The sequence below is a fragment of the Lathyrus oleraceus genome, chromosome 4 (genome assembly GCF_024323335.1).
Source record: "Lathyrus oleraceus cultivar Zhongwan6 chromosome 4, CAAS_Psat_ZW6_1.0, whole genome shotgun sequence".
Lineage (NCBI taxonomy): Eukaryota > Viridiplantae > Streptophyta > Magnoliopsida > Fabales > Fabaceae > Lathyrus > Lathyrus oleraceus.
The window spans coordinates 281594800-281666888 of NC_066582.1; the positions used below are offsets into that span (position 1 = coordinate 281594800).

Sequence of the window (72089 nt, forward strand, 5' to 3'; positions counted from 1 at the left end):
GCAGCAACAGGTGACACCTGCCTTAGGGAAGAGAAGTTGGAGGCACCTAAACCCCAGAAGTTGACTCTTCCAAATCAAATGAACTGGCATCAATCGATGGTCGTGAGAGTCAGGCTCTTTCGATACAAACAAATGCATGTTGGGATACTCTATTATGCCTTAATCGTTATTGGTTGTCAGCCATGTTACCTATAATTAAACCATATAAACCAAACAAAGCAAAAAAAATAAACCTAGAAGAGAGACATTCAAAAACAAATAAAATAATGTAGGCAACCATAATATGGAAGTGTACGTCCGTAAATTCTAAAAAAAATATGGAAATGTAATTGTGTAGTTTCTTGCAACTCAGACAACACAATAATGGCAGAAACGTAGGGAAACGAAAATGGGACAAAACACAGTGCTTAGTAAACTACCTAACAATGAGTGTAACTACCTATGTAGAAATGTTTCTTACACAGCCTAACGTTTCTATTTCTTAATGCGTGTAGAGAAAATAAAAAATAAAGAACTTGGATTTAAAAACTTACCAAATGTGTAGTTGAAGTTGAATCACTTGGATTGGATGGATGTTGAGAACCATAGGGATTGAATGGGGTATAAAAACAACTTGTATTGAATGGGCTATAAAATACACTTGAATAGAGAAGCTTAAGAAGTGTTTGAGAGTAATTTTGCTGGAAATGAGAAAAGGGGAAGGTCTAACGCGTATTTGACTAAAATCCCATCCGAAGGTTTATTTCTGTAAGTTGTTACGGAGATGCATTTTTGTGCTAGTTTTGGGAAAATGAGGATGTGCCTCACTTACGAAGGGATGTGGTATGGAATGAGGTGCGTTGAGAAATGTATTTCCGAATTTTATGGGCATTTTTGGTTTTTCACAAGGGTGCGTGAGCACCACTAAGGGTGGAAAAAGCAATGTCCAAAATTAGAGTCTGTTAATTATCCAGGAACCCATTAAAATCCCAAAGTTTAATTAGGCTAGCAGGTTCGAGTTGCGGGCAACCCATTTATTTTATTTTCACAAAATATCTATTACACTCTACTCCAAATGAAGTCAATGAGCAGAGCATACAATGGTTGTTCCCATTTCAAGTGATAATATTGTTGGAAGAATATTATTATTAGATAAGGAAGAAGATAATTATCAATGTATGCACTCTCATTCACATTCTCTCCTCATCAAATAATGTTGTTATTCTTAACTAACAAAGGAAACGAGAACCATAAACAACCATGTCTGAAGGAGAAGAGCGATCCAAAACGCAGCGAAATTTAAAAATTTCTCCTTTAGTGATCCTTACGAATGGGCATGATCAGTGATAGAATTGTTACCTCTTGTGGCGATTGAAACCTTTGATGCAGATCTACGGAGCGATCACGAACGTTGAACGGTGACAACGCGTCTGCTCAATCCACACGAACGGATTCCTTCAATCTCAATGCTAGCTGCTACAAATGAAGGCTTTGAGTGAGTGAGTGAGAGAGAGAGCGAGAGAGAGAGAGAGAGAGAGAGAGAGAGAGAGAGAGAGAGAGAGAGAGAGAGAGAAATGAAATTGCAACTGCACAAATGCTTCTGCACAAGGATTCTATTTATAGAACCACTTGTGTGGGCTGCAAGCTAAAAAGCCCATTTAATTGTATGTGGCCCATATCTTATAATATGCCAAAATCACTTAAGCGCGTGGTACCTTACCATATTTCATATTCTACTTAAGTACACCGTACCTTACGATGTTCTACAATTCACTTAAGTACACAGTACCTTACGGTGTTCCTTAGTCACTCTATCTCTCATCAATCCGTCCTTTTGTGTGTGACCCTGTAGGTTTTCGCGGCATTGACAATTATATTAAATCACGTATTTAACATAATAAATAGTAAGCGGTATCTAGCAACACATCACTGCTACCCAAGACACGAAAATGTCATGTGATCTGACAAATCCTTTTGTGATAATACTTATGTGTATAGTTACCCTTTTGCCCTTATGTCTATATTGAACACAAGGCATAGACTGTGTCATCCTTGTCCAGTTCAATATTAGGCCCATAGACATTTATCATGTTACACAGGATGGGCAAATTCCATATAGGTCACTCATGTCCCTCAGCATGCTTCGTGGAGTACCCATCAACTGTCTTTATGGTCATCCAGTTACGGACAATGTTTGATCAACAATAAGGCACTCGACTCTAAATCTAGGGTCCATAGTGGTTTCAGGTCGAAGGGTGGTATACACCATTATCACCATGAGAATAACTAATGACACTTTGCATAACATTTTATATAGTATTCTCATAGCGGGTCAATCCAGTATAAATATTACTCTTAATATTCATACTTATGTTTAAGACTTGATAACTCCTTATCCATGATCCATGAGATGTGATCATCAGTATATATACATAATAGTCTTAATGCTTTAATGTTATCCCACTTCACAATAAAGCTCGACTACAGATACTTTAAGAATAATGTCCATATGTTTAATGTGATCTCATGATTAAGTCACACTTGATACATTAAACGGACTAGCTATTCTAGGGACTTTATTAAACAAACATAATAAAGAAAAAGCCTTTTATTATTAATAAATAATTCGATACAAGTACCAAAAGTATTGGTCTCTAGGGCTTATACCAACAATGTCATCATGTGCAAGTGGGTCCCTTCAAAACTATTATGGCCCTTACACGTGTCGTGCATGTAAAGTCAATGGTGTCTCAGTTGCAAATTCTTCATTAAGAAAGATAAAAGGTTAGGAGAGAAACAAGTATGGAGGTGTGAGGCATATAGCATGGATAAAATAGGTTTCTGAAATATGAGATCCAAAAAGGGCCATGTTAGACGGTGTGGCTAGTGATCGAGAGGGGGGGGGGGGGTGAATAGATCACCTCTTTGAAATTTAACGGATTTGAAATTTTATCAGAGTTTTCAAAGTTGGCGGAAAAATCAGTCCCGAATCGACTTCCGTCTATTCTGAACCGCTACTAGAAAGCCGGACACACAAGTTTAATTGCTGGATTTTAATGAGAATGACCGAAACAATTCACACCAGAATTTTAACTAATTGAATGCACTTATCATTAAAGTCTATTTCCAATGAATAAAATCTAGCTAATCGTTTTGTCAAACAGTTGGTGTGTATGTGATTGATGATAAACAGCAATGGAGTTTGATTAAAAGTTTTCTTGCCACTGCTGTCTTGCAACAGGAACAATCACCACACACTAACTGAAATTACGAAAACAGTTTTAAAACGTAAAGAGGAGTAAGGTGAGAAAACGATACGCAGAGATTTGGTAAGGAAGTTCCCCACGTCGTCCTCGCGTGTGGGTACGTCTCCCTCTCAATTTCAAATGAAATTGAGAACTTTGATTATCAACTTTTGCCGAATCCGTTGATACAAGGTTATGATACAAAGACATAATTCTAAACTCTAAGAACTTCTTCTTGTATGAACCTTCACTTGATCTGAGCACGATCAAGATTTTCCTGCACGAAATTGCAAACAATTCACCGGTTCCACGACCTGCTTGCGAAATCCTCCGATCTCCAAACGCAACGCTGATGCTGAATATGTTCTGCAAACGTGACTCCCAAACCCTCAAGAACACTCCAGTTCTTGAAGGACAAACCAGTAGGTTTTTCCTAGAAACCCCCTTCAATCTTCAACTCAGCTAGATCCTCGATCGTTCCACTGCAAACCACAGCTAGATCCTTGATCGTACCACTGAACGTTATCTCGATGCTTCTTTAATCCAAAGAACAAGAATGGTTATGTGTAAATGTTCTTGAAGAAAAGTGATTGAGAAGATGAAGAAGATGAAGTCTCTTTCAGGTTTCTAATTGCTCTCAAACAATTGCTCCAACACTGCTTTTGATCTTGTGTTCAATTGTTTTCCCTCAATGAATTCGTTGTCTACACTGCTTTCATAACCTGTCTTATATATGCTGCAAAAACAGTTGCTGTTATAACACAAAACAGCTTTATGTATTGATACATAAGAGTGTGCATCGATGCATACTGTAGGATATGTGAATTTTTGGTGAAATTGATTATTCATGTATCGATGCAAAAGTCGTGTGTATCGATGCATGTGCTTATTACACTAGTATGTATCGATGCCTGATGCGTATGTGTTGATACACAGGCTGTTTCAATTTGTCATGTATCGATGCAGGGATCGTGTGGATCGATGCATAGAGTCTTTTGCCTTTCATGTATTGATGCATGACTCGTATGCATCGATGCATACTGAACAAAAAATGTTTTGTGATTTATCACATGCTGTGTGTATCGATGCAGAGGTTTATGTATTGATGCATACTGACACCAAATGCATTTTAATTGTTATTTTGAGGGAAGTATCAATGTAGGTCTATATGTACAGTTATGCAACAATAGAGTGGGATGAAAAATATAATAAAACACACATGTATCATGTAATGCAATGCACAACCAACATTTGGATGATGATCACACAATTTGCTATCATTAAAAATTAATTCAAGGTAAAGAATTCTCTCACAAACTCCCCCTTTTTGATGATGGCAAATTCTTGTGATACTCCCCCTGAGTTTGTGCATATCTGCATTTTCTCCCCCTTTGTCAACATCAAAAAGAGGAAGAAACAGATTTATCAAGGCAGCATAGTGTAGCAAGACATGGCAAAAAATGGATAACAGGCTATCAATCACAAAGAATGAAGCGTCAAAGTAAAGAATCATTCACAAAGAATGAAGAATAAGGGCAATAACAATAGAGATAAACAGAATTAGAAAAGCATTTTAAAGATACGAACGAGTTTAAGAGTTACATAAGCTAAACCATATATTGTGCAACAAAATAAAACTTGAGCAATATGAAATGAAATGCAGTGAGATGAAAAGATGGTTGGTTAATTTGGATTGTTGCCACCACAGGACTCCTCATCATGTCTGTCAGGATCTCTGTAGCTTGGCGGAGGCGGAGGAGGAGGCATTGTGTCTGGATTTTGGCCCATGAAGGAGTATTGCCTAAATCGGTTCTGAACTTCAATGCTTCTAAAGCTGTCCATAATACCAGGATTTTCACGGCAGTCATCCATAAAGCCGGACATTTCATTGTAGAAAACCTGATGCCATTTAACCAAGTCTTGGTGCCAAGCGTGTTGATTCTGATACATCCGTGTATGCTCATCATGCCAGTCCCGATGCTCGTTGTGCCATTCAGATTGTTGAACATGCCAGTACCGTGCTTCTTCATGGCGTTCTTTGTTGACAATTTCCATCTGTTGAAGCATATGAGTGATGTCCGCATTTGGTGTTGAGGCTGAAGTACCACCGGAGAACGGAGGGGCTGTAGGTTCAGGTACATAGTTGGTAGGAGACCACCTTCGTGGCACCCAATCACCCCAACCAGTATTGGCCTCAGCTTGTGGTGCATCTGTTTCAGCCGCATCCTGCATTTCTTCATCAGGCTGATCTTCAGCAACATGGATGCGTTCCGAGGGCACGTCAAAGTTGTAAATTCTGGTTTTGGATTTTCTTTCGAAGAAGTAGAAGCATTTGCGGTCCTTGTCCCACCGATATCCCATATGCGATAGAGTGGCAGAGTCAAACTCTTGGGCAACAGATGGAGATAGGAGAGGAACAATAGGTATTGCAACTTTCCAAAACTTAAGAATTTTCATTATTTGAGAGGCATAACCTAGAGCCACATTCTTGGAGCTGTCTCGCACAAAAAATAGACGTTTTACAAAGTAGTTCGCCCAATTTAGGAGAACCTTATTTTGCAGAATGTAGAGAAGATGTATGCTAGGCCTATCCAACCGAGAGTGTCCGCTGTTTGTTGGACGCAGAATATGTGTGATAATCCAGTGAAGAATACGCGGAGTTTGCTTGATCATACCTGACGTGACGTGTTCATCCTCACTCAACGGTCTATCAATCTTTAGGATAGAAGTTGTAAAGTCCTTCATGTCAAATTCAGGATCAAAATGCAGGTCATGCCAGCACTTGAAAACCATCGACGGAGGCGGCATTTGAAATACCGTTTCCCAATCAGAGGCTTCAAAGGTATATGTTCTGACTCCGATAGAACACCGGAACATATAGCCTCTACCAGTTTGTAACCCAGCATAAAAGATCCGAATGAAATCCTCATGATAATCATCCTTTGTGGACAGAAACGACCCAAGTCTTTGTGCTTGTAAGAGTTCAACCACTTCATTTAGGTGTAGGTGAATAGCATCTGTTTTATCAAAGACGTGAGGTTTCATGACTAACCTTGTCTTGAAGGACTCTTCAAATTCAGCAGCAACATCAGGATGAAGTAGCTCTAAGGCATTTGAAGGAACTTCTGGTGGTTGCTGAGATGTACCGGTTGTTTCCTTTCCCTTTCCTTTTCCTTTGGCTCTGGCTGGAATAGTGCGTGGAGGCATGGTGATGTGGGATTTAGGGTTTTAGAGAGAGAGTGAAGATGAGGAGGATTAGGGTTAGCCACTGGTTTTGGGGTTTTTGAGGGCAGATGATATGAAGTCTTGAGATAGGAAGTGATATGATTGGCTGATGTGTCGATGCATGAGAGAGAAAGAAATGCATTTAATTCAGATAGCATCAGTATGTATCGATGCAGGAGGTCATGCGTCGATGTCAAATATTCACAATGGGCATGTGTATCGATACATGCGATGGATCATCGATGCATCCTGAAGCAGTTTTTAAAAAATTGAATTTCAGAATGTATGGATCGATGCTTGCTTCGTTTGTGTCGATGCATACTGATGCTGAACTGGCTTTTAGTGAATTTTAATGCAGTATGAATATGCATTATGCACTATGTCATGATGATTATGCTCAAGAGAGATTCAGAAGTCAGATTGTTAATGTGCACACAATATAGACAAGGAATATATGCAATCAAATTTTATGTCAATTAGAGTGAGAACATTTGTTTTAACATACACAATCACTTAGCAATAAGGAAATTGTAGAAAGGATTGATATTACCTCTGTTGGAGAACTCTTGTGATGGATAATTGACATCTAAAACAGCTCTTATCAACCATAGTGAGGCATAATATAATTAAGAGGTAACATGCTTATGACATCAATTGAGAAAGATCTAAGATTCCCAATTCGCGACGAATGTTGAAGAAAGGTTCCGTTGCCAACGGTTTAGTGAAAATATCAGCAAGCTGATTTTTGGAATCAACGTGCTCAAAGACAACGTCTTCTTTTTCAACATGATCACGAAGGAAATGATGTCTAATCTCTATGTGTTTAGTGCGTGAGTGTAAAACAGAGTTTTTAGTAAGGTTTATGGCACTAGTGTTGTCACATTTGATAGGAATACGTTTTAGTTGAATGTTGAAGTCTTGTAGTTGCTGCTTCAGCCATAAAATCTGAGCGCAACAACTACCGGCTGCAACGTATTCTGCCTTTGCAGTTGACAAGGCCACGGAAACTTGCTTTTTGCTATGCCAACTGACCAAGGAATTTGAAAACAGGTGACATGTACCACTTGTGCTTTTCCTATCTGATTTGCAGCCAGCAAAATCAGAATCGGAGTACCCTACTAAGCTACAATCACTTCCTTTGGAATACCAAAGCCCATATTTAGGTGTTCCGTGAAGATATCTAAATATGCGCTTCACCGCTTTTAGGTGCGATTCCTTAGGATTTGATTGATAGCGTGCACACATACAAACACTAAACATGATGTCAGGTCTAGAAGCAGAAAGATACAAGAGAGATCCAATCATACCTCTGAACCTTTTGACATCTACACACTTACCGTGCTCATCCTTATCTAGATTTCCGTTGGTAGGCATTGGGGTGTCAATCGATTTTGAGTCATTCATTCCAAAGCGCTTGAGTAGTTCTCTGCAGTATTTTGTTTGACATACTGCTGTACCCTCATCAAGTTGCTTTATTTGCAGTCCTAGGAAGTAGTTCAGCTCCCCCATTAGACTCATCTCAAATTCACCCTGCATAACCTTAGAAAATTCTTCGACCAAGTGTATGTTAGTTGAACCAAATATGATATCGTCGACATAAACTTGAACTAAAAGAATGTGCTTCCCTTTGTGTTTAATAAAGAGAGTATTGTCCACTTTACCTCTAGAATATCCATGATCAATTAGGAATTTGCTAAGTCTTTCATACCAAACCCGAGGGGCTTGTTTAAGACCGTACAAAGCTCGTTTTAATTTGTAAACATGATCTGGATTTTCAGCATTTTCAAAACCGGGAGGTTGTGAAACATATACTTCTTCATTTATGACACCATTAAGAAAGGCACTCTTTACGTCCATTTGGTAAAGCTTAAAGTCCTTAGAGCACGCATAGGCAAGCAAAAGACGTATAGCTTCAAGGCGAGCAACTGAAGCATAAGTTTCCTCATAGTCTATGCCCTCCTCTTGGTTATACCCTTGTGCTACTAAACGTGCCTTGTTCCTAGTAATCACTCCGTTTTCATCAAGCTTGTTCCTAAAAACCCACTTAGTGCCTATGATATGATGATCTCGCGGACGAGGGACAAGTTCCCAAACGTCATTTCTTTTAAATTGATTAAGCTCTTCTTGCATGGCCATTAGCCAAAATTCATCAATCAAGGCCTCTTTGGCATTCTTAGGTTCTACTTGTGAAACAAACGCGAAGTGAGAACAAAAATTACTTATCTTAGAACGAGTCATTACTCCCTTTGAAATGTCTCCCAAGATGTTGTCAATGGGATGGTCTTTTGAGGATCTCCAGGCTGTTGGAAGATCATTCACTTCAGCTGTCTTTTCTTCCTTAATTTCTTCATGACTAGTATCTTCCTCCTTCTCATGGGCAGCTGTTTTGGACTGATCAGTTTCCTCAACAACTTCCTTGAGTATGTCTTCTGTAGATACACCTGCGTCATCAAAAGAAATACCTTTTCCGACAATTTTCGGATAAGACTCATCAAAAGAAACATGAACAGATTCTTCAACAGTAAGTAAACGCTTATTATACACTCTATATGCTTTACTTGACAGTGAGTAACCAAGAAAGATACCTTCATCCGCTTTTGCATCAAACTTCCCAATGTTTTCCTTACCGTTATTCAAAACAAAACATTTACAACCGAATACGTGAAGATGTGACAAGTTTGGTTTTCTTCCTTTCAAAAGTTCATAAGGAGTTTTATTTAAGATAGGGTGAATTAAGATTCTGTTTAAAACATAACAGGCTGTGCTAACAGCATCAGCCCAAAAGTATTTTGGCAATCCGCCCTCATTAAGCATTGTTCTTGCCAACTCCTCTAAAACACGATTTTTACGCTCCACAACGCCATTTTGTTGTGGAGTGCGAGGGGCTGAAAAGTTATGCTCAATACCATACTTGTCACAAAACTTCTCAAAGTGATAATTTTGAAACTCACCACCATGATCGCTACGAATTATAACTATTTTGGAATTCATTTTGTTTTGGGACAGATTTGCAAAATTTTTAAAAGCAGAAAATGTTTCATCTTTGCTATGAAGGAATATAGTCCAAGTGAATCTAGAGTAGTCATCAACTATTACAAAGCCATAGTAATTTCCACCTAGGCTCTTTGTCCTAGAAGGTCCAAAGAGGTCCATATGGAGAAGCTCAAGGGGTCGTGAAGTTGAAATTACATTTTTAGATTTAAAAGACACCCTTGTTTGCTTTCCCATTTGGCACGCGTCGCATAGGTGGTCTTTTGAAAATTTTATTTTTGGTAGACCGACTACTAGATCCTTAGATACAACCTTATTTAGCAAATCGAAGTTAACATGCGCTAAACGTCTATGCCAAAGCCAAGAATCATCATTCAAGGTGACTAGACATTTAGTATTTGTTAAAGGTACATCAAACAAGTCAAGCATATAGACATTGTTTACTCTTACACCCTTAAACACAATGTTTTGTTCAACATGTTCAATTATGCAGCAAGTTTTCGTAAACGACACTTTATAGCCCATGTCGCATAGTTGACTTATGCTTAACAAATTGTGTTTAAGTCCCTCAACTAAATGGACATTTGAAATAGTAGTGGTGGAGGGATTACCTACACTACCTTTGCCGAGTATAGCTCCTTTGTTGTTGTCTCCATAAGTGACATATCCCTTCTTCTTTGCCTTGAAGTCTATAAAGAGCGATATGTCACCGGTCATGTGCCTCGAGCAACCGCTGTCAAGAAACCACCTTCTATCTGCGGAGGCAAGGCACTCATCCTTTTTGTCATTGTTTTTCTTCTTGTGGTAGGGCAGATTTTTTGTGTGAGCCATAAGGCACAGATTTGCAACTTCATCACCATCACTTGAGCTTTGTGTGCTTGATGAATCACTATCACTTTCCCATGCAATATACGCTCTTCTTTGTTTGCTGTACCCTTTTGGCGAATCTTTTCTTTGGTCCTTATACTTCATAGGGCAGTCCGTTTTATAGTGTCCAGATTTACCACAATTAAAACATGATCCTCTTCCTCTACTCTTCTTGTTCTCTTCTTGTTTTGAATTTATAGATTGTCTTCGAAATTTCATGAGATTTTTGTCGGAATGCTTGACTCCATTCTTTCGAATGAATCTATTATATCTCCTTACAAACAGTCCCATTTCCTCATCATCCGAGTCTTTGTCACTACTTGAATCATTGTCGCTTTGCTCCTTTCGTGAGGACTTAGAGCTAGAGGCCACAAGAGCTATTGGCTTCTTCTCTCCCTCTTTGTCTCTTTTCTTCTCCTTTTCCTTCTTACTTTTGTTCTCATATTTTTCAAGACTTTCCAATGCTTGCTGATGTTCTTCCAGCTTTCCAAACAAGGTTGTAATCGTAAGTCTTGTTAGATCGTTGGCTTCCTTGATTGCTGTTACTTTAGGTTGCCACTCCCTGCTAAGACACCTGAGAATTTTATTAGTAGCAATTTCATTGGAAATAGGTTTTCCAAGAGCATTCAATCGGTTAGTTAGATGAGTGAATCTCTTTTGCATGTCGGAGATGGATTCTCCTTGTTTCATGCGAAAGAGCTCAAACTCTTGATTGAGTGTGTTAATGCGGGACTGTTTTACTTCAGTAGTACCCTCATGGGCAACTTCTAAAGCGTCCCACATTTCTTTAGCTGTCGTGCAATGGGATACTCGATAATACTCATCAACACCAAGTGCTGAAATTAACATGTTTCGAGCTCTCCAATCACACGACCACTTTTTCTCATCTTTCTCATTCCAATCATCTTCTGGTTTAGGTACTATGGCGCCAGCTGCATTAGTCATAGTAATTTGAAACGGACCGTTTTCAATGGCAGCCCATACTAACCTATCCACAGAATTTATATGAACTCGCATGCAGTCTTTCCAATAGCCATAATTTTCACCGTTGAAAATAGGCGCTCTATTATACGCCCCCTTTGGTTCAGAATCCATACTGTTACAGGCAGCCACAGAGCACCAGCGAACCGGCGCTCTGATACCACTTGTTAGACGGTGTGGCTAGTGATCGAGAGGGGGGGTGAATAGATCACCTCTTTGAAATTTAACGGATTTGAAATTTTATCAGAGTTTTCAAAGTTGGCGGAAAAATCAGTCCCGAATCGACTTCCGTCTATTCTGAACCGCTACTAGAAAGCCGGACACACAAGTTTAATTGCTGGATTTTAATGAGAATGACCGAAACAATTCACACCAGAATTTTAACTAATTGAATGCACTTATCATTAAAGTCTATTTCCAATGAATAAAATCTAGCTAACCGTTTTGTCAAACAGTTGGTGTGTATGTGATTGATGATAAACAGCAATGGAGTTTGATTAAAAGTTTTCTTGCCACTGCTGTCTTGCAACAGGAACAATCACCACACACTAACTGAAATTACGAAAACAGTTTTAAAACGTAAAGAGGAGTAAGGTGAGAAAACGATACGCAGAGATTTGGTAAGGAAGTTCCCCACGTCGTCCTCGCGTGTGGGTACGTCTCCCTCTCAATTTCAAATGAAATTGAGAACTTTGATTATCAATTTTTGCCGAATCCGTTGATACAAGGTTATGATACAAAGACAGAATTCTAAACTCTAAGAACTTCTTCTTGTATGAACCTTCACTTGATCTGAGCACGATCAAGATTTTCCTGCACGAAATTGCAAACAATTCACCGGTTCCACGACGTGCTTGCGAAATCCTCTGATCTCCAAACGCAACGCTGCGGCTGAATATGTTATGCAAACGTGACTCCCAAACCCTCAAGAACACTCAAGTTCTTGAAGGACAAACCAGTAGGTTTTTCCTAGAAACCCCCTTCAATCTTCAACTCAGCTAGATCCTCGATCGTTCCACTGCAAACCACAGCTAGATCCTTGATCGTACCACTGAACGTTATCTCGATGCTTCTTTAATCCAAAGAACAAGAATGGTTATGTGTAAATGTTCTTGAAGAAAAGTGATTGAGAAGATGAAGAAGATGAAGTCTCTTTCAGGTTTCTAAACAATTGCTCCAACACTGCTTTTGATCTTGTGTTCAATTGTTTTCCCTCAATGAATTCGTTGTCTACACTGCTTTCATAACCTGTCTTATATATGCTGCAAAAACAGTTGCTGTTATAACACAAAACAGCTTTATGTATTGATACATAAGAGTGTGCATCGATGCATACTGTAGGATATGTGAATTTTTGGTGAAATTGATTATTCATGTATCGATGCAAAAGTCGTGTGTATCGATGCATGTGCTTATTACACTAGTATGTATCGATGCCTGACGCGTATGTGTTGATACACAGGCTGTTTCAATTTGTCATGTATCGATGCAGGGATCGTGTGGATCGATGCATAGAGTCTTTTGCCTTTCATGTATTGATGCATGACTCGTATGCATCGATGCATACTGAACAAAAAATGTTTTGTGATTTATCACATGCTGTGTGTATCGATGCAGAGGTTTATGTATTGATGCATACTGACACCAAATGCATTTTAATTGTTATTTTGAGGGAAGTATCAATGTAGGTCTATATGTACAGTTATGCAACAATAGAGTGGGATGAAAAATATAATAAAACACACATGTATCATGTAATGCAATGCACAACCAACATTTGGATGATGATCACACAATTTGCTATCATTAAAAATTAATTCAAGGTAAAGAATTCTCTCACAGGCCATTCATGTTTGGCTTGGTACTTTTCTTACGACAGAAAATGCTGCAATAACTTATAATTAAGTTGTTTTTATTGATAAAAATAGTAAAGTGTGATGGTACAAGACAAAATAATCAAGTTCTATAGTGTACCATTACTACGTGCATGATAGATAATCAGTCTTGAAATATACTCTTTGATGGTACAAAGATCAGACGAATATAGTATAAATAACACTCATATTATCTTGTATAAAGACTAGTCATAATAATTTCTGAAATGGGGAGAAATTCAAATAATTTCCCCAAGTAATTCTCTTTCTGCAAATATAATGAAACTCAAATAATTCTTCAAAGGATCCAAAAATTACTTCATAATTTCTCAAACAGAGATAAATTCAAATAACTCTCTAAAGAGAATTCAAGAAAATACTCGGAAAATTCAACAAGTAGAAAAAAAAGGGGAGAAGTTTACGCTTCGACCATTCGAAGATGCAAAATAAAGAGAGCGGGGAAGTAAAAACTCAAAAGAAATTTTTGGTGTGTTTTGGAATGAAACATGTTTCTTTCTCATATAATTAAGTAAGATAGTCAAGGTATCTAATCTAAGCAATATGGGACTAAATAATTTTTTCAATTAACATATAAACACACTTATTTTTCTCACAATGCGGGACTTAAAGAATTATTTGAAATTCATCTCCATTTTGGAATATTAACATGTTCTAACAATCTTCGAATTTAAAAAAGGTGTTTCAAAAGTAACGTTATACATTTATAAGATTATGTATAAATAGAGGTGTCTACGACTTGAACCTTTGTGTAGCAAGTATAACTTTTATTCAACAAGAGTGAAAAAATTGTCTTAAACTCTATCTCAGACATCAAACCCGCACACAACCTTTTCTTAAGGTTTATTCTAATAAGCCTGTACTTTAATGGCATTGCACGTCTATCCTAGTTTAGTGAAGGCTATAGGAATTTCATCTCAAATTTCATAGGAATTAGCCTAAGTTCCACAATCACGCAGATGAGTCTATCAAGAGTAATCTTGTAGCTAGATACTCCCTCATACATAGTATAGATCTTATTAATATTTTCTATTATAACATCCACGTATCGCTTCAGGATTCATGCTTCACTTTATTTATACTAGCGTGATCATCTCATATTAATTATAACTTTTTATTATCCATTGAACCTAATTCTTAGGATCTTCATTATTTTAGGTTGGGTTACCATCATGAGCAACTCACTTATATCTAGGAATTAGTCTCATATTCTTAGATGTGTTATGGACTTTCTCTCTAGCTAATCATTTTGTCAAAAAGATCTACTAAATTTGTATCAGTACATACATGATCCACTCTTACTACTCCTTTAGAGATACATTCTCTAACAGCGTTGTGCTTTCTTCTTATTTAAGTTCGCTTACCATTATAATAATGGTCCTCAATTTTTGCAATAATCACGGTATTATTGTAGTGGATCAACACAGCTGACATAGGTTTTTTCCACAAAGGGATATCATCTAGCAAGCATCTTAACCAACTTGTTTCTTCACTAGCAGTTGCTAATGTTATCATTTTAAACTCCTCCATGGAATAATCCAAGACAATTTGTTTTTGATGTTTCACAGTTCTTGAAAATTGTCGCTGAAGAAATTACTGGGTCGAGTCGCAGGCTAGGTCGCTCTCATTAAGACATTTAGCAGCATTGCACAAAATTTTGCAAAGCTGGAAAATAATCACGACACCTACATGATAAAACAATAGAGTTCTATATTGTACGATTACTACTTGCACGGTAGATAATTGGTCTAGAAATACACCTCGTGATGGTACAAAGACCAGTAGAATATGATATAAATATCAGTCACAGTATTTGGTAAAGACTATTTGTAATAATTTCTCAAACAATGAGAAATTCAAATAATTCTCCAAAGAGAATTTGATAATGGTCGTTTGACTACTCAAAACAATTTCTCAAACAAAGGGAATTTCAAATAATTGTTTAAAGAGAATAAAAAACAAATACTTGATAATTTCTCAAACAATGAGAAATTCAAATAATTCTCTAAAGATAATTCAAGAAAATACTTGGAAAATTCAACAAGTTGAAAGAAATGGGGAGAAGTTAACGCTTCGAAAAATTCAAAAAATGCAAAGTAATGAGAGTGAGAAAGGAAAAACTCAAAATAATTTTTTGGTGTGTTTTGGAGTAAAATGTGTTTTTCTTATATAATGAACTAAGTTAGTCAATATATCTAATCTAAGCAATGTGGGACTAAGGATTTATTTCAATTAATGCATAAACACACTTATTTTCCCAACAATGTGGGACTTAAAGATTTTTTTCAAATTCATCTCCATATTAGAATATTGACATGTTCCAACAATCCCCCAATTAAATTAAAAAAAGTGTTTCTGAAGTAACATTATACATTTCTAAGATTGTGCATAAATAGAGGTGTCTACGACTTGAATATTTTTGTAGCAAATAGGATTTTGATTCAACAAGAGTGACACAATTGTCTTTAACTCTATCACAGACATCAAACTCACACACAACCTTTTCTTAAGGTTTATACTAATAAACATGTGCTTCAATGACCCTTCATGTCTATCCCAGTTTAGTGAAGGCTCTAGGAATTCTGCCTCAAAATTTCATGGGAACCGGCCTAAGTTCCACAATTAGACAGGTGAGTCTATCAAGAAGACTCATGCGACTAGGTACTCCCTCATAAAGAGTATAGATCTCATTAATATTTTCTATCATCCCATCCTCGTATCGCTTTAAGATTCATGTTTCTCTTACTTATACTATCATGATCATCTCATATTACTCACAACTTGCTATTACCTATTAAACCCATATCTTGGTATCTCTAGCCAGTATATTAGGTCGGGTTACTATCATGAGAAACTCACTTATCTATAGGCATTAGTCTTATCTTCTAGGATGTATTATGTATTTTATCTCTAGCTAATCCTTTCATGAAAAGATCTATTAAGTTTTCATCAATGTGTACATAATCCACTTTTACACTTCTTTAGAGATACAATCTCTAACAATGTTATGCTTTCTCCTTACTTGACATCTCTTACCATTATACTAACGGTTCTCAATTTCTGCAATAGCCTGGTAATATCATTGCGGATTAACACAGTTGGCATAGGTTTTTCACATAAATGGATCTTAGCTAGCAAGCATCTTAACCAACTTGCTTCTTCACTAGAAGTCGCTAATGCTATCATTCCAGACTTCATAGTAGATTGAGCCAAGATAGTATGTTTCTTTGATTTCCAAGATACGAATCCTCCAACTATACTGAGTATATAGCCTCTAGTTGTTTTGGAATCATTTGATAAGGTATTCCAATTTGTATCCCTGTATCCTTCAAGTACAACAAGAAATCTATGATAATGTAAATTGACACTCATAGTCCTCTTAAGGTATTGCATGACTCTCACTATGGCTTTCCAATACTCATTACTCATACTACTTATAAACTTGCACAACAATCCTACGACATATGCAATTCCGAGTCTAGTACAATCAGTGGTATACCTATGAATCCTAATGGTGCTCTCATACCTAATTTTTCAAACACTACGAATGATGTTCTTAAATAGTCTGCAAATAGGTTTACAATAAAATTAGTTATCTCTTTTAATATCTTTTCCACATAGTGAGACTAATCCAAATAAATTCCTTGTTTAGATCCAGTGATTTTGATACCAAGAATCATATTGGCTTCTCTAAGGTCTTTCATATCAAATTTGTTACACAACAATGATTTCACATCATTAACGACATGAAGGTTTGATCTAAATATGAGTAAGTCGTCTACATAGAGACAATGATAGTGCAAATTCCATTTTCAGATTTGTAATAAATATATTTGTCACTTTCATTCACTTTGTACCCATTCCATATCACTAAGTTATCAAAATTTTCATACCATTGCTTTCGAGCTTGTTTTAGAAAATGCAAAGACTTATCTAACTTACAAATCTTGTTTTCTTGTTCATGAATCACAAACCCTTCTGGTTGGTCCATATAGATTTCTTCTTCTAATTCACCATTTAGAAAATTTGTTTTAACATTTATTTGGTCTACTATTAAGTTCTAAACAGAAACAATTAAAAACAGTATCCTAATGAATATAATTCTAATGACTAGAGAATAAGTATCCAAGAAATCTATATTTTCTATATTGCCTAAAACCTTTGGCTACAAGGAGAGCCTTGTACTTATCAATTGTTCAATCAGGTTTTAGTTTTTTTTTATTTTTAAGAACCCATTTATAATCAATTGGCTTGCAACTAGGAGGCAAGCCTACTAAGTGGCAAGTCCGGTTAGATTCTAGAAAAGCTATCTCATTATTAATAACTTCTTACCACAAATATGCATTCAGAGATAACAAGGCTTTTTGAAAATTTGTTGGATCTTCATCTACTATATAGGCCCCATATTTGGGCTTATAGTATTTAGCAACTCTAACTTTTTTACTTTGTCAAACTTTTGTTTCTACTTCATCAAAGTTTTGTTTCTACTTTGTTGTTGATTTAGATGCTTCTTATCACAAGAATATGATTTAATTTAGTGCCGTCACTATTTCTTGATTTTAATAGAAATTTGTCTTCATAGAATTTAATATCATTTAATTCTCTTATCACTTTATCATTTAGGCCATAAAACTCATATGTCTTATTGTGTGTTCTGCATACCGAATAAATACACATTCAATAGGCTTTACTACGAGTTTAACTCACTTCAGATCCAGAATCCTGAGATAAGCTTAACAATCCCAAGTTCTAAAGTAAGATAAGTTTGGTTGTCTTTTCGTCAATATCTCGTAATAAGAAATCTTATTTTTAGACTTGGGAACTTTATTCAGGACATAGCAAACAATAAATAAAATGCCATCCATAAATGAGATGCAACACCATAATTTAACATGATAGGAATGAACATATCTTTAAGAGTTCTATTCTTTCTTTTTGGTTTACGATTCATTTCAGGAGAATATGGTCCAGTCATTTCATGCACAATTCTATGTTGTTTATAAAATTCATTAAATAAACTGGATTATGTCATACCTCAATTTTGCCCGGACTTTTTTTTACAATAATATGGGTTTTAATCACATTTTATTTTGAATAAATATGATAACTTAGTTGGTGGTGTGTGAATAGCATGCATGAGGTCCATGATTTGAATCCTAGCAAGGGCTGGTTTTTGTTTTTTAGACTTTTGTTCGTTTTTCCATTATCCTTTTTTATTTCTATTTTTTCTTTTTTTTCATTATTTTTTTCTCATTATTATTATGGTATTATCATTTTTCATTTTTTGTAATATTCTATAAGTTTTATTATTATTAGAAAAAACCAAAGTTTGTATTATTATTATTATTATTATTATTATTATTATTATTATTATTATTATTATTACTATTTAACCTTTATTTTTTTTTGTACATGATGTAATATTTATAATAATAAAGATTTTTTTTTAAATATGCATATTTTATTTTCAAGACAACATCTGACCAGAAAGATATAATTGAAAATTGTGTTAAATGTCATTCATGTGGCTTTATTTTATTTTTTTGAGTTGATCCAAAGGCGTTATAAAAGACACATTTCTTTTCACACAGAAGGGGGGAACACCATAAAATTTCCATTCACACACTGAGTGAATAATCCATACCCATAACATAATACTTATCTTATCTCATACATCAAGTTACATTACCCACACTATATAGGGGTGGACAAGAGAACCTAAACCCACAAGAAACCGTTAAAACCGAATCAAATATTATGTAAGCATGCGGTCCGGATCAGGTCATCGGGTGATGGGTAAGTATTTTTCGGTTACCTATGACTCCATTCAGTCGAAATCGGATCTCTGAATTGACTCCACAGAAAACCGAAACCGACCGGTTTTCATTCCTATAGTTAGAGATGTGACAGGTACAGTTTCATTTATTTGCTAATTTGCTAATTTGACAGGTACAGTTTCATTTTGCTAATTTGCATAGGATTCATACGCACAACCATCTACTTTTTCGTGAGATTCATACGCACAAACAGCAACGTTACTCCGCTAGGGTTCATCATTCTCTCAGGTAATCGGTTGATTCTAGGGTTCATCCTTTCAATTTCCAGTTCGTGGTTTCATCGTTTAAGAACTAACTCTTTCTACCTTCCAATTTTTCGGTTGATGCTAGTTCGTGGTTTCATCATTTAACGAAGAACCGTCGTCGTCCATTATTCAACCACAAATCACCACCGAGCTTGTTAGATCAAGGAGTTGGATGAGTCCTGCCGCCAATGGAGCGCGGCAAAAGTAGCTTGCAAGGAGTTGGAGTTCCTAGCTTGCAAGGAGTTGGAGTTCCTAGCGGAGTTGTAGATCAAGGAGTGAGTCAAGGTAATGCCATGACCTGTCATTTTTATACTGAGTGTTTGTTTAATAAGTGATACATGTTATGCTGTCATTTTTAAATGTATGAATTATAGGAGCAGCTGCTGGTACTGCACTCCCTCCACTTCGAAAAAGGAAACTTAATGCTAGTGGTAGTAGAAAAACTTCTACGGTTTGGGAAGAGTTTAACATTTTACCGGATGAGCCTGAACCTATAGCCGCGTGTAAACACTGTCATAAAAGGTACCGATGTGACCCTAAAACACATGGTACTTCTAACATGCTAGCTCACTCGAAAGTGTGTTACAAAAACCCTGCCCTTTTGTTGAAAGACCCCAATCAGACAAACCTTGTAAGCGGCGAGGGTGGGTTTTTAGTTCCAACTAGTCAAAGGTTTAATGTTGCAGCCTGTAGGAAGGCCATTAATACCTTTGTTATCCTTGATGAACATTCCTTTAGAGTGGTTGAGGGTGTTGGTTTTAAGCAAATGTGTAAACAATTGCAACCCCAAATGGCTATCCCTACTAGGAGGACCGTTGCTAGGGATTGTTTTCAGCTTTACCTAGCTGAAAAGTCACGTCTTAAAGCCTTTTTTAAATCTGATTGTACTAGGGTTGCACTAACCACAGACTGTTGGACTTCGATACAAAACCTTAGTTATATGGCCACCACTGCACACTTCATTGACACTGCTTGGAAGTACCAAAAAAAATTATTAGTTTCTCTTTAGTTCCAAATCACAAAGGTGATACCATTGGCATGAAAGTCGAGGACGTTTTGAGGGAATGGGGGCTTAGGAAAGTGTCTACAATTACCCTGGATAACGCAACAGCAAATGATGTGGCTGTGAGTTATTTGGATAGAAGACTTAAGAGCAAGAATGCTTTACTGGGTGTAGGTGATTATTTGCATATGAGGTGTGCTGCCCATGTCTTGAACTTGGTAGTGAGAGATGGTGAAAAAGAACATGAATGGTCTATTGAATCAGTTCGCACTGCTGTTAGGTTTGTAAGGTCTTCTCCACAAAGAGCTATGAAGTTTAAGGAGTGTGTTGAACTTGCGGGCATAACTTGTAAAAAAAAACTTTGTCTTGATGTTTCTACAAGGTGGAATTCCACTTACCTAATGTTGGATGCTGCTGAAAAGTTTGAAGCTGCATTTGACAATATGATTGATGAGGATCCTGGATACATCGAATATTTTGACCTCCTTACCGGTCCACCCGGTTCTCAGGATTGGAAAAAAGTTAGGGCTTTTGTGGTTTTCTTACAAACCTTCTATGAGGCAACCAAAGTGTTTTCAACTTCGCAAGAAGTGTCCTTGCATTTAGCTTTTCATAACTTGTCTTCAATTTTGTGTGAGCTTCAAGAAGCTTCATTTAACTTGAATTCTTATGTGGCTCCAATGATTTCACATATGAAGGTTAAATATGATAAGTATTGGGGGGATGTGGGAAAAGTGAATCATTTTCTTTACTATGGAGTGATCTTTGATCCTAGGTTTAAGTTTAACTATATTGAGTGGTCTTTTAATGATATGTATGGGCATTCTAGTGACCTTGCCAAGAAAAATATTGAATGTGTCAAAACTAGTTTGTTTAAACTATATAATTGGCATAAATCTGATCATGATAAGAATGTTGGGGCTAGTCCTTTAAGTGCACCAGGGAGCACTTCCCTTGGAGAAGCATCTTCCCAACCAAAAGAACCATCACCTTTTACAAGGGCTAATGCTTTTAAGAAACATCTGAAGGAAAAAGACACAATTGAAAATGAAAATGAACTAGAGAAGTACTTAGGTGACCCTTGTTGCGGGGAGGGGGAAAATTTTAGTATTCTTAATTGGTGGAAGGAAAATTGCACCCGTTATCCTATATTAGCAACCTTGGTTCGGGATGTGTTGGCAACACCTGTTTCTAGTGTAGCCTCAGAAAGTGCTTTTAGCACGGGGGGGAGGATTTTAGATATCTATAGGAGCTCTTTGAGTCCAGATATGGTCGAAGCGCTTATATGTACTCAAAACTGGTTGAAGCCTTCTGACAATGATCTAAATGTCCTTAATATGACTGAAGAATATGAGATTAGTGAATCAATTGTTTCAGGTACGTTATTAATGAAAACTTTGTCTCTTTTAACATTATTTTAAATATTTGTTAAAATTAAGCCTCTTTCTATATGTTTAACGTATGTTTAAACAACTTGTAGAGTTTCAAGTAGCTACTGGTGGAGCAGCTGCTCCTACACAGGCTGGGCCTGTTTAATTCTCGCCTAGGTATGAAAAATATAGTTTTGTTTTATGTCTTACATTGGTTTAACTATACTGATTTGATTTGATTTGCAGCTGTGAATTTTTGAATATTTTGGAGTCACTTTGTGATTCAATAAGACAAGCCTTTCTTTTTTGGAGTCATTTTTTGAAACTAAGGATGGAACCGTTTCAGTAGCTACTGCGTTTGCTGGTCATCAGGAAGGTAATGCCTCTGCATATTGGGCTCGTTATTTATTGGAATCCCTGTCAAAGAAATTTCTGGATGGTATGATATAAATCTTAATACATATTATCTGATATTTATACTTTATCTTTTCTCAAACATGCCCTGAATTTGTTAATTCAGGTGGCGGGTTTGTTTTGGGGTATCTACCATACCTGCAGCTATACTTGCTCTGGCTATGGTCTTTTGTGCAGAAAGTCCATATTGGTTATACAAGGTTGACACCTAATACTATTTCATATTATATTTATAACTTCTTGCTCCTAAATTTGTTTGAATCACTTGAAATCTCTGTTAATCAAGCTGTTACTCTGTTGAAGTGCTCTATGTGTCTTTTTTACATTTACAAATAAGTGCAAGCTTCATTATCTAGTTTTCTAGTGAATGATCAAATAATCTCTGTTAATCTAGTTTTATAACTACTGAGGAATATTCAGATTGTGTTTATAGTTCTTGAAGACAAATGTTCATCCTGTGTTGCTTCGATCTATCATCCTTTTGACAGTCCTCGATCATTTATCTCTTTTGTCATATAGCAAGGAAGAACTGCTGAAGCTGAAGTTGAGTTTGAAAGGCTTCTGGGTGTATCCGAAGCAAAGTTTGCAATATCACAGTTATCCAAGGTAGATAGAGGTGACGATACTGATACTGTGAAGTTCTCTGAATTGCTTCATTGTCATCATTCTAAAGGTATATAGTTTTTTATGTCTATCTCTAGGAAAGTCGCGTCATTGTGTGTTTATGTCATTGTTATTAGCTTGTCACTGGTTTCTTTAGGTATCCAAAAGTCATTTTTTATTCACGAGTTCGTTTTGCAGTTGTTTTTATTGGATCAACCCTATTTGCTTTACAACAGCTATCTGGTATAAATGCTGTGTTTTATTTCTCTTCAACTGTTTTTAAAAGTGCTGGAGTACCATCGGATGTTGCAAATGTGTGCATAGGATTTGCTAATTTGACAGGTACAGTTTCATTTTCATTCTAATAGCATTAAGTTGTTGTATTCTCAAATGCTAATTTTTTTTTCCTGTTTATCTCAGGATCTATCATTTCAACGGTTTTGATGGATAAACTTGGAAGGAAGGTTCTACTCTTTTGGAGTTTCTTTGGCATGGTAAATTATGCATAGATGTTCTATTATATCTTTTCTTAATAATCCAGTCGTAACATATCATCATATTAAAGGTGATTTTCACACACATCACAATATGGTACCCAGAAACAAGTTATCCTTTTGTAAGTCCTGACTTGGTGTTTATTATAAAATTTGAAAACAGTAGCAGCTAAACTATCTACAACTCCAAGACTTAATTGGATTTCCTCAAGATTAGGAGCAAAACAGTAGCAGCTAAACTATCTTCAGAATTATATCTAAATAATAATGAAGGAAAAAACAAATTATATTATAATTACAATCAAAAGTAACGAAGAGGGGAAATATCGTTTGGCATGTGAACCAATGCAAGCACACAACATTACAAAACTGTGGGAAATTTCCTTTATTGTGTTATGATGCTTTAATTATCTTATCTTGTTATTGTATATAAAAAAGATTAACCTGGTCTTTAATCTGAATTTTAATATATTTATATATACACTGTATAGGCGATATCAATGATCATTCAAGCCACAGGAGCAAGTTCACTTTTACTAAACACGGGAGCTCTGTACCTATCTGTTGGTGGCATGCTAATGTAAGTATGCTGTAACTATGAATACAGATCTTGATTCTTGATAGATGCATCTGTAGTGAAAATTATGAGTTAAACAAAATTCATATTTCTAGAAATAGTGACATGACATTTTATTAGCCGGAGAGAAGTTGCTTTTATTAATGATTTAAGGTCACTAGTGGATGATGTTTTGAAAAGAGAACTATTGAGGATGTCTTGGATACAAAAAATAATAATAATCATTGATGTCACTTGGAACAGTCACGCGATTAAAAAAAACTTGGAACCATCACCTTTGGCTAGGGTTGTATGCAGTGCATGTTGGGCAGACATTGCCAGAAAATGAACACTGACGTTTTTTCTTCTTTCATGCAGGTTTGTCTTTACATTTGCTCTTGGAGCTGGTCCAGTTCCAGGTCTACTTCTAACAGAAATCTTTCCCAGTCGAATCAGAGCCAAAGCCATGGCATTCTGTATGTCTGTACATTGGGTAATTTTCTTCTGCTTGTTTGTAATTTATGCTCTGTTCTATTACAAATTAGTCAAAGTTACATCGTCTGCACACCGTTTAGTCTAACCAAGTTTGATAAATTATGTTATACTTTCCTGAATTTTACCATGGTTGAATTGAGAAAATGAAGACTTCTAAAGTTCATTGCAATTTTGTACAGGTCTGTAATTTCCTTGTTGGGTTACTGTTCTTGCGTTTACTGGAGAAACTTGGTCCACAACTGCTTTACTCAATGTTTGCTACATTCTGCATGATGGCAGTAATCTTTGTAAAAAGAAATGTGGTGGAAACCAAAGGGAAATCACTTCAAGAAATTGAGATAGCACTTCTTCCCCAAGACTAGAGCTTCTTACAAAAACCCATTCACTGCAGTAATTTTGCATAATTTGGGGGCTATCATAGTGTCGGCTATGAGCATATTATGAACAAATGTTAACAATGATTGTTCAATCCATTTCCGAAAAATGCAGCAATTTCATAAGTTTTAAGATATATTGTTTTATTTTTTTGTTCATAAGTAAACTAAAAGTTTAAAGACTAGTATAAAATTGTGCTATTTAAATCCTAGATAAAATCCACTTGTGTTGGGTTTATTTTGGAATGAGCTCAATTATTTTTAAAACCGAATAAACCGCATTATGAAACCGAACCGAACAAAACCGAAACCGAAAATAACCGAATTGCAAACCGGTCGGTTTTGGTTATGTTTTTTCCAACCGATGGTTAGGTCGGATTGGGAATTTGGGCCCGAAAACCGATCCAACCCAACCGATCCATATCACAAACCAAACACCAACAAATCAAAACCTTGTCATTTTTTTATACACATACACATCTACGTTTGCATAACCTTTCACTCCAAACTTACCCCAACCACATCCATCATCACTAATCAAAGCCACCACACAACACCATCAAACACCATATTCATGTACAGTTGCAAAAACACTAATATCATAATTTTTTTCCAACAACATCACCCTAGTAAATTCAACAAACATACATTATAGAGCAAAAATGACCAAATTAAAAACAAAATAGAAGGGGAGAGAAACCGAAGCTACTACGAAACCATCATCGGAAACTTGACGAAAACCGCGAACCCAACCACCTAAGACCAACACAACACCGGCCACCCTCTCCATTTGAAAGCTCAACCGCACACACCTCTGAGACTGCATGGAACACCAACACCGACGACCTCCCTCTCTCTAAGCAATGACATTGATCCGGCTCCGCCACCCTTCTTCGGATTCCTTCCGCTAATCCCCATATTCCTATCATTTTTGTTCAGTTATTTGTGTGGTGTTGTGTTTGAATTGCATATGTATTTGACCTGCAGGAATGAATTTGAGAGATGGAAAAAAATGATTTTTGTCTGTCTTAAATTTGAGTTGGAAATGTGAGGAGGAGAAAGAGAGTCCGAACAATATAAAATCATATATGGGTACGTTACTACTAATGCTTATGATTTTTCTTTATTTTTTCCTTTTGTATCAAACACCAGATGTCGATCTGGGAGAGGGTACAAAAATAAACCAAGTGAAGCCTTGATTTTTTTCTTTGAGAAAGTCAAGACAAATTTCGGTTACTGTAAGGATACAGGGATACAAATCTTTTTATTAGTTCATCTCTGATTTAGTTATAGTTATGTAATTAAAGTTCTCAAATCTTTTTTTAATTTTAGTCGTTTAATTGTTATTTCTTGACTCAGTCCTTTATATTAGTTCATCTCTAGTTTTTGTTAGTTGATTCACTTTTCCTGTTTATAAGAAAAATACAAAAAAGAAAATACAACAAAAATATTTGTTTTTATGCTTAGGTCAAAAATACAAAAAATATCACATTTTCATTTAATCAAAAAAATAAAAAATAATAATGACTTTCTCTTCCCACCCTAAAATCCATGTCACTCATCAAATCAATTTCTGCTTTCGCCCCATGCGACAAATTAACTTCTTTTGCCCTGTGCAATAAAACTCTTTTCACAAACTAAAATCAACCAACCAACAAAATGTCGAACTACGTAGACTTTAACTTTCTTACCATTGAGTGAGAATGCGTAGGAACAAGGTTGCGAAACCCTGGTGAGTCCCCTAATTTAAAACTAACTCTTTTCCGATTTTATCCTTTTGTACATACCCCTCTCTTTGTAAATAATTAAAATCAAGTAAAAATAATTAACATGCAAACATCCCCTTAGAAAAATACATTAAACCCTAGGCTAGAGAAGGTTGTCATTGAGTACAACGGAGGTGAGGGGTGCCTGACACCTTCCCCTCACTTAACTGACTCCCGAACCCATATTTAGTTGCAATGACCGTCATATCCTTTTTCCTCTAGGGTTTTATCATTATTTCACATATTTCTTAGAAATGAATAAAATATGATGTTGACTCTGTGATATTTCCAGTCACGATAACTGGTGACTCTGATGATGACTCTGCTGCGGATACTTTCCTAAAGAGAGTCAAACCTACACTTTAGTTTTAGGGTTGTTTATTATGTTTGTTTCCTTTGGCCTTTTTAAGGCTCTTAGTTTTAGTTTCTTGCTTTTATTTTTATCTTTTTGTTGTTATTTTTATACATTTTATTTTGTTCATATTATATTGAGATTTCTTTTTTTGTGTAAAGCTCTACACCCAAGCTTTTGAAAAACATAGGCTTAAAACGGTAGTCTTGTCATATCAATCGGGGGATATCCATCTCATTGATTGGCATGAAGACTCCACTCATAGTAGATTATTTCAAACTCGTCTTCACAGTAGGGTTCACCCTTCATTATGTTGATAATTTGAATATGGTCTATGACCCTATGAACCTTTATCGAGAACTCGTTTCCTCAATGGTAACCTTATGTTATCAATCTGCAAGGGTAGATACTAAGGTCCCACCTAGATGAGACTTATCCTGAAGGGTAACCTTGGTAGGATAAGCCTCTTGTCATGGTGAAGCTTTGGGTATAATCCATGACTCTAGGATCCTTTGTCAAAAGACCTTAGAACCTACATGTGAGGGGATTAGGTGGTATAAACTTAGAACCAACCTGTCAGGGAGACTTCTTTAATTAGGTCTTGTTTTTCGTGTTACCCTACTTACCTATCCTTGACCTTAAACACTTACATCATCATGTCATTAAAATATTTTTTTCATCTATTTCAAGGAATTTTGACAAAATCAATTTATAGTTGGGCATTCGAAAAGAAAAGAAATGGAATCTAACAATAGAAAAACCTTTCAAATCAATATGAGAGAGTTAAGCTCATGTTGAGAAAATTTAAGAAAGTTATGGATGCGATTGAGAGTTCAAAACTCCCTCCGCAGTAGTTCGATTTCTATTTTTACTTTGGATTTATTAATGAATAAAAAGTTTTGCTTCTGAATAGATCTTGTCTATATATTTCATTGCTGGCAATAACTAATAAATTCAGATTCCTTGAAAATAAACTATTCAAAATCTTTTTTGCATCCCATGCATATGCATACATATACCCATGTGCATTTACATTTATTGCATACAAAAGAAGTTCATCATTTCCCATCATCCTTCCAGACCTTTAAATAAGAAAGTTGACTCCCTGACCTCCACTAATAAGAGCTCGATACCAAAAAGCTATGGACCAGATTGAACAAAACCAAACGGCTCTCTGAGAAGACATGGACTCCATAAAAGGAAACATGGATGAAGTAATAGGAAGTGTGTATCATAAAATGCACGCCTTGACTTATCTGATCGTACGACAAGATAAAGAATGAAAGGCCTCCTCCAAAGAAACTGTTAGTGCTGAGTCAGTAGCATTCCTGAAGATGGAAACCCTCTTATAAGGTTGATTCCTTAGTACAAAAATGGAAAGACTGACTTGACTCAACCAGAAACAACTCTACCACCTTTTGAATGGGTCGTGCCACATCCCGAAGGGCTCTTACCACCTTCCTCAAAGAATGGGGCACCTCGCCCTATGTAAATACCAGTCAATAATTCTTCTGCCTATGACAACTATGTGGACTTAGTTTTACAGTATGGAGACGAGGATCTTGGGTACATGACTTAGGTGCCAAAACAAGGGGCATCCTCTATGGTCATTTCTGAAGAACCCAAGGTTTATGACAAGTACAAGGTGCTTGAAGAAAGGTTGACGACTATTGAAGGTCACGAGGTCTATGGGTTAGATCCTGCTGAGATGTGTTTGGTGTCATATGTCGTAATTCCACAAAAATTCAAGGCATGTGAATTTGACAAGTATAAGGGATTCACATGTCCTAAAACGTATCTGAAGATTTATGTCAAAAAGATGGCTTCCCATACAAAGGATGACAAACGATTGACCCACTACTTCTAAGATAGTCTTAGTGGGGTATCACTGGAATGGTACATCCAATTGGAGCAAAGATGCATTCGATTTTGGAAAGACTTAGATGAAGCTTTCATCAAGCATTACTACTACAATTCTGACATGGCTCCTAACCGCAACCAATTGAAAAATCTCTCCCAAAAAGACAAAGAAACTTTCAAAGAATACACTTGGAGATGGAGAGAATTGGATGCTAAAGTCCAACCTCCTTTGTTAGATCGAGAACTTATTGACATGTTTATGGACACTCTGCAAAGTCCATTTTATGAAAATATGGTTGGGACTGTCTCTCCAAGTTTCTCTGACTTGGTCATCATAGGGAAACAAATCGAGGTTGGTTTGAAAGATGGTAAAATTCTAGGTACTATGGCTAATACACAGAAGTATACTCCTAATTTTTCAAGGAAGAAAGAAGGTAAGACTAATGATGTGTCAAAACACCATGGAATGAAAGGAAGGAATACTATGCACCTGTATCATACTACCATATCATAGAAGTAACACTTCCACCATATCAATAGAAAACTCAGCAGCACTGGATGATTCCTCAACAATAGTTCCAACTATATCAACAACAACCACAACAATCTTATGTGACTCGTCGATAAAATTAATATAAGAAGCCTTCAAGGAAGTTTGATCCCCTCCCTATACCTCACAGGCAATTATTGCAACATCTACTTAGAGACTCGTTGGTTGATCTCAAATCACTTGTTCCTCCTCCTCGCCCATTCCCACCAAACTATTATGAGAATGCGAGGTATGAGTATCATACTGGATCCCCATGGAACACTCTAGAGAACTCTTGGGCTTTCAACCATAAGGTTCAAGATCTGATAGATTCCCAAGTTATCACTTTCGACAAGCCTACTCTGAATGTCAAGAAAAACCATATGCCTACACATGCGGGTCCACTTATGAATGATGTTGAAAACTTTATTGATCAAGAGTTACTAAAAAAGTGGAGTAGGTGAAAACTCCGATAAGTATCTTGAAGGAGAACTTATTGAAGCGTGGTTTCCTTCTAGAGCATAATGATGCCTTCGAGAAAAATTTACAACAACTTATGAATCAGGGAGTAGTCCAAATTGAACGCCTTTCCAAAGAAGAATATGTGGTTGTTGTTGACATAAATGGAAAGATAATAAATCATATGGTAACTCCTTGTTAAAATACAAGTTTTGTGATACTAGTGCCTCCAAAGAACACAATAGTGATTGAGGTCCCATCTCATTTCCCTTATGAGGATACGAAAGCAGTGCCTTGGAAGTATGATCCCGCATTTTATTTTAATGGGCAGAGGCAAGACAATCAATCTTTATTGATCAAAGAACCTGTAATAACAAACATAGCAGGCACTGAAGGTATGAACCGCAGTGGTCGTGTGTTCGAGTCTACCTTGGTACAACATAAATGTGGTGAGGCTTTAGCTAATGCTAAAGGGAAGGTGGTAGAAAAAATAGACCAAAGGCAAAGTTCCATGAAGGGAACTGTCAGTGATAAAGATGTTGGAGAATTCTTGAGACTGATCAAGAAAAGTGACTATAGAGTGCTGGATCAACTTAATCAAACTCCTTCAAAGATCTCAATCATGTATTTACTATTAAGCTCATAGGCGCATCGATAATCACTGATGAAAATCTTGAGTATTGCCCATGTAACGAAGGACATCGTTATAAACCAATTTGATGGAGTGGTAGCTAATTTGACCCCGGGGGCATGCCTAGGCTTCAACAATAATGAGCTACCTTCTCAAGGAAGATCCCACAATAATGCTTTGCATATGTAAATCAGGTGTATGAACACTCACTTATCTAGAGTTTTGATTGATAATGGATCATCCTCGAATGTAATGCCAAAGACTACTTTGATGAAATTTACAATAGTGTGTGTCATACTAAAATCAAGTTCAATGGTAGTTAGATTCTTTGAGGGTTATAAAAGCTCTGTGTTTGGGGGAGGTGGACCTTCATATAAAGATCGGGCCTCATATGTTCTACATTTCCTTTCATGTTATGGATATAGGACCTGCGTGCACCTGTCTACTTGGAGGACCATGGATCCATGGTGTTGGGGAAGTCACATCGACTTTCCATCAAAAGATGAAATTCATGGTCAAAGGAAAATTAGTTGTGATTAATGGAGAAGAAGATATCTTTGTGAGTCATCTATCTTCATACCCATATATTGAAGTCGGGGAAGAGATTCTAGAGACGTTATTCTAAGCCTTAGAAATTTTTGTTGTCATCACTCATCTGGTGGAAAAAATCAAGAAGCCGAAACCTCTGTGACATCTTGGAAGGACTTGAGAGTTATTATAGGATGTTGAAACCCTGAAGGTTGGGGCAAGCTGTTGGAAATCCCAGAGAAGAAGGACTTTTTCGGTTTGGGTTATCAACTACCCGAAGCTAGCAAGACTATGAGGTATGAAAGACATATTCCTCACATTCTAAACACTTTCATTACTGCTAAGTTTGAACATGGATAACAAGTGTCTGTTGTAAGGGCCCCCATTTATTTTAAACTTTGTTTATCATTAATAAAACTTATTTTTTACATTCAATCAAGATCCTTTTTCTTTCAGTATCTTTATTTTTTTTTCAAATGGATTTTTTCATAAACATTTTTCACTCCATATTCCAAAACACAAAAGCATGATAAAACATGTAGATCCACATCTAAACCAATTGATAGTGACACTGCTATAGTATAATATGATTTTGGTCTTCCAGTTAACCAAGATAAAGAGGACGGTGAGGAAGATTATGAACTCCCTAAAGAGTTAGCCATACTATTAAAGCATGACTCATACAACTGCATTAGGAATCGGTAGAGATCATCAATCTCGGAACTGAGGAGAATCGAAAAGAGGTCAAGATAGGCATTTCCCTAGAAGAAGTTGTGAAAAAGAAGCTGATTGAACTTTTGCATAACTATGTAGACGTGCTTGCTTGGTCGTATCAAGACATGCTTAGGTTGGATATGAACATTTTTATGCATAATTTGCCTCTCAAAGAAGAATGCCTGATAGTTAAGAAGAACCTCCGAAGGACTAGACCAGACATTGCTCTCAAAATCCCTGAAGAAGTCCTCATATAGTTCAACGCAGGTTTCTTAGCTGTTGCAAGCTATCCGTAATGGGTTGCCAATATTATACTAGTACCTAATAAAAATTGAAAAGTGAGTATGTGTATGGATTACCGAGACTTAAACAAAACAAGCCCAAAAGATGATTTCCCACTATCTCACATTGATGTATTGGTGGACAACATGACTCAATTCTCAGTATTTTCTTTTATGGGTGGTTTCTCCGGATATAACCAGATTAAAATGGATCCCTAAGATATGGAGAAGACTATGTTCATAACCCCTTGGGGAATGTTTTGTTACAAAGTGATACGTGTCGGTTTAAAGAATGCAGGGGCAACATATCAATGAGTAATAGTTACTCTCTTTCATGACATGATTCATAAAGAGGTCGAGGTATATGTGGATGATATGATTGCTAAGTCTCAGTAAGAAGAAGATCACATTGGACATGTACATAAGCTATTTGATCGTCTGAGGAAGTTCAAACTAAGGTTGAATCCTAACAAGTGCACATTCGGTGTCAGATCGGGCCATTTATTGGGTTTCATTGTAAGCCAACATGAAATCAAGGTCTACCCCAACAAGGTGAATGCCATACAAGAGATGCCAACTCCTAGAACATAAAAAGAGTTTTGTGGTTTCCTAGGTCGATTGAACTACATTGTGAGGTTCATATCGCACCTCACAGCCACCTGTGAACTTATATTCAAATTACTCATAAAGAATCAAGTTATCGAGTGGAGCAAAGACTATCAAGCGGCCTTTAATAAAATCAAGCAATATTTGCAAGAGCCACCGATCTTGGTACCGCCAATTCTAGGAAAACCACTAATTATGTCTTTAATCGTGCTTGATGGAGCTATGGGTTGTGTATTAGGCTAACACGATGAAACAGGTAGAAAAGAGCATGTCATATACTACCTAAGCAAAAAATCTACCGACTGTGAGTCCCGGTATTCACTACTCAAGAAGACTTATTGTGCACTTGTATAGGCCACCAAATGTTAAGGAAATACATTTTAACTCACACCACTTGATTAATAGCAAGAATGGATCATCTGAAGCACATATTTGAGAAACCAACTCTTACATGAAGAATCGCCTGATGGCAGGTGTTGTTATTTGAGTATGACATCTAGTACGTTACACAAAAATCCATTAAAGGTAGTGTGTTGGAAGATCACATAGCTCACTAACCAATAGAAAAGTATCAGCCCACGAAGTTTGACTTCTTAGACGAAGACGTCATGGTCATAAGAGATTAAGAAATCCCAAGACCCAAGGAAGCACCCAAACCATGGGCACAATGGACACTTATGTTCGATGGTGCTTCAAACTCTCTAGGACATGGAACTGAAGCATTTTTGACATCTCCAAAGAATTATTATAAACCCTTCACTGCAAGGTTATGTTTTGACTATACCAACAATATTGCCGAGTATGAAGCTTGTATCATGGGATTAGAGGAAGCTATTGATCTAAGGATTAAGTTCCTCGAAGTATTATACACCAAGTCAATGGTGATTGGGACACTCTGAAGGAGAATAGAGATCCAAAACATAGCGGAATTTAAAATTTTCTCCTTTAGTGATCCTTACGAATGGGCATGATCAGTGATAGAATCGTTACCTCTTGTGACGATTGAAACCTTTGATGCAGATCTACGGAGCGATCACAAACGTTGAACGAAGACAATGCCTCTACTCAGTCCACATGAACGGATTCCTTCAATCTCAATGCTAGCTGCTACAAATGAAGGCTTTGAGTGAGTGAGAGAGAGAGAGAGAGAGAGAAAGAGAGAGAGAGAAACGAAAAATGCAACTGCACTAAATGCTTCTGCACAAGGGTTCTATTTATAAAACCACTTATGTAGGCTACAAGCTAAAAAGCCCACTTAAGTGTATGTGGCCCATATTTTATAATATGCCAAAATCACTTAAGCGCGTGGTACCTTATGTCGCATTACGCGAAAAACAGGCGGGAAAAAGAAACAACATAGCCGCCACCGTGCGTTATTTATCCCAAAGGAGGGAAAGGAAACGCTCGAAGTAAACCTGGAAAGGAATGGTCTCGCGACCGGAGATGGATGGGATCGGGAGTCGGTTATGCGAAGGGAAGGTATTAGCACCCCTACGCATCCGTCGTACTCGACGAGATCCACGCTCAGAAAGAATAGAAGGAAGGTTGCTAAAGACTACTCAAACACTGCACACATGCTGGAAGGAAATACAGAGAAGACGGAAGAAACGGGACTCCGCGGGATATCGCCTCCTGGGCCTACGTAGTCTGTCAGACACAGACATCAGAGTCGACGTAGTTCGGGACAGGGGAAACGTGCTCGCTAAGATGTCGCATCCTATGCATACGTATCTTCTCTAACCAGAGAAGAATCAGAGCACTCGTAGCTCGGCTAACGCACGCCAAACAAAACACAAACAGGAAACCGACTGCCAATCGCTGGACTTATGTCAGACTCCACACAAACAGGCAAACATGGAAACCGAATGCCAATCGTTGGACTTACATCAAACTCCGAACCAATAAACACACACACAGGAAACCGACTGCCAATCGCTGGACTTATGTCAGACTCCAACAAGCAAACAAGACACAGGAAACCAACTGCCAATCGCTGGACTTATGTCAGACTCCAACACACACAAAGGGTTGAAAAAGAAAAAGGGCGCCCAGAGAGATCTGCTCATCTCCTGCCTACGTACCTCATCTGGTATGAGGATCAGGGCGACGTAGTTCCCCTAAACAGGGAAAGAACTTCTAACCTAACCAAAGACAATGGAGATAACAAACTACTAGGGAGACTACGACTCGATCCTAGAAGTTGTCATGCATAAGATCCCTATGTTGAGGTCTCTATCCTAACTTGCACAGGAAGCAAGCTATCCTAAACAGCACAATCAAACAAACAAGCACAATACAGCAAGCGCACACACTATATGCAAACAATTGGCTCATACAAGGCTAGGCTGTAGAAACAAGCCAACTGGAATGGGGTGTTTTTAGCTCTTAACCCTAACATTGAGAGTTAGGGTGAAGCAGATGAAATGGGAAGTGAGGATAAGACCTCACAGCTCTTATCCCTGGCCTGGGAGAGCTTGAATCAAAATAGGAAGTGTGGGAGTTCAGAATGTAGGAACTCTTCTCCACATGACTGACACAACAAGATCTTGGGTTCTTATTCACAATGCATCAACACATGGTGTGAGCAAAGTGAATGACACAACTGAATAACAGGGGATGGATTGCACATCCCTTTTATCTGCCAATTGCCTCTTAAGAGGTCTTTACCTGCTTGGCACAAAATTAAACATCCACAAACATTGCCTCTTAAGGAGGGCTTCAAACAGGTGCCTGCCAACATAACATGACAGGTCTTCCAGACTACATGAAGATTAAGGGATTATACCTCAGTGGTAAGCAAACCACAAGCAAGCAAAACAAAGTTCAAATGAACTTAAAGCAACTTAGGTACCTGTGGAAACAGCTAAACCAATCAGTACAAAATCCAGACAATAGTCAACAGTCAATATCAAACAGACAGACAAATCCAATGTGCACAATGAGAAAACACAAGTGAACCATCATCAAGGCCTACAAAACAGCAAGTGTTAGCCAACAACAACAAATGATCAAGCTCAAATGAAGGAGCAACATCAACCATGGAGATGCATACTTGAACCTGAAATCATAACTCAAATGTAAGTAACAAACCACTAGGTCAAGGCCTAGGGTCAAAAGTGTATCAAAAATCCAAAACAGAACTTGATATTCAACATGGATCATATTTAATCAGTCAAGAACAGGTCTTAAAAAGAACCAAATCAAAAGCATCATGCAAGTTCATGTAATAGGCAAGAGAAGTCAATGACCAATTCAAGGCACACATTTGAACATTAAGAATGAAAAATCCCAATCAAAACATAAATGATTCAAATAATTCTGGAAAAAATCATGAGTAATCAACACATCCAACATGATCATCACACAAAAAATCAGAAGCATTAGAGGTCATTTGGCATGGAAATCAAATTGCACAAGTTGATCATCAAAAGGTGTGACATAAATTGTCACACCATGCAAACACAAGCATAAAACAGAATTGGTAGATGAGAAAAATACCAAACCAAGCCTCAAAGGTCCATCAATGTGTCTAGAATCAGCATGTAAAATTTCAAGTCCATTGGATTAAAATCAAGCATTTCATGATAGAAAGAACAAAGCAAGGTCACAAATGTACATGTATTCAATCAACCTAGAGCAAATAAATTTCCAGCCATGCACAACTTTCAAACTCATGATCATAAAAAACTAGACATCCCAAGGATCATTTTGCAAAAAATTGGGAGTGAATTGATGCATTTTTCAATTTATTATGATTTTTAGAAGTTGACATACAAAATGAAATTCAAAAATGAACAAAGCATGGCCAAGGAGGGAAAGGCCAAAAATGATGAACAATTTGAATATTTTGCCTTCGCTGAGGATCGAACCTAGTACGTATTCAAATGAAATGCGCGCCAAAGCACGAAACGACGCCGTTTTCATCTAAAACCCTAAGCTGCGTGTGAAATATCCAGAAACCGTCGCAAAATGCCAGAAACCGTCGCTATTGCATGCAGAAACCGACGCTGTTCTCCAGAGCGCATGAATCTTCATCTTCTTCATGAGGAAGAAGATGAACACGATGAACTTCATGCATCAATTTTCCAGAAAATCCAGAAATGTCCAGAAATTCACAAAAAGCATATCATTGGAACGGTTACATCATGAGGATCACAGATCAAACAATATTTCATGCTAATTCATCAAGAATAAGGAGAATCGAGCAAAATCATTTTTGAATACAAAACTTCAAACGCACATAACTCCATGAATAATGCACCAATTCACACGATTTTTAGCTCAGAATGCTCAGGGTTAAAAGATCTACACAAATATACACATGGATTTGAGAATAATTGAGATCGAATTTTCACCTTCTTGAAGAGCAGAATCTTGTTTTGCACGTTCCAAGGCTTGTAATGGTCCAGATCAATTCCAGAAGTCTTGTGGAGATGATTGGTGAAGAATTGGAAGCTTAAACTCGTGTGAATCCAACTGAATTTGAAAACTCCATTAATGCTTTCAAGCTTCAAGCATGGTTGAATCTAGCACGAATTCTTCAAAGTGCACGTTCAATCTTACTTAAAACACTCCATAATCATGAATTCACTAAGAGAAAAGAGGTTTATGTGAGGAATTTGGAAGTTCTTTGTGAGAGAAAAATTTAAGCAAAATTCTAAATCTAGATCTGAAAATGTGTATTCTCTCCAATTCAGTTGTGATTAACCTTTTATATGCCTTGTTAATGAATCTGAAATCACACTTAAGCCAAAACTAATTGGGATTAAGAGATTACAAGGTGCATGCACAAATTTGCACTTTCACCTCATGCATGAGATGTACACGTGAACAATGCACATCAAGGCCCAACTTCACTCAAAATTACTCCATGCACACATTGGAATTGGAATTTCATGCATGTGATCAACCAATTTTGATTTTGGCAATTTCCCTTCAAAAACTTCATGAGCAAGCAAGTGATCATATGTTCCAATTTCATGCAATGTGATGAGGTATTTGGAAAATTCATTTCATGAGGAGAATTTTGCAAAAAGAACCACCAAATTTGGAGTTTTGGTTCAAAAGATATGGCCATTTGAAGTTCCATGCACACTTTGCCATGATTTGATCATAACTCCTTAACCATTCATTAGATATTCATGATCTTGGACTTTTTGGAAATGGGAGAGAAATATCTTCAACTTTCATGTTGGACAAAAATTCATTTGAAGCTTATTTGATGTTGTAAAGTTGAGTTGAAGTTGGTCCAAAAACTTGCCATTTTTGGAAACTTGAAATTACAGGTCACTTTCCATTTTTGGAAACTTTTGATCTGGCTTCAAAACCTTCAAGGTAGATGTTTGACACATTGAATAACCTTTTTTAGGACATGAATTAAGTGTCTCAAACCATTTCTCCATCTCCTAGCCCTCAGTTGACTTGCAGTTGACTTTTATGAGCCTTAGATGACTTGGTCATGCACTGTGGACTTCTGAGCCTCTAGCCTTTGGTCAAGTTGCTTCAAAATGATCCTTGGGTCATGTAAGCTCTCTAGAACAACCCTAGGGTCTTTAGCTCATGGAAAAACCCTTGCTCTCTTGCACAGATGGATTCTCCTGATCAGTCTTGACTGATGAAATGCAACATGATATGCAATGTTAATGACCTAAAAATGAAATGAATGTACAAATGGGAGGTGCAAATTTGAGGTGCTACAGCTGCCCCTATTCAATCAACTGGGAAGCTGAACGGATGAGAGCAACGGATGTCAGACCTCCAAGGTACACAGGGATTGAATACCAAAGAACCGTAGAAATTTGCACTCTGCGGGGATCCAAGAAAAGACTGTTCACCAATGGCAACTTCCACTGGGACCTGATATTTATCACTGGACCAGACAAGGCGTTTACCAACGACTCCACTAGGGATTTTGATTTTTTATCAATGAAAAGCTACAGCCAGACGTCAACGGACGAATGGGAAAAACTCGACGCTTATCGACACCAACGGAGAGGTGACTAGACATCAACGGATGAATGGGAAAGGATACAACTAGACGTCAACGGACGAATAGGAAAAACTCAACCTTTATCGATACCAACGGAGAGGTGACCAGACATCAACGGATGAATGGGAAAGGATACAACTAGACGTCAATGGACGAATAGGAAAAACTCAACGTTTATCGATACCAACGGAGAGGTGACCAGACATCAACGGATGAACTGGGAGAAAGAGATACAACCATACGTCAACGGACGAATGGGAAAAACTCGACGTTTACCAATACCAACGGAGAGGTGACCAGACATCAACGAATGAATGGGAAGACTCGACCAGACGTCAACGGACGAACGGGAGAAGCTCGACGTTTACCGACACCAACGGAGAGGTGACCAGACATCAACGGATGAATGGGAAGACTCGACCAGACGTCAACGGACGAATGGGAAAAACTCGACGTTTACCAATACCAACGGAGAGGTGACCATACATCAACGGATGAATGGGAAGACTCGACCAGACGTCAACAGACGAATGGGAGAAGCTCGACGTTTACCAATACCAACGGAGAGGTGACCAGACATCAACAGATGAATGGGAAGACTCAAACCATACGTCAACGGACGAACGGGAAAAGCTCGACGTTTATCGACACCAACAGAGAGGTGACTAGACATCAACGGATGAATGGAGAAAGGTACAACTAGACGTCAACGGACGAATGGGAAAAACTCAAAGAGGATGTTACGAACATCGAAAGATGATGTCTACGGACACAAAAACAAGACCCACACGGGAATAACCACGACACTCACGGGTATCACAAGGATGACATCTACATATGTCAGAACAAGGCTACACACTTGTTGGGGATCTCACTGGGGAGAATCAACCTTTCCTTTCACCAGCAGGTGAGGAAATAAACCTCTCTAGGGGGTTATCAACCCTGAATGCTGTCTGTCAAGAGCAACTGTAGCAAATGTGTCGTACAGATGTTGAACAATGATCTGCCTCTGCTGGGGATATGGTCCAATTAGGTTTAACACATGAATGCATATGTTTGAATTTTTCTATGGCGTAATGCTCCATGTTGAATGGAAATGCTACGCTATTTGAGGATGCAATGTTTACTACATGCAAAATGCAAATGAAGAAAACTCCCGCTGGGGAGCAAATGATCGCTCCGCTGAGCACACAAATCTGATTAGATTCTCCAACTCTGTGGGGAGACACACTGCTGGGGGTGCTTTGCTGATCTGATACTCTGGGGACGGCAGAGGAACCAAGTCAACTCTGGGGAGACTCTGTCTGGGGAACACACCAACTTCTCAACCGTGCTGGCGAATAGCATTGCTGCTGGAGAAAGGATAAATCCCACCGGGGACAACTCTCACTGAATCCAATCCACTGGAGGACTCTCAACTGAATCCCATCCACTAGGGAACTCCGCTAGGGGAAACAGCCAATGCTCACCTCTACTGGGGATAACTGCCAACCCATGAGCAGGATAAACTCTACTGGGGAATAATTTTCACCGAACCTGATCCACTCGGGGACTCACTGGGGAAAACCATCAATGCAAACCTCCGTTGGGAAAACTACCCACTTCAAAAATTGCTGGGGAAGACAATCACAACCCTGTTGGGGAAATGCATTCACGACCATGCTGAGGATTACAATACTTCATATCCAACTTCTGAGGAACAGACTACTCACAGACACCCGCTGGGGATACAACAATCTTCAGTCTCAGTGGGGACCAACAGTCTTCAGACTAGCTAGGGACAGACCAACTCTCAGGCCTGCTGGGGAACTAAAAATCCTTAGACCTGCTGGGGACAGAATAGCCTTTGAACTTGCTACTAAGGGACACACTATCCAAAGACGCCTCTGTCGGGGAAAACAGTTCTAATAGCTTTCAGACTTGCTTGGGGAAACAGCCACTCTCAAGCCTGCTGGGGAAACATCCTCAACCCTTAGGAACAATCTACCCACTGACACTTCCACTGGGGATATAGCAACCTTCAGACTTGCCGGGGAAACACCGATCTCGAATCTGCTAGGGAGATAACACTCTCAAACCCACTCGGGAGATACGGCCTATTTGACATGGAACGCCCATCGATTCGTCTAACCCTGGCATTTACCATCCAACCATAGTGTCAATTTTCCACTTTTGAGAGACTCCTAGACTCCTCCGGTCTTTTCTGATTCATCACCTAGTACTCTCGTCTTTTCCTTGCTTCGAGACAATTGATCTCGTCGGATCCGGGCAAACTCTCCAATCTTCAGACTTTGAAGAGTCTTCTTGATTACCCTTTAGGATCGTCGTCGCAATTCTTTCATCTCTTCACCGTTCTTCTATCTCTTGCCCCTGATTGGACTCTGCAGGGATCTTCTGTCAAAATGTTACCCATCACAAACTGCAAGTGAATGAAGATATCTAACAACACCTGCACAAGAGATCGTTAGATAAAAGCGTGCCCCAGGCGTGCCAACATTTCAACACCTAGGTCACTCAAACTTCCGAATAAGATTTCCAGATTTCAATCTTATAAGCATGCATCGGAAGGAACCTCTATGTTTCAAAATGCAAATATTCTTATCAAAAATAAACGGATGTTTTTGCAATCAAAGCGGTCATGAAAACAAAAACAAAATTATTTGACTGAACATGCATTTTAGTGACTAAAAGAGGTGTGGCTCGTAACAGAGCCGCACACTGGAAGCAATCCCTGGAAAGAGGTGATTGCGCACAAAAGGAAAAATCTATCCTAATGGCAATGTGAAACCGTGATCTCATCGGGTTTCAACTCGGTTACACCTCATATGTCCTCAAGACTTTCCGCACTTTCTGTCTTCTGAACAAGACGCTTCCGATCGATCTCTGTCGGAGATTATCCATGATGTGTTAACCAAAATATCAACGATTATGCTGGACGCAGTTGTTCGTTTCAATCCCTCTTTTGCCTGGACCGCCCTTTCGGGTTTTCGATCCACCGGGATACCCTTTTTTGCCCAAGCCGCCCTTGTGGGGTTTTTGACTTGCCGGGTGTACAGTTTTTTCTTTTTATCCCTAATTTTTGCCTGAACCTTTTCTCTTTTTCTTTCGGTTCGTCGGGATGCCCTTTTTTGCTTGGACTCTTTTATTCTTTTCGTCCAGCGGGTCTCTCTTTACGAAGTATTTTTTAACTGCGTCCGCATTCACAGGGGATGGAAAATCTTCACCATCCATGGTCGTCAACAACAAGGCTCTGCCAGAGAACGCCTTCTTGACCACGAATGGGAATTCATAATTGTGTGTCCACTTGCCCCTACGATCGTTGAGGAGGAAGGATCATTTTCAACAACGCGTCTCCCACATGATACGCACGAAGTTTCACTTTTCAGCCACAAGCACGTTTCATTCACTGGGTACAACTGCTCATGACAAATAACTGCCAGTCCCTTTTTTCAATCGGGCTCCCTTCATATCGAGTCCTTACCCACTCGGCCTTTTCTAATTTCTCGTCCATCAGGTCTCCGCAATGGGATCTAGACCTCAGTAAGTAATACCACTTCTATCCCATACACGAGCGAGAGCGGCGTTGCCCCAGTAGACGTACGCACCGAAGATCGATACCCAGGATACAAGCTTCGTACTCAGCCACCATTGTTGGTGCATTCAAATGTTATCCGGGCAACAAAAGGAATGTGGGATCCCTTTGGCATAACCAAAGCGGTACCAACCCCACTACCATTCATATTGATAGCCCCATCAGACATCAGAATCCGTTCGGATTCAGGGTCAGGCCCCTCCTCCGGGATCGGTTCCTCACAATCTTTCGATTTGAGCACCTCGAGATGTCCTCATCAGGGAACTCAAACTTCCTTGGTTGATAATCCTCAATGGGTTGCGGGGCGATGTAATCGGACAATACACTCCCCTCGATTGCTTTCTAAGAGGTATACTGAATATCGTATTCAGTCAACATCATTTGCCCTCTCGCAACCCGTCCGGTCAATGCTGACTTCTCAAACGCATACTTGATCGGATCCATCTTGGACATCCACAAAGTGGTACGAACCAGCATATACTGTCTTAGTCGGCGAGCAGCCTATGCCAAAGTACAGCAAGTTTTCTCGAGCAGTGAATGTATTGTTTCACAGTCGGTAAACTCTTTGCTAAGGTAAATTGCGTGCTCTTTTCTACAAGACTCGTCATGCTGCCCCAATACACCTCATAGACCCCTCGAAGGCCATCAAGTACAGAATTAACGACCGTCTCTCCACGGGAGGCATCAGAATCAGAGGTTCCTACAACTTATTCTTTTATCTTTCCCTGCCCCTTGGCAATCATTATCCACCTGACCGTTTGATCTCTTCTCCCAACAGCTTGAATGGGTTCACACGTGGCTGTTAGATGAGATCTGAACCATGAAATGTAGTCCAATCTATCCAAGGAACCACTAACCGCTTTTTCTGTTCTCGGTTCAGGTATTTCTCGTATTGCTTTTCCTTCTCTCTCTCTTTTTTTTTAGCAGGATCAACCTCGATTCCTCTTATCCGCTCACAATGAGCCTCAGCATTTTACCGGACAGCACTCCACAAGTGCGCTGATTCGGACTCAACCTCAGTCTGAGTTGTCTCTATCCGGTCAAACAACTTGCCCCGGTCTACCGGATGCCCTTTTTCTATTGGGACTTTGCTATCATGTCATCAACATAACATTCGATTTCATGATGAATCATATCATGAAACAAAGTCACTTTGATATGTGGCACCAACGTTCTGCTTCACTAGAGGACAGTCTTCTCTCCATTGTAGCTTGTGCACAACGACATCGGTATCCGACCCTGACATATCCTGATACGACCAGGCGAAGATATCAACATGCTCTTTCAACAGGGCTACCATTCTGCTCTTGAAATTTGCCTCTGAAGCGGCCCCCAACTTTCACTTCCTTTCTGACCTCGGCGGTGCCTTGAATAACAATCTTGAATCGCTCCTCGTGCGGTTAAATCACCTTCTCCTCTTGTTTCAACAACCTGGCTAATTCCAGCAGATCACAATCTTCTTTGCCTTCTTCTTTGGTCATGATAGAGCGGATTATCGAAGTCATGCAGAGGTGTAACCGAATTGTTGTCAATGAGATCAAGAGGATAGTCACTTTTGAAGTCGGAACAAGACAAATCAAAAGGAAAGAAGAATGAAAATAAACATTGCCATTTTTATTACTTTTTAAACTGCAAAAATAAATGAAAAACAGGGAACACCGTTTTTAATCACAAAAACATCCATTTATTAATGATGCAAAATGTTGCACAATGAAACACATGAGATGGCCTTTACAATGGACCATTACGCTTCGGGAAAAACGTATGGCTTTCATGCAAACAGAATTTGAAAAACAGAAATACTACTCTTCAGGATGAGTGACAATGATGATCTTTGAGGTCTTCCAGTTCCCTGGTACGCACGATTTTATCCATGAGTCAAGCTCGCGGTCACTGTCGATTTCTTCACCCACTGTACAGGCGTGACCTGGATCCAGCATTCCGGCACTGACGAATGTGAACGGTTGACGACGTCCTCTGTTTTGCCTAGATGAGCCTTGGTTTGGCTGATATCCAACCCCGAACATATCTGTTTTCACCATAATGTCTATGATCCTTCCCCAGCCGAGGGCTTCTCTGTTCTTCACCACTTCCATGGCCTGTTTGTAAGAAGAAATGGACAGCTTCTTCTCTTTCTCAGCTAGAATGGCATCCTCTACCTTGACGGTTTCAACTGCCTGACTTGATGTTTCGAATTTTTCACCGTCCATTTCTACTTCCACCATTTCTGGATCGTTTCCCCCATCACTACACACCCCTTTGTGGTGACAGCCGCACAACAATTATCAACACTAGGGAAAACTCCTCTCTTCATCATATGTTTTGGGACCACAGACACTGAAGTTTTTAACTGATCCCCCTCAGTCACCTCTGTTCTTCTCTTGTCCTTTGACATCACCTTCACCCCCACGGGACCTGGCACGGGGTTAGCGTTAACATTCAGTGTTGGCGCCAAACTAATGGCCTTAGAATCCACCATATCTTGGACGACATGCTTAAAAGCTCTACAACCCTCAATCTTATGTCCTAGTGCCCCAGAATGGAACTCGCACTTGGCATTCTCATCATAGTTTGCAGGCCTCCGATGCAGTTCTACAGGAACCAATATCCTTGGCCGAACTAACCCAAGATCCCTCAACCTCTTGAACAGAAGGGTATAAGTCACCGGTGGCTTATCAAACTGACGGTCCGTCGTCCCCTTCTTCACTTGGCCCTTAGCTTTCTGTGCTTTTTATTGAGGTAGCGGTTGTTACTGTTGTACAGGTGGATTACCAACAGGAGTGGTTATAGTGGCAGCATAAGGGTGGTAACGATCCTTATCGTGGTCCTTTCGGGCAGGCACACCTGATTCAACCTCCTTCTTGAGCTAACCATTTCCAGAGGGCTTCTTTACGACGGATGACGGAACCTTTTTCTGAACTTTCTCCGTAATCAGCCATTTCTCAATCCTCTTCAACCTCTCAGCAATTGCTTTCTGCCCCAAGGCGGGCCCTTCACGACTTTGAACAACTCCCCCATCATCTCTTTCAATTCGAGAATGTCGGCGTTGGGTGAATCCATCAGCTTGGATTTGTTGAGTCTTGCAGGACGTCTGAGCAGGAGAGCTATGTGCACTGGTTAGATACTGACACCTACAAAACAGCAAACAGGTTAATATGACTCACACATGCAATGTCTATCCGTATGAGGAATATTCTGTCCTTCGATTCTGGTTTCATTGAGATGGATAACATTTCAACAATAACATTGACATCTGGATGTCTCTTAACCGGAATCTCAATCAAAAATGGACCCTGAGTACGGATAGACATGGGTTAAATGCAGATGGATGTGGAATGGGAATGATGCAAATGCATGCAGGCAGGTCACTGTGCCATCTTCCAAGTCAACTGAGGATCAACTGTACTGGACCGGTCTCTGAACTGATTACCATCAACTGAGGGCCCGAGTAACCATAAATCCAACTTGGGGAGTTCCGAAATAAACGGAACTGGGGGATATGTCACTATCATCACAGGAAATCCACTGAACGGATGACAACCAGATCCTCTGAACAAGTATCCTCAAATTCAACCCGGGGATCCGAAATAAACGGAACCCGCCGATAGATATCACGGACAGAACTCCGGCGTGTCTGAAGTAAGTACCCATAAGTCCATCTGAACCATAATCATCATCACAGAATCACTGACAGAACCTGTACTTGCAAGAATCAAGCCCTCCCCTCACAGGTGAATTCTAACAAGGTCATCCTAAGGCGGATAATGGTCTCGACGATCGGGCAAGATACTCAACGGGTTTGCCCTTTCGGGTGTGCCGTTGCAACTCTCTTAAGATCATCTAAACCAAAGACCCGGGAAAGAACGGTCACCGAAGTCAACAACTCAAATGGGATAGCCCAACCTAAGTGGAATAACTCCACCCGGAAGGACTCTCTCAAATGAACCTCGTCCGGCTGTGGTGGCACGTCTCCTCATCATGTCGTACAACATGTGAAGAAACATGAGACCACTCTAATCCTAGGTGTATACTCAGGCCTGGGTATTGGGCCTCACTCAGAACACCCACCCCAAATCAGAGAAACCAACCTGTACAGGAATCCAGCACAATGATAATATGATGCATGCAAATATATACAGTCACAGCATAATGAACAGGGATGCAATAAATAAAGCAACAAAAGCAACCAAAACTATCCTAATGAGCGCTAGGATTGACTCGCTTAGGGTAGATGGACCAGCAAGAGGTCAACTTCTCTTTGTCCCCAGCAGAGTCACCAGCTGTCGCATTACGCGAAAAACCGGCGGGAAAAAGAAACAACAGAGCCGCCACCGTGCGTTATTTATCCCGAAGGAGGGAAAGGAAACGCTCGAAGTAAACCTGGAAAGGAATGGTCTCGCGACCGGAGATGGATGGGATCGGGAGTCGGTTATGCGAAGGGAAGGTATTAGCACCCCTACGCGTCCGTCGTACTCGACGGGATCCACGCTAAGAAAGAATAGAAGGAAGGTTGCTAAAGACTGCTCAAACACTGCACACACGCTGGAAGGAAACACAGAGAAGACGGAAGAAACGGGACTCGGCAGGATATCGCCTCCTGGGCCTACGTAGTCTGTCAGACACAGACATCAGAGTCGACGTAGTTCGGGACAGGGGAAACGTGCTCGCTAGGATGTCGCATCCTATGCATACGTATCTTCTCTAACCAGAGAAGAATCAGAGCACTCGTAGCTTGGCTAACGCACGCCAAACAAAACACAAACAGGAAACCGACTGCCAATCGCTGGACTTATGTCAGACTCCACACAAACAGGCAAACATGGAAACCGAATGCCAATCGCTGGACTTACATCAGACTCCGAACCAATAAACACACACATAGGAACCCGACTGCCAATCGCTGGACTTATGTCAGACTCCAACAAGCAAACAAGACACAGGAAACCAACTGCCAATCGCTGGACTTATGTCAGACTCCAACACACACAAAGGGTTGAAAAAGAAAAAGGGCGCCCAGAGAGATCTGCTCATCTCCTGCCTACGTACCTCATCTGGTATGAGGATCAGGGCGACGTAGTTCCCCTAAACAGGGAAAGAACTTCTAACTTAACCAGAGACAAGGGAGATAACAAACTACTAGGGAGACTACGACTCGAGCCTAGAAGTTGTCATGCATAAGATCCCTATGTTGAGGTCTCTATCCTAACTTGCACAGGAAGCAAGCTATCCTAAACAGCACAATCAAACAAACAAGCACAATACAGCAAGCACACACACTATATGCAAACAATTGGCTCATACGAGGCTAGGCTGTAGAAACAAGCCAACTGGAATGGGGTGTGATCGGGAAAATAGCAAGTGTACTATTTCACCGATGTAGTAATAAAAGGAATTATCCTGAGTATCGATCTCGAGGACTGCGTAGGAACTATCAGTGTTGATAATGATTCAATTGAACAAAATATCCTTGGGTTGGTAAGTGAAGAGTGATTTTGCTTTGTAAAATATAAAGGAAATAAAGTAGAGATTTTTGAATGCAGACAAGTTAAACATGCTAGATCAAGGGTGTATGAATTGCTCTGAAATAAACTTAATCCTTATTTTATGATATCTATGTTCGAATGATTCAATATGGTTCTCAAGAGAAGTTTCCCCTAATTCCTTAGCCAGAAACCATTAACATTCAATTTTAAATCCCAATTCCTTAGCCATTCAAAAGAATATTAATCCCATGTATGAATATCAAGAATTTTCCATCATCACTATTAGATCCTCATTCCTAAGAGAAATTAGCGATGTTGTTATACACAAAGTGATAAAGGGATTTGTCAGACCTCCTTTACCTCCAATTCAATACCTAATTTTCCAATACGGCAAGCATTACACTCGTGTTATAACAAATTGATTTCATAAAAACATAGACATTCATAACATTCTAGGAAAAAGGTTCATTACAAAAGCAATTCAGGGACACCCCCCTAGCATTGGGGGGTTTAGCTCATGATAATATTCAAAGAAGGTACAAACATAAGATTAGACATTACAAGAGATTAGATAGCTTCGATCTTCAATTGCTTCCGCGCTTGATGATCTCCGTTCTCCAAAAATCTTGATTCTCTCGTTCTCTCTATCTGTTCCCTTAGTTTGTCCTTCCATTAGGTCTAAATAGTGTGGTACACATTGCAGCCAGGCCAAAAAGTCAAAAATGCCCTTCGGGATCACTTACATGAGTGAAAACAAGAAATCGGAAACTTCAGCGCACCTGCCAACACGGGTCGTGCCAAGCAACACGGGCGGCCGTGTTGGATCTTCAATTATTTATTTTTTTTATTTTCCTTCAGACCTGCTGACACGGGCCGTGCCAAGCAACACGGCCGGCCGTGTCAGCCCTCTGGTTTTTGTATGGGAAAAAGGTTTTCTTGCAGCACGGGCCGTGTCAGGAGACACGGGCCGTGTTTGGCTCCAGGAATTTCCTTCTATTTTTTCTTTCTTTTTCTTTCACTCTTCCACTGTTGCCTTGGCACTTCCGACTCTTCAACTACTTCTGAAACATGCACAATACCATGGAAACGACATAAAACGCATCTAAAAACTTAAATTAACACCAAAAGCAAAATAAGCATAAATCTACTCAACTATGAAATACTTAAAATTCAAACACTCAAACACAAAATAAAGGGTTACCACATTGATGAATTTTGGCCGAGAACATGATGAAAATCAAGTTAAAATGTGACCGATCACAACCCCAAACTTATCTCATTGCTTGTCCTCAAGTGATGCCAGAGACAACAAACAGAGGTCACCCCAAAATTCCTTTTTACCACTATGCAGCCGATGTTATTCGCACCGAGTTTCCTACCTTCATGGTCAATACGTTGGCCACCCAATCCGAACTATCCGCTACACCTCACAGTTCAGCACCTCTTTACCTGCAAGCTTTTCATACATCTCACACAATCTCTCAGGGTTAGCACTAAAGACTCAGTGTATGCAATATCGACTCTTAGTTTTTGAATAAATTCTACTTCTATTGCACAAACATAATTCACACACTTTTGGAGGACTTAGGGTTGTAACGGGGCTTAGGACAGGTAGGATAAATAACAAACGGATACACAAGGGGTTTGGGCTCGGCACTCCTGTTATGTTTCTTGTACCTATGCTTATTTTGATATACAGGGGTTCGACATCGACTCTTTAACTTTACTCAACTGATTGAGTATTTCAAATGTAATCAAGTCGTTTAATTGGGACAAGTGTGTTTTGATGAGTTCTATTTTTCTTTTCTCTTTTTATTTCTTTTTCCGGAGCATTCAAAGAGCCTCCAATTTTTCTTTTCTCTTTTCTTGTAACAATTTTTCGCACACTTGTCCCTTTGGTATTAGATTTACCACCCCAAACTTAGAATTCACACAGTTTCCAAAATCCACAACATTTATGCCGAGCAAGGGTAGAAGAGATTATTATCTATATTTTTTTTTTCTTTTTCTGGCCATAGGGTAACATAAGCGGTTTACAAACAAACAAAATGGTTAAAGGCTCAAAGGGGTTCGCAACGGATAAAACGTACAAGGGTGGCTGGAAAGGCTCAAGGTTAAACAACAACAAAAATGCCTCAGTGTGTGTCATAATGCAGTGCTATGTCAGTAGAACGTACGCAAAACCAGAGCGATAGAGTCATACCTGGATTAACTCTCATGATGATCTCTTCGTATTTGGCTTTTTGTAATCTCACCATGTGGGGTAAACTTGCAGGTTCCAAAGCACTCTCTGTGTAATGTAGCTTCTTTTGGTTCAGGTGTACCATACTTCTATCTCAATCCAGTTTTCATCCCACTGTGTCCAACAATAGTTTTTCTTCGACTGCATAAATTTCCAGGGTGCCTCGGGAGCGTGAGTTCGGGTTGTGTCTTTCATCCACTAACCATCTTTCCATCACGCCTCTGGTTTTTATCCATCAATCTGTAACCCAACATCCAAACAGTTGAAAATAAAAGAAATCAAAGGAAAATTACTTTAAAAATTGAAAAACCAAAACGGAAAATAAATTAAAACAATGAAAGGAACCCCCCCACACTTGAACTAAACATTGACCCCAATGTTTGAACCCAAATGCAAGAGGGACTTACAGTGCCTACTGCGGAGGAGGGTGCTGTGGAAATTGCAACATCATATGTTGCATCATCCTCTGAATATCATCAATGGCAGCCCCTTGACGGAGCTGCTCTGTCACGATCCGATCAATCTCCGCTCCCTGGCGAGCCTGCTCGACACGGAACTGATCCATGTCCATGGGTGTCCATCCAGCAGAGGAGGCTCCCATACCTCTGTGGTGAGAGGTGTGAGGGTGAGGAACAGCCCTCTCCCTTGCCGGTGCATCTTCCTCCCTCGTATCACCTGCAAAAAATTCATCTTCTCCCGCCTCTTCGGGGTCAACAGAGGTATACAACCAATTCTCATTGTTATCAACGTTAGTTTTATCAGTGTTCGGTAAGCGGAACAGCCTGCGTGTTCGGCTTACCAACACATACCCATGACGGCTTTGTTCGAGCATGCCTTGCGTACACAGGGCATTGAGGTCAAGCTTACCCAACGCCTGCATCGGGGTTTCTCCGTCCAACACCGGCCTACAACCACACCAGTCAGCAATTTGTGTTATCATACCTCCCACAGAAATGGCTCCTGAGCTGGCACGCCCCATGGTACCTAAATGGTCCGCGGCGAATGCCGCCACATTCACTGGTTCCTCATTCACCATGGCATGCATCAAAAATAACTCCCGCTTTGCCGCTACACCTGTACTATCTCCTCGTCCAAACAAGGTGAATGCTAACCCTTTTTGAGCATATCGGAAGCACGGGTTTTGAATCCATGATGCCTTTGCACTCCGGGGTTCGTACTGTGGTAAACCTGTAATAGAGGACCAAAAGGAACCTGCAGAAAAGTCATTTGGCACTGCCCCGGATCCTACCAATGGTAACCGGAGGCATTGCCCAAGCTGAATAATCGACATCGAGTAATCTTCGTTATAAAGTCGGAAACTCATAGTGCCAAAATATTCATAGACATGACCAGTCCAATTTTTTTCCAGTTTAAATTTAACAGTGCTTAGGAATTCTAGAGTGATGCGTTCATAGGTAGGCACATCAGCATGCATAAATTCAAAAATACCTAAATTGTGGAACATTTGGGATACATCATCTAGAATTCCTAATGCACTCATAGTGTCATCACAAACATACCTTGTAGGTACAAGCTTCCTTTTAAGGTGGGTCTTGTACCTTTCGACATGATCATCATCCTCAAAAATGATTCCGTGTGCGTTTGGCATCCGCCGGGACCTTTGTCTCGGTCTTGAGGTCTCTACCACGGCCTTTCCTCGGTCGGCTCTTTTCGGGGGCATAATGGTCACCTGAAAAAGTGAGCAGAAAAAAATAGTGGAGATAGAGAAAAATAATACCGTCACGGTGTAGAGTGCGAGAAACGGCCCAGCTTTTGTGAAGGAACTTTGGAAAACAATGGTTAGATGATGAAGAAATATGAGCTTTAAGGTGAAAGAAGTTATGGAGTTTAGGAGATATGAGGGAAAAATAGGGTTGGAGGAAATGAAGTGGCTGAAAAGTGAGTGGGGGAGAGGTAAAAGGTATTTAAAAACGTGTGGGCCCCACTCCAATGTCTCTAATTTTAAAAAAAAATTCTGAGTTACGCACTGCAACACGGCCCGTGCTTATCCACACGGCCGGCCGTGTTGCCTCCCTGGAAAATGTATGGGCTTCTGAAAATTGAGCAACACGGCCCGTGCTTGCTCACACGGCCGGCCGTGTTGCACCTCTTTTCTGACTACTTCCTTCATTGCTGGGTTAAGACGTTGTTGAGGTTGGACAACCGGCTGGTGATCATCTTCCATGAGAATTTTATGCATGCATATTGTAGGGCTTATTCCCTTCAAATTCTCTGTGTCGAGGACGACATATTTGAGGTTCTCCGGTAGTTGTTTCAATTCGGTTCCCTTCTTTTGTTCATCTTTCTTTTCTTCCACTAAGGGTTGCCTTAAATCTTTCCACCGGTTGTGTTGATAACCTTTAAAAGGTGGTGATGCTTCCGTCATGGCTAAAACTTCCATATCTTTCTCGTTAACTACTTCCTCTTTGTTAAAAATTGATAAGCTCAACACCCTTTCCAAGGGAAATTTTTGTGTTGTCAAGCAATTTTTCTTTTCACATATTTGATCAATTGTCTCAATATGTTGGCTAGTAGCAATCTCATCCTTGTACTTCATGGTGTTTCGCACATCAATTTTTAACTCTTCATCATACACTTTCAAAGTCATCGTGCCTTCTTCTATGTCGATCAAACATCTCCCGGTCTCTAAAAATGGTCTCCCCAAAATGATTGGTATCTCTTCATCTTCCGGCATTTCCAAAATGACAAAATCCACCGGAAACATAAACTTGTCGATCTTTACTAGCACATCTTCTACTATCCCATAGGGTCTCTTCACAGAGCGGTCAGCAAATTGGAGTGTCATTCTCGTATCTTGAATTTTACCTATCCCTAACTTCTTATAGATAGACAGCGGCATCAGACTTACACTCGCTCCCAAATCAATTAGAGCTTTCTTGAAGGATCTATCTCCAATGGCACACGGAATGGTCAGAGAACCTCGATCCTTCTTTTTCACCGGAACCTTCATACCTTGCAAAATGGCATTACAAGTTTCCGTTAGAATAATCGGGTTAGTTTCTATGGTCCGCTTCTTCGAGATGACGTCTTTCATGAACTTTGCGTAGGTAGGCATTTGCTCAAGCGCCTCCAAGAAAGGAATGTTTAGCTCAAGCTTTTTAAACATTTCCAAGAACTTCTCAAAGTTTTTCTCATGCTGCCCTTTCTTCTTATTTCTTGTTGGGAATGGCAGTTTGACGGCCGGTTTTTGATCATTCACTTTATCTTTAACCACTCGTTCATCATGAGTGACCTCTTCATTTGCAACCTCATTTCTTTTATCTCTAGATCAACTTCAAGCAATAAGTCTTCTTCTTCAGAACTCTTCTCAGGTATTTCTTTTGACTTACCATTCCTGGTGGTCACCGCATTCACATGATGATTTTCTCTTGGATTAGTAACCGTAGAACTTGGTAAAACTCCCTGTTGTGGAGAACCCGCTAGTTGTTGTGCTATCTGACTCATTTGTATTTCAAGATTCTTAATTGAAGCACCTGTGTTTTTTAAATCACTTCGAGTCTCTTCTTGAAATTGAGAGCTTTGAGCGGCCATCTTCTCAATGGCAATCTCCCAATCAGCTTTTCTTGGTACCTGTTGCTGAAACTGTTGTTGAGGTTGTTGATACGGTTGTTGTTGTTGTGGTTGGTTCTGCACATTTCCTTGTTGATCCTTCCATGAGAAATTTGGATGGTTTTTCCAACCCGGATTGTATGTGTTTGAATAAGGGTTGTTCTGCCTAAGAAACTTGATCTCCTCAATTTGTTGTGCGGTAGCAAAGCAATGTGCGGTAAGATGAGGTCCTCCACAAATTTCGCAATTACTAGTTTGAGTTGGTTGAACCTGTTGAACCTGTGCCACAGTTTGGGTATCAATAGCCATCTTCTTCAGTCTCCTTTCTACTTCAGCTGCTATTTGATCTTCCATCTTCACCACTTGGCTTGCCAATTTCAGGTCAATTATCCCTTCGGGTTGACTAACACTGCGGTCATACAACTCCAAGTGCTCATTGGCTGCAATGGCTTCGATAATCTTTTTAATACCAGTGGCTGTTGTAAAGTTGGTTGAGCCACCAGCTGCTGTGTCAATGAGTTGCTTAGTCTTCAGCCGAAGACCATTCACAAAATTCTGCATTTGCTCCGTTGCATCCATATTATGAGTAGGACATGCAACCAACAATCGTTTGAACCTCTTATACGCATCTCCAAGTGACTCTCCTTCCTTCTGTTTAAAATTCACTATGTCGTACCTCTTTCGGATGTACACAGAGGCCGGAAAGTACTCGTTGAGAAAAGTTGTCTCCATCTGTTGCCAAGTTGTGATGCTTCCAGTAGGTAAAGAGTAGAACCACTCTTCAGCATCTTCTGACAATGTAAACGGAAACATGACCAGCTTCTTAGCTTCCTCAGAGTGTCCCTCAATCTTTAACGACGTAGTCATAGTCAGAAACCTTTGCAAATGCTTGTTGGCATCTTCGTTAATTTTTCCTGCGAAAGGTCTCCTTTCTAGTTGCCGTATCGTTGAGGGGTGAAGTTGAAAGTGGGCAACATTGACTGGTTGATTCACGATTGTCATCCTTCCAGGCGGGGCATTTGCTCCCCCGTAATCACCTAATAGTCTCTCCGCAGGAGGTGGATCAGCTGCCATAGTTTCAGGTTCGGTATCAGAATTTCCAGAATCAGAGTGTTCCGAATGAATTGAAACGGTTCCCTCTTTCTCAGAATCAGAAACTATCAGCGGTTCTTCTGTTACTTCCAGTCTGTCGTGTCTGGCTTTTCTGATTCGTGCTCGCAACGATCGTTCTGGTTCTGCGTCAAAAAGAAATTCAGCTGAGGCCTTACCTCGCATAAACTATTAGACAGTTGTTAGGATAGGCAAAGTGATATAAACAAAAATAAAATACAGTAAAATTTTAGTTGCAGAGCAACAAAATTTCAATTGAATAATTATTAACAGATAGTTTGGCAGTCCCCGGCAACGGTGCCAAAAACTTGATCGGGAAAATAGCAAGTGTACTATTTCACCGATGTAGTAATAAAAGGAATTATCCTGAGTATCGATCTCGAGGACTGCGTAGGAACTATCAGTGTTGATAATGATTCAATTGAACAAAATATCCTTGGGTTGGTAAGTGAAGAGTGATTTTGCTTTGTAAAATATAAAGGAAATAAAGTAGAGATTTTTGAATGCAGACAAGTTAAACATGCTAGATCAAGGGTGTATGAATTGCTCTGAAATAAACTTAATCCTTATTTTATGATATCTATGTTCGAATGATTCAATATGGTTCTCAAGAGAAGTTTCCCCTAATTCCTTAGCCAGAAACCATTAACATTCAATTTTAAATCCCAATTCCTTAGCCATTCAAAAGAATATTAATCCCATGTATGAATATCAAGAATTTTCCATCATCACTATTAGATCCTCATTCCTAAGAGAAATTAGCGATGTTGTTATACACAAAGTGATAAAGGGATTTGTCAGACCTCCTTTACCTCCAATTCAATACCTAATTTTCCAATACGGCAAGCATTACACTCGTGTTATAACAAATTGATTTCATAAAAACATAGACATTCATAACATTCTAGGAAAAAGGTTCATTACAAAAGCAATTCAGGGACACCCCCCTAGCATTGGGGGGTTTAGCTCATGATAATATTCAAAGAAGGTACAAACATAAGATTAGACATTACAAGAGATTAGATAGCTTCGATCTTCAATTGCTTCCGCGCTTGATGATCTCCGTTCTCCAAAAATCTTGATTCTCTCGTTCTCTCTATCTGTTCCCTTAGTTTGTCCTTCCATTAGGTCTAAATAGTGTGGTACACATTGCAGCCAGGCCAAAAAGTCAAAAATGCCCTTCGGGATCACTTACATGAGTGAAAACAAGAAATCGGAAACTTCAGCGCACCTGCCAACACGGGTCGTGCCAAGCAACACGGGCGGCCGTGTTGGATCTTCAATTATTTATTTTTTTTATTTTCCTTCAGACCTGCTGACACGGGCCGTGCCAAGCAACACGGCCGGCCGTGTCAGCCCTCTGGTTTTTGTATGGGAAAAAGGTTTTCTTGCAGCACGGGCCGTGTCAGGAGACACGGGCCGTGTTTGGCTCCAGGAATTTCCTTCTATTTTTTCTTTCTTTTTCTTTCACTCTTCCACTGTTGCCTTGGCACTTCCGACTCTTCAACTACTTCTGAAACATGCACAATACCATGGAAACGACATAAAACGCATCTAAAAACTTAAATTAACACCAAAAGCAAAATAAGCATAAATCTACTCAACTATGAAATACTTAAAATTCAAACACTCAAACACAAAATAAAGGGTTACCACATTGATGAATTTTGGCCGAGAACATGATGAAAATCAAGTTAAAATGTGACCGATCAGGGTGCTTTTAGCTCTTAACCCTAACATTGAGAGTTAGGGTGAAGCTGATGAAATGGGAAGTGAGGATAAGACCTCACAACTCTTATCCCTGGCCTGGGAGAGCTTGAATCAAAATAGAAAGTGTGGGAGTTCAGAATGTAGGAACTCTTTTCCACATGACTGACACAACAAGATCTTGGGTTCTTATTCACAATGCATCAACACATGGTGTGAGCAAAGTGAATGACACAACTGAATAGCAGGGGATGGATTGCACATCCCTTTTATCTGCCAATTGCCTCTTAAGAGGTCTTTACCTGCTTGGCACAAAATTAAACATCCACAAACGTTGCCTCTTAAGGAGGGCTTCAGACAGGTGCCTGCCAACATAACATGACAGATCTTCCAGACTACATGAAGATTAAGGGATTATACCTCAGTGGTAAGCAAACCACAATCAAGCAAAGCAAAGTTCAAATGAACTTAAAGTAACTTAGGTACCTGTGGAAACAGCTAAACCAATCAGTACAAAATCCAGACAATAGTCAACAGTCAATATCAAACAGACAGACAAATCCAATGTGCACAATGAGCAAACACAAGTGAACCATCATCAAGGCCTACAAAACAGCAAGTGTTAGCCAACAACAACAAATGATCAAGCTCAAATGAAGGAGCAACATCAACCATGGAGATGCATACTTGAACCTGAAATCATAACTCAAATGTAAGTAACAAACCACTAGGTCAAGGCCTAGGGTCAAAAGTGGATCAAAAAGCCAAAACAGAACTTGATATTCAACATGGATCATATTTAATCAGTCAAGAACAAGTCTTAAAAAGAACCAAATCAAAAGCATCATGCAAGTTCATGTAATAGGCAAGAGAAGTCAATGACCAATTCAAGGCACACATTTGAACATTAAGAATGAAAATTCCCAATCAAAACAGAAATGATTCAAATAATTCTGGAAAAAATCATGAGTAGTCAACACATTCAACATGATCATCACACAAAAAATCAGAAGCATTAGAGGTCATTTGGCATGGAAATCAAATTGCACAAGTTGATCATCAAAAGGTGTGACACAAATTGTCACACCATGCAAACACAAGCATAAAACAGAATTGGTACATGAGAAAAATACCAAACTAAGCCTCAAAGGTCCATCAATGTGTCTAGGATCAGCATGTAAAATTTCAAGTCCATTGGATTAAAATCAAGCATTTCATGATAGAAAGAACAAAGCAAGGTCACAAATGTACATGTATTCAATCAACCTAGAGCAAATAAATTTCCAGCCATGCACAACTTTCAAACTCATGATCATAAAAAACTAGACATCACAAGGATCATTTTGCAAAAAATTAGGAGTGAATTGATGCATTTTTCAATTTATTATGATTTTTAGAAGTTGACATACAAAATGAAATTCAAAAATGAACAAAGCATGGCCAAGGAGGGAAAGGCCAAAAATGATGAACAATTTGAATATTTTGCCTTCGCAGAGGATCGAACCTAGTACGTATTCAAATGAAATGCGCGCCAAAGCACGAAACGACGCCGTTTTCATCTAAAACCCTAAGCTGCATGTGAAATATCCAGAAACCGTCGCAAAATGCCAGAAACTGTCGCTATTGCATGCAGAAACCGACGCTATTCTCCAGAGCGCATGAATCTTCATCTTCTTCATGAGGAAGAAGATGAACACGATGAACTTCATGCATCAATTTTCCAGAAAATCCAGAAATGTCCAGAAATTCACAAAAAGCATATCATTGGAACGGTTACATCATGAGGATCACAGATCAAACAATATTTCATGCTAATTCATCAAGAATAAGGAGAATCGAGCAAAATCATTTTTGAATACAAAACTTCAAACGCACATAACTCCATGAATAATGCACCAATTCACACGATTTTTAGCTCAGAATGCTCAGGGTTAAAAGATCTACACAAATATACACATGATTTGAGAATAATTAAGATCGAATTTTCACCTTCTTGAAGAGCAGAATCTTGTTTTGCACGTTCCAAGGCTTGTAATGGTCCAGATCAATTCCAGAAGTCTTGTGGAGATGATTGGTGAAGAATTGGAAGCTTAAACTCGTGTGAATCCAACTGAATTTGAAAACTCCATTGATGCTTTCAAGCTTCAAGCATGGTTGAATCTAGCACGAATTCTTCAAAGTGCACGTTCAATCTTACTTAAAACACTCCATAATCATGAATTCACTAAGAGAAAAGAGGTTTATGTGAGGAATTTGGAAGTTCTTTGTGAGAGAAAAATTTGAGCAAAATTCTAAATCTAGATCTGAAAATGTGTATTCTCTCCAATTCAGTTGTGATTAACCTTTTATATGCCTTGTTAATGAATCTGAAATCACACTTAAGCCAAAACTAATTGGGATTAAGAGATTACAAGGTGCATGCACAAATTTGCACTTTCACCTCATGCATGAGATGTACACGTGAACAATGCACATCAAGGCCCAACTTCACTCAAAATTACTCCATGCACACAATGGAATTGGAATTTCATGCATGTGATCAACCAATTTTGATTTTGGCAATTTCCCTTCAAAAACTTCATGAGCAAGCAAGTGATCATATGTTCCAATTTCATGTAATGTGATGAGGTATTTGGAAAATTCATGTCATGAGGAGAATTGTGCAAAAAGAACCACCAAATTTGGAGTTTTGGTTCAAAAGATATGGCCATTTGAAGTTCCATGCACACTTTGCCATGATTTGATCATAACTCCTTAACCATTCATTAGAAATTCATGATCTTTGACTTTTTGGAAATGGGAGAGAAATATCTTCAACTTTCATGTTGGACAAAAATTCATTTGAAGCTTATTTGGTGTTGGAAAGTTGAGTTGAAGTTGGTCCAAAAACTTGCCATTTTTGGAAACTTGAAATTACAGGTCACTTTCCATTTTTGGAAACTTTTGATCTGGCTTCAAAACCTTCAAGGTAGATGTTTGACACATTGAATAACCTTTTTTGGGACATGAATGAAGTGTCTCAAACCATTTCTCCATCTCCCAGCCCTCAGTTGACTTGCAGTTGACTTTTATGGGCCTCAGATGACTTGGTCATGCACTGTGGACTTCTGAGCCTCTAGCCTTTGGTCAAGTTCCTTCAAAATGATCCTTGGGTCATATAAGCTCTCTAGAACAACCCTAGGGCCTTTAGCTCATGGAAAAACCCTTGCTCTCTTGCACAAATGGATTCTCCTGATCAGTCTTGACTGATGAAATGCAACATGATATGCAATGTTAATGACCTAAAAGTCAAATGAATGTACAAATGGGAGGTGCAAATTTGAGGTGCTACAGCTGCCCCTATTCAATCAACTGGGAACCTGAACGGATGAGAGCAACGGTTGTCAGACCTTCAAGGTACACAGGGATTGAATACCAAAGAACCGTAGAAATTTGCACTCTGCGGGATCCGAGAAAAGACTGTTCACCAATGGCAACTTCCACTGGGACCTGATATTTATCACTGGACCAGACAAGGCTTTTACCAACGACTCCACTGGGGATTTTGATTTTTTATCAATGAAAAGCTACAGCCAGACGTCAACGGACGAATGGGAAAAACTCGACGCTTATCGACACCAACGGAGAGGTGACCAGACATCAACGGATGAATGGGAAAGGATACAACTAGACGTCAACGGACGAATAGGAAAAACTCAACGTTTATCGATACCAACGGAGAGGTGACCAGACATCAACGGATGAATGGGAAAGGATACAACTAGACGTCAACAGACGAATAGGAAAAACTCAACGTTTATCGATACCAACGGAGAGGTGACCAGACATCAACGGATGAACTGGGAGAAAGAGATACAACCAGACGTCAACGGACGAATGGGAAAAACTCGACGTTTACCAATACCAATGGAGAGGTGACCAGACATCAACGGATGAATGGGAAGACTCAACCAGACGTCAACGAACGAACGGGAGAAGCTCGACGTTTACCGACACCAACGGAGAGGTGACCAGACATCAACGGATGAATGGGAAGACTCGACCAGACGTCAACGGACGAATGGGAAAAACTCGACGTTTACCAATACCAACGGAGAGGTGACCAGACATCAACGGATGAATGGGAAGACTCGACCAGAAGTCAACAGACGAATGGGAGAAGCTCGACGTTTACCAATACCAACGGAGAGGTGACCAGACATCAACGGATGAATGGGAAGACTCAAACCATACGTCAACGGACGAACGGGAGAAGCTCGACGTTTATCGACACCAACGGAGAGGTGACCAGACATCAACGGATGAATGGAGAAAGGTACAACTAGACGTCAACGGACGAATGGGAAAAACTCAAAGAGGATGTTACGAACATCGAAAGATGATGTCTACGGACACCAAAACAAGACCCACACGGGAATAACCACGACACTCACGGGTATCACAAGGATGACATCTACATATGTCAGAACAAGGCTACACACTTGCTGGGGATCTCACTAGGGAGAATCAACCTTTCCTTTCACCAGCGGGTGAGGAAATAAACCTCTCTGGGGGGGTTATCAACCCTGAATGCTGTCTGTCAAGAGCAACTGTAGCAAATGTGCCGTACAAATGTTGAACAATGATCTGCCTCTGCTGGGGATATGGTCCAATTAGGTTTAACACATGAATACATATGTTTGAATTTTTCTAGGGCGTAATGCTCCATGTTGAATGGAAATGCTACGCTATTTGAGGATGCAATGTTTACTACATGCAAAATACAAATGAAGAAAACTCCCGCTGGGGAGCAAATGATCGCTCCGCTGAGCATACAAATCTGATTAGATTCTCCAACTCTGTGGGGAGACACACTGCTGGAGGTGCTTTGCTGATCTGATACTCTGGGGATGGCAGAGGAACCAAGTCAACTCTGGGGAGACTTTGTCTAGGGAACACACCAACTTCTCAACCGTGCTGGCGAATAGCATTGCTGCTGGAGAAAGGATAAAACCCACCGGGGATAACTCTCACTGAATCCAATCCACTGGAGGACTCTCAACTGAATCCCATCCACTAGGGAACTCCGCTAGGGGAAACAGCCAATGCTCACCTCTACTGGGGATAACTGCCAACCCATGAGCAGGATAAACTCTACTGGGGAATAATTTTCACCGAACCTGATCCACTCGGGGACTCACTGGGGAAAACCATCAATGCAAACCTCCGCTGGGAAAACTACCCACTTCAAAAATTGTTGGGGAAGACAATCACAACCCTGTTGGGGAAATGCATTCACGACCATGCTGAGGATTACAATACTTCATATCCAACTTCTGAGGAACAGACTACTCACAGACACCCGCTGGGGATACAACAATCTTCAGTCTCAGTGGGGACCAACAGTCTTCAGACTAGCTGGGGACAGACCAACTCTCAGGCCTGCTGGGGAACTAAAAATCCTTAGACCTGCTGGGGACAGAATAGCCTTTGAACTTGCTACTGAGGGACACACTATCCAAAGACGCCTCTGTCGGGGAAAACAGTTCTAATAGCTTTCAGACTTGCTTGGGGAAACAGCCACTCTCAAGCCTGCTGGGGAAACATCCTCAACCCTTAGGAACAATCTACCCACCGAAACTTCCACTGGGGATATGGCAACCTTCAGGCTTGCCGGGGAAACACCGATCTCGAATCTGCTAGGGAGATAACACTCTCAAACCCACTGTGGAGATACGGCCTATTTGACATGGAACGCCCATCGATTCGTCTAACCCTGGCATTTACCATCCAACCATAGTGTCAACTTTCCACTTTTGGAAGACTCCCAGACTCCTCCGGTTTTTTCTGATTCATCACCTAGTACTCTCGTCTTTTCCTTGCTTCGAGACAATTGATCTCCTCGGATCCGGGCAAACTCTCCAATCTTCAGACTTTGAAGAGTCTTCTTGATTACCCTTTAGGATCGTCGTCGCAATTCTTTCATCTCTTCACCGTTCTTCTATCCCTTGCCCCTGATTGGACTCTGCAGGGATCTTCTGTCAAAATGTTACCCATCACAAACTGCAAGTGAATGAAGATATCTAACAGCACCTGCACAAGAGATCGTTAGATAAAAGCGTGCCCCAGGCGTGCCAACATTTCAACACCTAGGTTACTCAAACTTCCGAATAAGATTTCCAGATTTCAATCTTATAAGCATGCATCGGAAGGAACCTCTATGTTTCAAAATGCAAATATTCTTATAAAAAATAAACTGATGTTTTTGCAATCAAAGCGGTCATGAAAACAAAAACAAAATTATTTGACTGAACATGCATTTTATTGACTAAAAGAGGTGTGGCTCGTAACAGAGCCGCACACTGGAAGCAATCCCTGGAAAGAGGTGATTGCGCACAAAAGGAAAAATCTATCCTAATGGCAATGTGAAACTGTGATCTCATCGGGTTTCAACTCGGTTACACCTCATATGTCCTCAAGACTTTCCGCACTTTCTGTCTTCTGAACAAGACGCTTCCGATCGATCTCTGTCGGAGATTATCCATGATGTGTTAACCAAAATATCAACGATTATGCTGGACGCAGTTGTTCGTTTCAATCCCTCTTTTGCCTGGACCGCCCTTTCGGGTTTTCGATCCACCGGGATACCCTTTTTTGCCCAAGCCGCCCTTGTGGGGTTTTCGACTTGCCGGGTGTACAGTTTTTTCTTTTTATCCCTAATTTTTGCCTGAACCTTTTCTCTTTTTTTTTTCGGTTCTCCGGGAAGCCCTTTTTTGCTTGGACTCTTTTATTCTTTTCGTCCATAGGGTCTCTCTTTACGAAGTATTTTTTAACTGCGTCCGCATTCACAGGGGATGGAAAATCTTCACCATCCATGGTCGTCAACAACAAGGCTCTGCCAGAGAACGCCTTCTTGACCACGAATGGGCATTCATATTTGTGTGTCCACTTGCCCCTACGATCGTTGAGGAGGAAGGATCCTTTTCAACAACGCGTCTCCCACATGATACGCACGAAGTTTCACTTTTCAGCCACAAGCACGTTTCATTCACTGGGTACAACTGCTCATGACAAATAACTGCCAGTCCCTTTTTTCAATCGGGCTCCCTTCATACCGAGTCCTTACCCACTCGGCCTTTTCTAATTTCTCGTCCATCAGGTCTCCGCAATGGGATCTAGACCTCAGTAAGTAATACCACTTCTATCCCATACACGAGCGAGAGCGGCGTTGCCCCAGTAGACGTACGCACCGAAGATCGATACCCAGGATACAAGCTTCGTACTCAGCCACCATTGTTGGTGCATTCAAATGTTATCCGGGCAACAAAAGGAATGTGGGATCCCTTTGGCATAACCAAAGCAGTACCAACCCCACTACCATTCATATTGATAGCCCCATCAGACATCAGAATCCGTTCGGATTCAGGGTCAGGCCCCTCCTCCGGGATCGGTTCCTCACAATCTTTCGATTTGAGCACCTCGAGATGTCCTCATCAGGGAACTCAAACTTCCTTGGTTGATAATCCTCAATGGGTTGCGGGGCGATGTAATCGGACAATACACTCCCCTCGATTGCTTTCTGAGAGGTATACTGAATATCGTATTCAGTCAACATCATTTGCCCTCTCGCAACCCGTCCGGTCAATGCTGACTTCTCAAACGCATACTTGATCGGATCCATCTTGGACATCCACAAAGTGGTACGAACCAGCATATACTGTCTTAGTCGGCGAGCAGCCTATGCCAAAGTACAGCAAGTTTTCTCGAGCAGTGAATGTATTGTTTCACAGTTGGTAAACTCTTTGCTAAGGTAAATTGCGTGCTCTTTTCGACAAGACTCGTCATGCTGCCCCAGTACACCTCATAGACCCCTCGAAGGCCGTCAAGTACAGAATTAACGACCGTCTCTCCACGGGAGGCATCAGAATCAGAGGTTCCTACAACTTATTCTTTTATCTTTCCCTGCCCCTTGGCAATCATTATCCACCTAACCGTTTGATCTCTTTTCCCAACAGCTTGAATGGGTTCACACGTGGCTGTTAGATGAGATGTGAACCATGAAATGTAGTCCAATCTATCCAAGGAACCACTAACCGCTTTTTCTGTTCTCGGTTCAGGTATTTCTCGTATTGCTTTTCCTTCTCTCTTTTTTTTTTTTAGCAGGATCGACCTCGATTCCTCTTATCCGTTCACAATGAGCCTCGGCATTTTACCGGACAGCACTCCACAAGTGCGCTGATTCGGAGTCAACCTCAGTCTGAGTTGTCTCTATCCGGTCAAACAACTTGCCCCGGTTTACCGGGTGCCCTTTTTCTGTTGGGACTTTGCTATCATGTCATCAACATAACATTCGATTTCATGATGAATCATATCATGAAACAAAGTCACTCTGATACGTGGCACCGGCGTTCTGCTTCACTAGAGGGCAGTCTTCTCTCCATGGTAGCTTGTGCACAACGACATCGGTATCCGACCCTGGCATATCCTGATACGACCATGCGAAGATATCAACATGCTCTTTCAACAGGGCTACCATTCTGCTCTTGACATTTGCCTCTGAAGCGGCCCCCAACTTTCACTTCCTTTCTGACCTCGGCGGTGCCTGGAATAACAATCTTGAATCGCTCCTCGTGCGGTTAAATCACCTTCTCCTCTTGTTTCAACAACCTGGCTAATTCCAGCAGATCACAATCTTCTTCGCCTTCTTCTTTGGTCATGATAGAGCGGATTGTCGAAGTCATGCAGAGGTGTAACCGAATTGTTGTCAATGAGATCAGGAGGATAGTCACTTTTGAAGTCGGAACAAGACAAATCAAAAGAAAAGAAGAATGAAAATAAACATTGCCATTTTTATTACTTTTTAAACTGCAAAAATAAATGAAAAACAGGGAACTCCATTTTTAATCACAAAAACATCCATTTATTAATGATGTAAAATGTTGCACAATGAAACACATGAGATGGCCCTTACAATGGACCATTACGCTTCGGGCAAAACGTATGGCTTTCATACAAACAGAATTTGAAAAACAGAAATACTACTCTTCAGGATGAGTGACAGTGATGATCTTTGAGGTCTTCCATTTCCCTGGTACACACGATTTTATCCACGAGTCAAGCTCACGGTCACTGTCGATTTCTTCATCCACTGTACAGGCGTGACCTGGATCCAGCATTCCGGCACTGAGGAATGTGAACGGTTGACGACGTCCTCTGTTTTGCCCAGACGAGCCTTGGTCTGGCTGATATCCAACCCCGAACATATCTGTTTTCACCACAATGTCTAAGATCCTTCCCCAGCCGAGGGCTTCTCTGTTCTTCACCACTTCCATGGCCTGTTTGTAAGAAGAAATGGACAGCTTCTTCTCTTTCTCAGCTAGAATGGCATCCTCTACCTTGACGGTTTCAACTGCCTGACTTGATGTTTCGAATTTTTCACCGTCCATTTCTACTTCCATCATTCTCTGGATCGTTTCCCCCATCACTACACACCCCTTTGTGGTGACAGCCGCACAACAATTATCAATACTAGGGAAAGCTCCTCTCTTCATCATATGTTTTGGGACCACAGACACTGAAGTTTTTAACTGATCCCCCTCAGTCACCTCTGTTCTTCTCTTGTCCTTTGACATCACCTTCACCCCCACGGGACCTGGCATGGGGTTAGCGTTAACATTCAGTATTGGCGCCAAACTGATGGCCTTAGAATCCACCATATCTTGGACGGCATGCTTAAAAGCTCTACAACCCTCAATGTTATGTCCTGGTGCCCCAGAATGGAACTCGCACTTGGCATTCCCATCGTAGTTTGCAGGCCTCCGATGCAGTTCTACAGGAACCAATGTCCTTGGCCGAACTAACCCAAGATCCCTCAACCTCTTGAACAGAAGGGTATAAGTCACGGGTGGCTTATCAAACTGACGGTCCGTCGTCCCCTTCTTCACTTGGCCCTTAGCTTTCTGTGCTTTTTGTTGAGGTAGCGGTTGTTGCTGTTGTACAGGTGGATTACCAACAGGAATGGTTACAGTGGCAGCATAAGGGTGGTAACGATCCTTACCGTGGTCCTTTCGGGCAGGCACACCACCTAATTCAACCTCCTTCTTGAGCTAACCATTGCCAGAGGGCTTCTTTACGACGGATGACGGAACCTTTCCCTGAACTTTCTCCGTAATCAGCCATTTCTCAATCCTCTCCAACCTCTGAGCAATTTCTTTTTGCCCCAAGGCGAGCCCTTGCACGACTTTGAACAACTCCCCCATCATCTCTTTCAATTCGAGAATGTCGGCGTTGGGTGGATCCATCAGCTTGGATTTGTTGAGTCTGGCAGGACGTCTGAGCGGGAGAGCTATATGCACTGGTTAGATACTGACACCTACAAAATAGCAAACAGGTTAATATGACTCACACATGCAATGTCTATCCGTATGAGGAATATTCTGTCCTTCGATTCTGGTTTCATTGAGATGGATAACATTTCAACAATAACATTGACATCTGGATGTCTCTCAACCGGAATCTCAATCAAAAATGGACCCTGAGTACGGATAGACATGGGTTAAATATAGATGGATGCGGAATGGGAATGATGCAAATGCATGCAGGCAGGTCACTGTGCCATCTTCCAAGTCAACTGAGGATCAACTATACTGGACCGGTCTCTGAACTGATTACCACCAACTAAGGGCCCGAGTAACCATAAATCCAACTTGGGGAGTTCCGAAATAAACGGAATCGGGGGATATGTCACTATCATCACAGGAAATCCACTGAACGGATGACAACCAGATCCTCTGAACAAGTATCCTCAAATTCAACCCGGGGATCCGAAATAAACTGAACCCGCCGATAGATATCACGGACAGAACTCCGACGCGTCTGAAGTAAGTACCCATAAGTCCATCTGAACCATAGTCATCATCACAGAATCACTGACAGAACCTGTACTTGCAAGAATCAAGCCCTCCCCTCACAGGTGAATTCTAACAAGGTCATCCTAAGGCGGATAATGGTCTCGACGATCGGGCAAGATACTCAACGGGTTTGCCCTTTCGGGTGTGCCGTTGCAACTCTCTTAAGATCATCTAAACCAAAGACCCGGGAAAGAACGGTCACCGAAGTCAACAACTCAAATGGGATAGCCCAACCTAAGTGGAATAACTCCACCCGGAAGGACTCTCTCAAATGAACCTCGTCCAGCTGTGGTGACACGTCTCCTCATCATGTCGTACAACATGTGAAGAAACATGAGACCACTCTAATCCTAGGTGTATACTCAGGCCTGGGTATTGGGCCTCACTCAGAACACCCACCCCAAATCAGAGAAACCAACCTGTACAGGAATCCAGCACAATGATAATATGATGCATGCAAACATATATGCAAATATATACAGTCACAGCATAATGAACAGGGATGCAATAAATAAAGCAACAAAAGCAACCAAAACTATCCTAATGAGCGCTAGGATTGACTCGCTTAGGGAAGATGGACCAGCAAGAGGTCAACTTCTCTTTGTCCCCAGCAGAGTCACCAGCTGTCGCATTACGCGAAAAACCGGCGGGAAAAAGAAACAACAGAGCCGCCACCGTGCGTTATTTATCCCAAAGGAGGGAAAGGAAACGCTCGAAGTAAACCTGGAAAGGAATGGTCTCGCGACCGGAGATGGATGGGATCGGGAGTCGGTTATGCGAAGGGAAGGTATTAGCACCCCTACGCATCCGTCGTACTCGACGGGATCCACGTTCAGAAAGAATAGAAGGAAGGTTGCTAAAGACTGCTCAAACATTGCACACACGCTGGAAGGAAACACAGAGAAGACGGAAGAAACGGGACTCGGCAGGATATCGCCTCCTGGGCCTACATAGTCTGTCAGACACAGACATCAGAGTCGACGTAGTTCAGGAAAGGGGAAACGTGCTCGCTAGGATGTCGCATCCTATGCATACGTATCTTCTCTAACCAGAGAAGAATCAGAGCACTCGTAGCTCCGCTAACGCACGCCAAACAAAACACAAATAGGAAACCGACTGCCAATCGCTGGACTTATGTCAGACTCCACACAAACAGGCAAACATGGAAACCGAATGCCAATCGCTGGACTTACATCAGACTTCGAACCAATAAACACACACACAGGAAACCGACTGCCAATCGCTGGACTTATGTCAGGAAACTCCAACAAGCAAACAAGACACAGGAAACCAACTGCCAAATGCTGGACTTATGTCAGACTCCAACACACACAAAGGGTTGAAAAAGAAAAAGGGCGCCCGGAGAGATCTGCTCATCTCCTGCCTACGTACCTCATCTGGTATGAGGATCAGGGCGACGTAGTTCCCCTAAACAGGGAAAGAACTTCTAACCTAACCAGAGACAAGGGAGATAACAAACTACTAGGGAGACTACGACTCGAGCCTAGAAGTTGTCATGCATAAGATCCCTATGTTGAGGTCTATATCCTAACTTGCACAGGAAGCAAGCTATCCTAAACAGCACAATCAAACAAACAAGCACAATACAGCAAGCACACACACTATATGCAAACAATTGGCTCATACAAGGCTAGGCTGTAGAAACAAGCCAACTGGAATGGGGTGTTTTTAGCTCTTAACCCTAACATTGAGAGTTAGGGTGAAGCAGATGAAATGGGAAGTGAAGATAAGACCTCACAACTCTTATCCCTGGCCTGGGAGAGCTTGAATCAAAATAGAAAGTGTGGGAGTTCAGAATGTAGGAACTCTTTTCCACATGACTGACACAACAAGATCTTGGGTTCTTATTCACAATGCATCAACACATGGTGTGAGCAAAGTGAATGACACAACTGAATAGCAGGGGATGGATTGCACATCCCTTTTATCTGCCAATTGCCTCTTAAGAGGTCTTTACCTGCTTGGCACAAAATTAAACATCCACAAACATTGCCTCTTAAGGAGGGCTTCAGACAGGTGCCTGCCAACATAACATGACAGATCTTCCAGACTACATGAAGATTAAGGGATTATACCTCAGTGGTAAGCAAACCACAATCAAGCAAAGCAAAGTTCAAATGAACTTAAAGTAACTTAGGTACCTGTGGAAACAGCTAAACCAATCAGTACAAAATCCAGACAATAGTCAACAGTCAATATCAAACAGACAGACAAATCCAATGTGCACAATGAGCAAACACAAGTGAACCATCATCAAGGCCTACAAAACAGCAAGTGTTAGCCAACAACAACAAATGATCAAGCTCAAATGAAGGAGCAACATCAACCATGGAGATGCATACTTGAACCTGAAATCATAACTCAAATGTAAGTAACAAACCACTAGGTCAAGGCCTAGGGTCAAAAGTGGATCAAAAAGCCAAAACAGAACTTGATATTCAACATGGATCATATTTAATCAGTCAAGAACAAGTCTTAAAAAGAACCAAATCAAAAGCATCATGCAAGTTCATGTAATAGGCAAGAGAAGTCAATGACCAATTCAAGGCACACATTTGAACATTAAGAATGAAAATTCCCAATCAAAACAGAAATGATTCAAATAATTCTGGAAACAATCATGAGTAGTCAACACATCCAACATGATCATCACACAAAAAATCAGAAGCATTAGAGGTCATTTGGCATGGAAATCAAATTGCACAAGTTGATCATCAAAAGGTGTGACACAAATTGTCACACCATGCAAACACAAGCATAAAACAGAATTGGTACATGAGAAAAATACCAAACTAAGCCTCAAAGGTCCATCAATGTGTCTAGGATCAGCATGTAAAATTTCAAGTCCATTGGATTAAAATCAAGCATTTCATGATAGAAAGAACAAAGCAAGGTCACAAATGTACATGTATTCAATCAACCTAGAGCAAATAAATTTCCAGCCATGCACAACTTTCAAACTCATGATCATAAAAAACTAGACATCACAAGGATCATTTTGCAAAAAATTGGGAGTGAATTGATGCATTTTTCAATTTATTATGATTTTTAGAAGTTGACATACAAAATGAAATTCAAAAATGAACAAAGCATGGCCAAGGAGGGAAAGGCCAAAAATGATGAACAATTTGAATATTTTGCCTTCGCTGAGGATCGAACCTAGTACGTATTCAAATGAAATGCGCGCCAAAGCACGAAACGACGCCGTTTTCATCTAAAACCCTAAGCTGCATGTGAAATATCCAGAAACCGTCGCAAAATGCCAGAAACTGTCGCTATTGCATGCAGAAACCGACGCTATTCTCCAGAGCGCATGAATCTTCATCTTCTTCATGAGGAAGAAGATGAACACGATGAACTTCATGCATCAATTTTCCAGAAATGTCCAGAAATTCACAAAAAGCATATCATTGGAACGGTTACATCATGAGGATCACAGATCAAACAATATTTCATGCTAATTCATCAAGAATAAGGAGAATCGAGCAAAATCATTTTTGAATACAAAACTTCAAACGCACATAACTCCATGAATAATGCACCAATTCACACGATTTTTAGCTCAGAATGCTCAGGGTTAAAAGATCTACACAAATATACACATGGATTTGAGAATAATTGAGATCGAATTTTCACCTTCTTGAAGAGCAGAATCTTGTTTTGCACGTTCCAAGGCTTGTAATGGTCCAGATCAATTCCAGAAGTCTTGTGGAGATGATTGGTGAAGAATTGGAAGCTTAAACTCGTGTGAATCAAACTGAATTTGAAAACTCCATTGATGCTTTCAAGCTTCAAGCATGGTTGAATCTAGCACGAATTCTTCAAAGTGCACGTTCAATCTTACTTAAAACACTCCATAATCATGAATTCACTAAGAGAAAAGAGGTTTATGTGAGGAATTTGGAAGTTCTTTGTGAGAGAAAAATTTGAGCAAAATTCTAAATCTAGATCTGAAAATGTGTATTCTCTCCAATTCAGTTGTGATTAACCTTTTATATGCCTTGTTAATGAATCTGAAATCACACTTAAGCCAAAACTAATTGGGATTAAGAGATTACAAGGTGCATGCACAAATTTGCACTTTCACCTCATGCATGAGATGTACACGTGAACAGTGCACACAAGGCCCTACTTCACTCAAAATTACTCCATGCACACATTGGAATTGGAATTTCATGCATGTGATCAACCAATTTTGATTTTGGCAATTTCCCTTCAAAAACTTCATGAGCAAGCAAGTGATCATATGTTCCAATTTCATGCAATGTAACGAGTTATTTGGAAAATTCATGTCATGAGGAGAATTGTGCAAAAAGAACCACCAAATTTGGAGTTTTGGTTCAAAAGATATGGCCATTTGAAGTTCCATGCACACTTTGCCATGATTTGATCATAACTCCTTAACCATTCATTAGAAATTCATGATCTTTGACTTTTTGGAAATGGGAGAGAAATATCTTCAACTTTCATGTTGGACAAAAATTCATTTGAATCTTCTTTGATGTTGGAAAGTTGAGTTGAAGTTGGTCCAAAAACTTGCCATTTTTGGAAACTTGAAATTACAGGTCACTTTCCATTTTTGGAAACTTTTGATCTGGCTTCAAAACCTTCAAGGTAGATGTTTGACACGTTGAATAACCTTTTTTGGGACATGAATGAAGTGTCTCAAACCATTTCTCCATCTCCTAGCCCTCAGTTGACTTGCAGTTGACTTTTATGGGCCTCAGATGACTTGGTCATGCACTGTGGACTTCTGAGCCTCTAGCATTTGGTCAAGTTGCTTCAAAATGATCCTTGGGTCATGTAAGCTCTCTAGAACAACCCTAGGGCCTTTAGCTCATGGAAAAACCCTTGCTCTCTTGCACAGATGGATTCTCCTAATCAGTCTTGACTGATGAAATGCAACATGATATGCAATGCTAATGACCTAAAAATGAAATTAATGTACAAATGGGAGGTGCAAATTTGAGGTGCTACACCTTACCATATTTCGTATTATACTTATGTACACCGTACCTTACGATGTTCTAGAATTCACTTAAGTGCACCGTACCTTACGGTGTTCCTTAGTTAGTCTATCTCTCATCAATCCGTCCTTTGTGTGTGACCCAGTAGGTTTTCGCGGCATTGACAATTATATTAAATCACGTATTTAACATAATAAACAGTGAGCGGTATCTAGCAACACA

The 72089-nt window shown here is 39.9% G+C and overlaps 3 protein-coding genes across 3 annotated transcripts; all 3 read left to right on the forward strand.

The window, feature by feature from the left end:
- Window positions 1–19404: 19404 nt before the first annotated feature.
- LOC127075110 (zinc finger BED domain-containing protein DAYSLEEPER-like) lies at window positions 19405–20507 on the forward strand. The gene is made up of 2 exons (XM_051016558.1): window positions 19405–19547; window positions 19637–20507. The coding sequence occupies exons 1-2, from the start codon at window positions 19451–19453 to the stop codon at window positions 20269–20271; spliced, it is 732 nt and encodes a 243-aa protein (XP_050872515.1). The 5' UTR covers window positions 19405–19450; the 3' UTR covers window positions 20272–20507.
- A 13-nt stretch (window positions 20508–20520) lies between these two features.
- Window positions 20521–22037, forward strand: LOC127075111 (zinc finger BED domain-containing protein RICESLEEPER 1-like). Its single transcript, XM_051016559.1, has 3 exons — window positions 20521–21642; window positions 21746–21812; window positions 21882–22037. Exons 1-2 carry the CDS (start codon window positions 20574–20576, stop codon window positions 21799–21801), a joined length of 1125 nt encoding a protein of 374 aa, XP_050872516.1. The 5' UTR covers window positions 20521–20573; the 3' UTR covers window positions 21802–21812; window positions 21882–22037.
- LOC127137117 (probable plastidic glucose transporter 2) lies at window positions 21967–24706 on the forward strand. Its single transcript, XM_051063602.1, has 8 exons — window positions 21967–21980; window positions 22156–22249; window positions 22569–22722; window positions 22851–22994; window positions 23073–23146; window positions 23638–23726; window positions 24081–24195; window positions 24377–24706. Exons 1-8 carry the CDS (start codon window positions 21967–21969, stop codon window positions 24557–24559), a joined length of 867 nt encoding a protein of 288 aa, XP_050919559.1. The 3' UTR covers window positions 24560–24706.
- Window positions 24707–72089: the final 47383 nt, after the last annotated feature.

Coding starts and splice junctions, on each gene's coding strand:
- LOC127075110 (XM_051016558.1), top strand. CDS start 19,451: ATGGAGCGCGGCAAAAGTAGCTTGCAAGGAGTTGGAGTTCCTAGCTTG. Junction 19,548..19,636: donor AGATCAAGGAGTGAGTCAAG/GTAATGCCATGA, acceptor TATGAATTATAG/GAGCAGCTGCTGGTACTGCA.
- LOC127137117 (XM_051063602.1), top strand. Junction 23,147..23,637: donor TTTGGAGTTTCTTTGGCATG/GTAAATTATGCA, acceptor TACACTGTATAG/GCGATATCAATGATCATTCA. Junction 23,727..24,080: donor TCTGTTGGTGGCATGCTAAT/GTAAGTATGCTG, acceptor TCTTTCATGCAG/GTTTGTCTTTACATTTGCTC.
- LOC127075111 (XM_051016559.1), top strand. CDS start 20,574: ATGAAGTTTAAGGAGTGTGTTGAACTTGCGGGCATAACTTGTAAAAAA. Junction 21,643..21,745: donor TAGTGAATCAATTGTTTCAG/GTACGTTATTAA, acceptor AACAACTTGTAG/AGTTTCAAGTAGCTACTGGT.